General features: G+C 43.9%; 2 protein-coding genes across 8 annotated transcripts; one reads left to right on the top strand and one right to left on the bottom strand.

Moving 5' to 3' along the window:
* The first annotated feature begins 4,130 nt into the window (after nucleotides 1-4,130).
* Nucleotides 4,131-20,757, top strand: LOC110491965 (hyaluronan and proteoglycan link protein 3). Of its 3 annotated transcripts, none has more exons than XM_021565872.2 (5): nucleotides 4,131-4,280; nucleotides 14,908-15,066; nucleotides 17,242-17,622; nucleotides 19,058-19,360; nucleotides 19,552-20,757. In XM_021565872.2, exons 2-5 carry the CDS (start codon nucleotides 14,940-14,942, stop codon nucleotides 19,827-19,829), a joined length of 1,089 nt encoding a protein of 362 aa, XP_021421547.2. In that variant the 5' UTR covers nucleotides 4,131-4,280; nucleotides 14,908-14,939; the 3' UTR covers nucleotides 19,830-20,757. The 3 variants fall into 3 exon arrangements, with proteins under 3 accessions (XP_021421547.2, XP_036806909.1, XP_021421555.2); XM_036951014.1 differs by lacking the exon at nucleotides 4,131-4,280 and adding an exon at nucleotides 12,132-12,634; XM_021565880.2 differs by lacking the exon at nucleotides 4,131-4,280 and adding an exon at nucleotides 12,629-12,816.
* Nucleotides 20,758-31,923: 11,166 nt separating this feature from the next.
* On the bottom strand, nucleotides 31,924-55,814 carry acanb (aggrecan b). Of its 5 annotated transcripts, none has more exons than XM_036951010.1 (18): nucleotides 55,697-55,814; nucleotides 47,110-47,189; nucleotides 46,306-46,689; nucleotides 43,355-43,529; nucleotides 42,591-42,718; nucleotides 41,002-41,295; nucleotides 40,575-40,874; nucleotides 40,214-40,388; nucleotides 39,830-39,957; nucleotides 39,243-39,536; nucleotides 39,011-39,112; nucleotides 37,639-38,790; nucleotides 37,343-37,456; nucleotides 35,020-35,178; nucleotides 34,690-34,772; nucleotides 34,321-34,465; nucleotides 33,772-33,954; nucleotides 31,924-33,467 (listed from the first exon to the last, which is right to left on the bottom strand). In XM_036951010.1, the coding sequence occupies exons 2-18, from the start codon at nucleotides 47,180-47,182 to the stop codon at nucleotides 33,376-33,378; spliced, it is 3,981 nt and encodes a 1,326-aa protein (XP_036806905.1). In that variant the 5' UTR covers nucleotides 47,183-47,189; nucleotides 55,697-55,814; the 3' UTR covers nucleotides 31,924-33,375. The 5 variants fall into 5 exon arrangements, with proteins under 5 accessions (XP_036806905.1, XP_036806906.1, XP_036806907.1 ...); XM_036951011.1 differs by lacking the exon at nucleotides 55,697-55,814 and adding an exon at nucleotides 55,555-55,687; XM_036951012.1 differs by lacking the exon at nucleotides 55,697-55,814 and adding an exon at nucleotides 51,557-51,684.
* Between the last annotated feature and the right edge of the window lie 5,408 nt (nucleotides 55,815-61,222).

The raw sequence follows: 61,222 nt of genomic DNA, 5'->3' as shown, positions 1-61,222 counted from the left end.
ACAAACAGTGCCCACAAACTGTTAGGGCCTACATAAAGCTGTCCCAACAGCAGAGTCCAAACAGCAGTCCCAACACCTTACCACTGCTATACCTGACAATCAGCGGAGCGTTGCCTGGCAGCGAAACAGTTCATTCAGCCTCATTTACGGCCTTTAAAATAAATATGGATGACTTTTTATTTATTTATCCGTTATTTTACCAGGTAAATTGACTGAGAACAATTTCTCATTTACAGCAACGACCAGGGGAATAGTTACAGGGGAGAGGAGGGGGATGAATGAGCCAATTGCTTAAACAAATGTAGTTTCTACTGACAATTAAGATTTACAAACTATGGCATAAGGGGACGACAAGCGGATAAGAGGCAATAGGTAATTTAGATTAGGATTATGGTGCTTTCAAGACAACTGGGAACTCAGGGTCGGGGGGGGGGGAAACAAGGTCGAATCATGATGACATCAGTGATCTTCAAGTTGGAGCTCTGGAAAGAGGCCAGAGTTCCCGATTTGCAATACCGATTTGTATGACCATTCAAAATGTATTTTCCTAGTCAGAGCTCGTTGTTTTCAGAGTTCCCAGGTGTCTTGAAATTACTGAAGTCTGAGATTTCCCAGTTCCAGTTGTTTGAGCGCGGCCAAAGTCATGCTGGATTGACAGCACGGCCAATGTTGAATGTTTATCCTTTTTAAGCTTGCAAAAGAGACCCTTAAACCCAGACCTGGACCACACACCCACTCCACTGAATAGCAAGCTAGTGATTGCTTTGCAATGATTGCAATTAGGCACTGATTCCTTACAAACCACTCATTGTTGAATTTACGATTTAAAGCTTGTTGTGTAATGTTTATGTCCAATAGCTGATGAGCACCAATACATTTTATCTATAATTTCTCTTCACCAGTTACACTGTTAGCACTGAGGCGGTGTGCAATAGTAGGAAGACCACTTTATGCAGCTCACCCTGCACTATCAGCTCCAATGTAAATAACATAAGTCCACCTCTGATAAGTAAAGCATTAAAAACAAACAACCCAGAAAAATGCTAAAAATAGCCCATATTCACATATGTAGCCTAAGAAACAAGGTCCATGAAGTCAATAACTTTTTTTTTTTCTTGGGTGGATCAGCTTACATTTTGCATTTTATTGCATGCAATAAGTAATTGATCACCTACCAACCAGTAAGAATTCCGGCTCTCACAGACCTGTTAGTTTTTCTTTAAGAAGCCCTCCTGTTCTCCACTCATTACCTGTATTAACTGCACCTGTTTGAACTTGTTACCTGTATAAAAGACACCGGTCCACACACTCAATCAAACAGACTCCAACCTCTCCACAATGGCCAAGACCAGAGAGCTGTGTAAGGACATCAGGGATAAAATTGTAGATCTGCACAAGGCTGGGATGGGCTACAGGACAATAGGCAAGAAGCTTGGTGAGAAGGCAACAACTGTTGGTGCAATTATTAGAAAATGGAAGAAGTTCAAGATGACGGTCAATCACCCTCGGTCTGGGGCTCCATGCAAGATCTCACCTCGTGGGGCATCAATGATCATGAGGAAGGTGAGGGATCAGCCCAGAACTACACGGCAGGACCTGGTCAATGACCTGAAGAGAGCTGGGACCACAGTCTCAAAGAAAACCATTAGTGTGCAGGTGTTGTTACAAGTGGTCTGCCACTGCAAGGACAATCAGCTGTCCATCCTGTCTCCCTGTAGCACTGTCTTAGGTGTCTCACACATTGCAATGTATTGCCCTGGCCAAATCTGCAGTCCTCATGCCTCCTTGCAGCATGCCTAAGGCACATTCATGCATGGGAAACAGTGTTTAAGCCCTTTACAATGAAGATCTGTGAAGTTATTTGGATTTTTACGAGTTTGAAAGACAGGGTCCCGAAAAAGGGCAATTTTTTTGTTTGTTGCTGAGTTCATGTAGAGAGTTGCGATACGTGTACTTTCATTTAATAATCATCCATAACCATGTGCATGCATGCAAGTCATCCCAGGAAATTTGAGAAATGCAAGGAAAGTAGGTCTCAGCTTCAGTTTCCTTTTCCCGTCATATCACGATACGTTTTTTGAGGAAGTAATGGTGTAAAGGACTCTGAATTTCTGAGGAATCAAAATGGTGCCTCTGAAACATGTGATTGCTGAAGACGATCCTCTAAGAAATGACTCATTCTATTCTCTATACTTAGGCAAGCTGTAAGAAATCCAGCTAATTATTTTATCTTCATGTCTTTGTGCTTGAGCATTGGCTTTCTCACCGTTATGTCCCGTCTCTGTCCTATAATCATCTAACTTAGTAAATACATCCCAACGCAACACTCCCACACACATCCTTTGTGACGAACCCTGCGGTCTGTGAGTGTCTCCTCTGAGTGTCAACAAAAGTGGCCGCAGAGCTACTTATGTGTTATTTAGTCAAACAAACCACACATTTGGTCTCCTTTCATGTGTTTGTGTCCGTGTCTGACTGTGTGTTTGTGTGGTGGGAAGTGTCTCATCCAACACAAACTGGCTTCCCTGTTGACAGTAGAAATTATACCCCTGGATCCAGTCAGCCCTGCAGTTCATAGAGCCCTGGTATTCGGAGCCCCAGGCAGAGGCTTTCATCTGGGCTTTGGGAAGACCAGCGACTGGGGCTCTTCATACGCACCAGTAATGGCTGTGTGTCAGTGAGATTGGCAAAGTTAAATGGGTGTCCCCCAGGCCAGCACAGAGCCGGAGGGCTGTGGGTATTAAGCAGAGCGAGGAAGATGGGTGGTTGTGGTGAGGGTGTAGGATGGGTTGTGCGTGTCTACATGCCTCTCTGTGTGTGTGCGCGCATGTGTGTGCATGTTTGTGGTGGAGTCTAGGATGAGAATGGGTTGGGGGCTCTGTCCATGGGGAGAGAGGGGGAGTTGATTGTAATCTGACATCCTACTGGCTTTTCCCTCCTTCCCTCGGTAGCTGTGTTTAGTGTTTCTATTATGTGTGTGCATGTGACTATAACGTGTGACTAAATACATTATGTGACATCACTACTGAGGCGGTTGAAGAACAGGCACCAGTGACACTAAAATATTAGCTGGATGTAGACAGGGCTCCTCCCATAGGAAGCAGGGGGGGAAGACCATAGCGTGTGTAGGGGTCTCGCTCTTGAACTTGAGGTGGGGTGACAGAGGGGTGCGTGTGCATAGGTTTTATGTGTGTATGTGCATGTGTAGAGGTAGTATGCACCCTCTAGCTCCCTATGGGCTTAGCATGTGTAGGAAAGTAGGAAAACATCTCACATCTGCGCTATGATAACTTCTATACTTCGCTCAGCTATTTACAGTGGAAAACACATTTCAGAGGTTTCTGAGGAGAACTGGAATTGTTTCTGTTTTCCACCACTGCTGGTATTATTTCAGCCTTCCACAGAAATATGAGCCCACGTGACAATATTGACAGTGCCATTCAAGGTCGAGGCAAAACATGAGTCAAAGAATATGCTTCACATACAGGATTTAGCTAACTACTTCATTTTCAGAGAGAATACCCATAAACCAAAGCCTCATTGAGAATCTTGAACATGTGAATACAGATCGCTCATTCATATTTGTCAGGATTTGCATAGGCCTAAAATCTATTTATTCTACTCTGGAAGTGGAGTTAATTCATTTAGGAAATTATTTGTGGCATAGGCATATTGTTTCAAGCTGATAAAACAAACTTGGTTAATTTCAAGGGATTGCATATTTCATATCAATATGAACATTAAAGTATGTGGCTCAGTCATGAGAAACATATCCTCATTGAGGTTGCCCAGGTGTTTAAAAAGAATATGGGAAAACCATAAACTATTGGATGCGTGTCTGCTCTTTGGGGTTCTAGGCTGGATATCTGTAAAACACTTTGACAACTGCTGATGTAAAAAGGCCATGTCAAATACATTTGATTGATTTATTAATTATTGGATTAAAAATGGCATTACATGCACCTGTAAATGATGGTGGGCTAGTAAAGGGAATATTGAAAATATCAATAAGTACATTGTTGTGATATATCCCCATGTTATGCAATAGTAAACGTAATGCAGCTTTTATGCTCTTATGCCCGTTTTTGTTGTTGTTGTTGCGATCGATGAGGTCACTTTCCTCTCAATGCGTCGCAACTCGTGTTCTCCCTGAAAATCGCAATGGGATGAATTGCCCCGACAGACAGCGTAACTGTCTCACAAAGTAACATCAGGGGAACATTAATTGACACGAGGTTGTCCATTTTCTAGCCGGAGAACAAGGTACATCTTTACAATCTGTAAGTAAGTCTTCTTTTTACGACCTTAATTCGAGTTAAACTAAAATCTTTTGAGTGATGCCAAATAGATACTTGAATAATGTATAGCTTTAAATTAGCCTACTTTGCCACCACAACTTGAAAGTGATAACCAATAAAATTAGATGGACAATTAGATAATAAATACTTGTTAGATAGAATAAGACAACTAAGCTACGGGAAAGTAAGTTTTTGACCGACATATACCTTTTTGGTTTTGGTAAAGAAACCATACGCTGGTAAAACGGATTTAAAAAAAAAAAGTAACACAAGGAAAAATATCGTCTGTTCTGTGAACATACATTTTTGGGGGGTTGCAGGGAGGTTCTGAGAAAGGTTCCTTGAAAGTTTTCCTGGGAGGATTTTATTGACTTTCTGAGAATAGAAATTATATAGAAATTATAGGACATTTGAACGTAATTAAATAACGTTCTGACAACATTCTCTAAATTATGTTAATATTTTGAACAAACACAGATAGGACACATGGAAATACATTTTCTTCGGCTTTAATAATGCAAAAAAATATTTTTTTATTGTGGCAAGGTGTCAATGAGATTCAAACCCACGATCTTCTGTTGTCTAGTCATTGAATTATTCCACTGCGCCACCATGGTGCAGCTAGCATGCCATGTGTTTTTTTACTCATACAAAGCGGCTAATTTTAGTCTATTCAAACAGACCCCATTTCAAAGGAAACAAGCACTCATTAAGATTAGGTGTGGCCAATAATTGGGCACGGCCAACACACTTACCAAGATAGAGGCTCGAGAGAGCTTGGTTGACACCGAGACTGGATTGCGGATGTTTTTAAATAACATTCACAGAATGTTCTTTAAACATTACTCTTTTCATGTGGTTTTATGGAAAGTTTTCTTAATGTTCTGAGAACATGACTTTTAATAGAACCATGAGGAAACCTGCAGAAAACGTAATGCTGAAGTACTGAAATTCCCATAGAGGAATGTTGTTTCTTAATGTTCTCTGAACTATTTCAGAACATTCCCAATATCAAACCAGTTGGAGAACGTTCCTAGACCATTACCAACACTTTTATCAAAAGTTATGAGATACCAAGGAAATAAAACTTTTTTTTGTCAAGTTCCTTAAAATGTTCTGAGAACGTTCCAAAGCCAAGCAACTATCCTGCACCATTCCCAGAAAGTTGTGGGAAGGTTGTATGCAAAATAACCATAGGAAAACCATGCTCTCACCAAGCTCTAAAAAACATATGGTTCTCAGAACGTTATGTGCTGGCTGGGTTGCAATCAGAAAACGTTGTGTATAAATGTAAAATACTGAAAATAAGTGTGAAAATATATTCACATTTGTGTGCCAAAATGAATCCACTTGAAAAATTGTTTGGATCAGAGTGCGAATTATGGGGCCCCAGGGGAGTCAATACAGAAATATTAAATGAACACCCACACCTCTGTGATGGTTAAAAAAAATATATATCCCATGTATATCCCAGGACTGTCAGCCCTGGACAGTCCTGCTTTGTATCTCAGCCCCCTTTCAGGTGTCCCAACTTTTCTTTCTTGTCACGTTCGTTGTATGGAGGAGACCAAGGCACAGCGTGGTATGCGTATATTCTCTTTTATTAGACGAATGAACACTAAACAAACTAACAAAAATGAACCGTGACGCTATATAAACAAGTGCTGACAGGTAACTACACATAGACAAGAACCCACAAATACCTCAGGAAAATGGCTACCTAAATATGGTCCCCATTAGAGACAATGATAAACAGCTGCCTCTGATTGGGAACCATATCAGGCCACCATAGACCGACATATACCTAGACTTACAAAAAACCCAGATCTACAAAAACTAACATACCCACCCTAGTCACACCCTGACTTAACCAAAATAATAAAGAAAACAAAGATAGCTAAGGTCAAGGCGTGATATTTCTACAAAAAAGGTCCTTTTGTCAGCAAGACAAAATCAATTAATTCAGGCAATAAGCCAAATTTCATTACACTTTTTTGGTGTCACTTTCCATTCATCAAATGTGCACTTTTTGGATGCTGGAATTATTTTGGGGTGGATGAACATGTACAGGAAGTGATTTGTTTGACAAGAATAAGATGAAAGCATCATGATTGGTTATGTTCATGCAAAATTATGTCTTTTACATGTCTTTACAACAATAGAAACCCCGGAATGTCACGGTAGGCCCTGGAACTTGGGCAGAAAAAGTTAACATCAATCCACTGAGGCAAAAACGGTGTTGTCACAGTTTAATTCAATAAGAAGAAAGATATGAAATGGAGAGTTGAAAATAAATAGAAGGAGGGCCAGGACAGTAGCCTAATGCTTGGGAGGTAAAATAGGATAATAGCAATGCTGGCTATGTTATGTGTGATGATTGTGAGATGTTATACAGATTCTACAGTCACAATACTGACTTAAAAATGACAAGCCTACTGTTCAGATGGGTTAAGTTGAATAGTAGCCTGAAATCTGAACACTTACTGTAAGTCTATCATCTCTCACATAGCCAGTGGCGATTTTAGCATGTAAATCTCGGTGGGCCAAACTTTAAAAAATAAAATAAGATGCATGCCAGCAAAGCCACTACACAACACTAAACAATACACATATGGCACTATAATGGTGACAAACAGTGCTTTCTTTTCAGAACCATGGAGTGATTCTTTACCACTGCTACCTACACCTGGCTATTAGCAGAGCCCTGTCTGGCAGCGAAACAGTTCATTCAGCTGCATTTACTACATTTAAAAAAATCAGAGCTGATATGGCTGACTTGCTTAAACAAATGTGGTTTCTACTGACAATTGAGATGTACAAACTATGGCATAAGGGGACAACGAGCGGATAAGAGTCCATCTGTAATTTCGAATAAGACATTAATGAGCGAGCTAGGACGGACGTAGTCAATATAACTATTTGTTCAGCACTTTTGAAATGTACAGAGCAGAATTCAGAACATGGGCCGTTCTTACAGCATTCTCCCTGTACACCAAGTCAGGACCGTGGGATAAATAAAGGGGGCATATATGCAGACAATGAAAGGTCTTCCAATATTTGATGATTACATTTATCTAAAACAGGCTATAGGTTACATGTGCACCACCAAGTCAGAACAGTAGGCTAAATTATGAGGGGGAAAGGAACCAGATTATTAGGGTGAAGCACATGGGCTACTATCAGCTTACTACACAACATACACTTAGTATTACTTTCTTAGCTACAATGTACATATCTCCCTTACATCATCTATGTAGAAGCATACAATACATTTTTGGACTCCTTGTTGTGCTATGCTCACTTGGACAGGAAGGTGGGGCGGCGGTCCGTCATGGGCAAATTTTGTCATCAAACTTTGTCATCAAAGTCTGGCAGTCTCCGGATTTATGTTGCTTTCAAGACAACTGGGACTTTGGAAAAAAAACAAGGTTGAATCATGACGTCAGTGATCTTCAGGTCAGAGCTCTAGAAAGAGGCCTAAGTTCCCAACCTGTTATTCTGAGTTTGATGACCGTTCAAAACATATTTTCCCAGTCAGAGCTCGGTTTATTCAGAGTTCCCAGTTGTCTTGAACTCACTGAAGTCTGAGATTTCCCAGTTCCGAGTTTTGTTGTTTTGAATGTGGCAGAAGTCATGCTGGATTGACAGCATGGCCAATGTATTCAACCTTTTATGGTCCATGGTGTTGAATGTTTATCCTTTTAAGCTTGGAAAAGAGACCCGTAAACCCAGACTTGGACCACACACCCACTCCACTGAATAGCAGGCTAGTGATTGCTGTGCAATGCTTGCAGTTAGCCACCGATTCATTTCAAACCACTCATTGTTGAATTTGTGGTTTCCAACTTGTTGTGTAATGTTTATGTCCAAAGGCCGATGAGCACTGATACGTTTTATCTATAATTTCCATTCCTATAACAAGGATTGAAAAGGATTTGCCAGTAGGTTGTCGACTTGATTCATGATGATGACTGCTAGCTTGCTAGCTAAGATTTTGAAATGATGATGTTGACATGATCAGTCCAATCAAAGCTACGGTAGATATAACCTGATTTTACATAATTTTATCTGTGGCCAATGACCTTGAGCCTTCTTGGATGGGCACTTCTACTGTAACTCTATGGCATCACCCTAGGGGCTTGAATTTTTCAATCTCTACATGTCGATTTTGCAGTGAAGTAGTGTCCCCATGAGTGACAGAACACTGAGCCACTCACGGCGCAAAGCAAGACCATGAGACCATCCATGTTTGTATGCGGCTTTATTAACTCAATTAATTAAATGTTTTACATTGTTTTTAAACTGACATTTATTTATTTATTTTACCAGGTAGGCTAGTTGAGAACAAGTTCATTTACAACTGCGACCTGGCCAAGATAAAGCAAAGCAGTGCGACACAAACAACAACACAGAGTTACACATGGAATAAACAAACATACAGTCAATAACCCAATAGAGAGAAAAAAAGGACTTAATGCCAAAATAACATGCAAACAGGCAAAAACATTGTGGGAAATATACATTACCAGTCAAAAGTTTGGACACACCTACTCATTAAAGGGTTTTTCTTTATTTTTACTATTTTATATATTGTAGAATAATAGTGAAGACATCAGAACTATGAAATAACACATATGGAATCTTGTAGTAGTAACAAAAAAAGTGTTAAACAAATCAAAATATATTTTAGATTCTTCAAAGTAGCCACCCTTTGCCATGATGCCATATTTTCACACTCTTGGCATTCTCTCAACCAGTTTCATGAGGTAGTCACCTAGAATGCCATTTTCTTGTGTTCTCTAACCCGTTAAGTCATTATTGGGCCTTATGTACCAATGATTTATGGAGATATGGCCATGTGAACCCTGTCCAATATGGCCCCATGGAGATGGTTGGCAACCAGTTATTTATGGAGATATGGCCATGTGAATCCTGTCCAATATGGCCAAATGGAGATGGTTGGCAACCAGTTATTTATGGAGATATGGCCATGTGAATCCTGTCCAATATGGCCCCATGGAGATGGTTGGCAACCAGTTATTTATGGAGATATGGCCATATGAACCCTGTCCAATATGGCCCCATGGAGATGGTTGGCAACCAGTTATTTATGGAGATATGGCCATATGAACCCTGTCCAATATGGCCCCATGGAGATGGTTGGCAACCAGTTTGGGGTAATATTCCAATCAAATCACATTTTATTTGTCACATGCGCTGAATACAACGTGAAATACTTACTTACAAGTCCTTAACCGACAATGCAGAAGGGCAGTGCAGTTAAAATGTGATTTATATTTTGATGAGGTTTCCACACTATAAAGTTGAAATAACACTGAAATTGTGAAAATGATGATAATACCCTTTTTATATGAGCTGTTTGAAAGAAATGCCTTGAATGACAATAGATCTGTTATTTGCATTTATAAACCGGGTTGTTCAAGCCCTGAATGCTGATTGGCTGGAAGAGACCGTATATAATGGATATGACGGTTTGTATTTATTTATGTCCATTTCTGTTAGTAATTAGTTTATAATAGCAATAAGGAAACTCAGAGGTTTGTGGTATATGGCCAATATACCACGGCTAAGAGCTGTGTCCAGGCACTCTGCGTTGTGTAGTGCATAAGAACAGCCCTTAGCCATGGTATATTGGCCATGTACCATACCTCCTCGGGCCTTATTGCTTAAATATCCTCTTACATTGCTGCTGGCCCCTCATTGTTTGCAGCATGCAGAGTTAAGATACCAAAGACCAAACATTTCTCACTTTAAAGCAATGAGAAAAAGCAAGATCAATTGTGCAGTAGCTGGCTGCAAGGCAGCAAATGTTTCTTTGCACTGTTTTCCATCCAACAATAACGTTGTCTGATTTGGTCAGATAAATTCAATCCATGGATATATGAGCACACTTCGCATTGGACTGCAGTGCAAATCAGGCTATGTATAGATACACGTGTGGATTTACCAGCAGCTTGATCCTCCAGCCACCCATCTTTCACCCGACAGTGGCAGTAACCATTCAAGAAGTAAGTGGTCTTGAGCAGTGTTTTCCCAAACTCGGCCCTAGGGGCCCCAAGTGTTGCACGTTTTGGTTTTTGCCCTAACACTACACAGCTGATTCAAATGATCAAAGCTTGATGATTAGTTGATTACTTGAATCAGTTGTCCAGTGCTAGAGACAGTGGTCTAGAGACAGTTATTCATCTATATATTATTAAAAGTAAATAACATGCAATTCATGGGTCGCGTGTTTCATTTTGAATGTTATTATTGAAGACTGATGCCCGACTAAAGGTTCTACTCAATGCATTTTCCGATTGGCACTGAGGAAGGTTTAGTCAAAACTGTGGCTTGGAAACAAGCCAGGTGAAATGTCACATCATTAGCTGATTCTTATGTATGTATACCAAAAATAAAATGTCAATAGAAAACAGCTTAAACAAACGCAAATGCGGCTACTTTGCTCTTATTCTGGCTGCAGTGTTTGATGTGACTGTGTTAGCCAAAGTTGACTAGCTAGCAAGCTAGAGATGAGAACTTTGCCAGCCATCATGGCAACGGAATATTTAGAACGAACGACTGGGCTGTGTCTCCTATATTTAGGAGAAAAAGACTTGGTCGCGTCTCTGGCAACCTAACCTACAGAATGAACGACCAGCCACCTTGGGTAGCAACCCTAGATTTGTGTTCGGACTATATCTCATGGAAGGATGAAATAGTATGAGTAAATTCATCAAAATAAAGTTTTTACTGAAATGTTCAATCATTATTTGAATCTGTTGGTAACCCGTTGTATAAAATAGATAATGCCCTCGAAGCCGGTGTTTGGGGGATATATTGGCTTCGAGGGCATTATCATTTAAGAAAACAACTATGTCATCATTATGATGTCAAATTTATTTTAGAAAGATGACTATGTTGCTATTAGCTAGCCATAGGCCTATAGTATGCCCTGTAGATAATCATGTTTTACTGCAATGAATAGACAGTAGACAGGGTATAGGCCAGAATGATCCACCCTGCCAACAGGCTGTTCTGGGACCTGTCTGCATCTTCTGGTGACCTATTGAAAACAGTAAAACAATAATATAGCAAATTAGGATGCATGATGTATTTTGATGACAAAACAGAGTAGTCTACACACCTGTGGAAGTTCGCTGCTTTCATAGTTCAACTCCAGCTCCAACTGACAGGTTGAAAACCATGTGACTTTGTTTTTTTCCTAAGGGGTAAGGGGGTGGGTTTTAGACTTCAATCAGCCAATCAGTGCTGTATATGTAAATATAAATCTAATTTGTATCCCCACGCCCACACTGTCGGACTGAGCAAGAAGGCCCAGGGATTTAAATTATTAAAAATATATTTTGGGGTTATATTCAATAAATAAACATACACAATGATTGATTAGACGTTCAAGGATATATTACAAATAAAAAGACTGCATGGGTTTTAAAACTCTGCGATGGCACTGTTGCTAAAAACACTTCTATGGACTTGTTCTAGCTGTGTGTAAAATTTGGTACCTCACAAAGTCCACAATTCCCCTCAAATTTGACATGCTGCGTTCACGTGCTTCTCGGAGCGTCCTACTTCTTATTTTGGATGTTGGAAATACAACTTTGTTTCATTCATGTGCTTTTTGGTTGGAACAATATTCAACCAATAAGATTTGAACTAGTTTGATAAGCTAACTAACGTTGCTTATAGTAAAGTTAGCTAGCTTGCTTAACATTGACAATATGGTAAAACTAGCTACATTACCCATATTGTATTTGTCAAAAACCGACTTGTTGTCATCTGTTGGTTGAAAGGGTTTAAGGTCAGTGGTGAAACTCGGCAACTCGGACAACAACATTTTCTCAGTGACCCCTTGTAATTCCGAGTCATTCAAGTGAAACTTCCCGGTCCGACATAGGAAATTACCGATAACTCTGATAGCACGTGAACACAGCATTAGCTGCTGGACGAAACACTGACTGAACAATTATAGCCTGTATTTCGGTTTATTTGTATTCATTGCACGTTATTTGTCCTTAGTACAACTGTGCAAAAAAAACTGAAATATTTTTTAAGCAAATGTTCTGCTTATTCTACACATTTGGCCATGGTTTATGCCTTTGGGTTTTGGTTGGGGGCCTCCCCACTTGCCGCCAGAAATAATAATAATAATAATAATTGGGTTGTGGGCAATGTTCCCTTTAAGCTGCGCCACAGTAGCCCGAGACTGCCGCGCAGAAATATCATCCCCAGAGAGAAACACAAGATTGAACTTCATTCAACTTTCTAGCGCAGTGGTCACCAACCGGTTGATCATGTTTACAGCATGAGCGGTCGTGAGTAGATGCGCTTGTTTTGAGAACAAAGCGAGAGCTGCATGTAGCCACATGTGCACATTTTGTTCATATCCTTTGCTAGTTGGTGAGTTAGTAGCCAAGTTATAGATCATTTGAAGTCAGCAATAGAAGTGATTGCTTCAAGAGGACATAACATATACGTTTGTATTCATCTTTGAAAAGTGAGTCAGATAAAGAGCTTTTTTTTGTCTTAAAGGGGCAGTGTTGTATTTTGAGATAAACAGGTTAATGTCAAGCCCTGCATGTTTTTTTTCCAGAAGTCTCATGGAATGTAGGCCTACATTGAACTCACACATTGGCTGCTGCTGTAGGCTGAATGATAGAACAGCTAGTTCCATGTAAAAATGTTATGGGGTGCATTTTCTCCATTGTTTTTGCCACTCTGGTAGGCCTACATTATGATCAAATAGCCACAGTAGCCTACATGGCCACTGTTAAAGCTGTAACTTAAAGCGGATACAGCCTCAGTGTTCACAGTAAAACTGTAACTTAAAGCGGATACAGCTTCAGTGTTCACAGTAAAACTGTAACTTAAAGCGGATACAGCCTCAGTGTTCACAGTAAAACTGTAACTTAAAGCGGATACAGCCTCGGTGTTCACAGTAAAACTGTAACTTAAAGCGGATACAGCCTCAGTGTTCACAGTAAAACTGTAACTTAAAGCGGATACAGCCTCACTGTTCACAGTAAAACTGTAACTTAAAGCGGATACAGCCTCGGTGTTCACAGTAAAACTGTAACTTAAAGCGGATACAGCCTCAGTGTTCACAGTAAAACTGTAACTTAAAGCGGATACAGCCTCAGTGTTCACAGTAAAACTGTAACTTAAAGCGGATACAGCCTCAGTGTTCACAGTAAAACTGTAACTTAAAGCGGATACAGCTTCAGTGTTCACAGTAAAACTGTAACTTAAAGCGGATACAGCCTCAGTGTTCACAGTAAAACTGTAACTTAAAGCGGATACAGCTTCAGTGTTCACAGTAAAACTGTAACTTAAAGCGGATACAGCCTCAGTGTTCACAGTAAAACTGTAACTTAAAGCGGATACAGCCTCGGTGTTCACAGTAAAACTGTAACTTAAAGCGGATACAGCCTCAGTGTTCACAGTAAAACTGTAACTTAAAGCGGATACAGCCTCACTGTTCACAGTAAAACTGTAACTTAAAGCGGATACAGCCTCGGTGTTCACAGTAAAACTGTAACTTAAAGCGGATACAGCCTCAGTGTTCACAGTAAAACTGTAACTTAAAGCGGATACAGCCTCAGTGTTCACAGTAAAACTGTAACTTAAAGCGGATACAGCCTCGGTGTTCACAGTAAACACGTGCTGGAAGTTGCACAGAATTTTCACAACGTTCAAGTTTACACTCAGCAGACCTGAAATTTGCTCAGTGCCCAATTTTTTTTGGAGGGAACATTGGTTGTGGGTCCCCTGGAGGTCAATAATAAGCACTGACTAGCACTGGTGTGCAGAGTGAGGCAGGCATGTGCAAAGGCTATTTTCATATTGATGGAGAAAATAGGATTGTCATTTGGGGTGGATAGGAAAGAAAGGAAGATTGATCAAGATTGAACCAAACACGTGTTCTGTAGAATAGCCTAATTCTAGCGGGCTAATTGATTTTGTCAATTTGTAGGCTTAAATAATTCCTTTGGTGTATGCCTTTTATTTCAATGCATGTGTCGGATTTATCTGGCATAGTTTGCATTCACAGTCAGCTGTTTTATGATCCGCTTACTTTCACATTGATGTCGGTATTTCACATTGATGTCGGTATTTCACATTGATGTCGGTATTTGGAGTCGGCCTTGATAGTGTGTTTTATGCGTCTATTTCATGTTGCACTGTTCCCACAAATAGGCTAAATTAGTCAATGTAACCTATGTCTGATGAGGTTGAGTAGTACATTATACACACACCATCCCACAAACCTTTAAACCTAATATTGAGATGATAAAGTCCGGGGGACATGTTTGTTTTTGCTGTTCTCCAAATAGCATTTGAACGTTTTTAAATGGTGTAGACATACAGTAAAATGAGCTTCATCTGGTGGGTGTATCTCCACACACCCCACTTTGCCACACCCTATGTTTAGCTGAACTGACGCCGCAGCAGCCCCCCCCCCCCCCCCCCCCCTCAAACTACTTCCCACGGCTATGGATTTGATAAGATAGGGGACAATTGAGTGGAATGTACCATGTTGGACCTTCTAGTCACCATTAAAACATGTACTGACATGAATCCCTTGCAGAGGAAGTCAGATCCCAGTGTTCCGCTGTAAGGATGTTGAGCCCCCTACACCCCCTATTGGTCGTCTGGATGTACCTCCTGGTCTCCAACCACGCCTTCCCCGTATACAACAATGGCTTCTTCTACCATGACGTTATGGACGGCGATGGCAACGGAGAGAGTATGTAATACAGTATTTTCATAAATACACAAATAACCTGTTCACACTAGTCAGCCCAGTACAGCTTGGCTCGGATCTGACGATACATCCGCCAACATTTTCTGAAACTGCTGGAAAAGAGAATGTGAAAAGAAAATACCAGTTTTTAGCACAGTTTGGTTTGGATTGGCACGATAATGTTAAAAGGGTATAATGATCTTAAGTGGAGCCTCTTCATATGTAGGATCAAAGACCATTCCATTGCGTGTGACAAGCCTGACCATGCCTAAGTTGTAGCAGACAACACACCATCTAGAGTGGTGTTCATTTATACAATATGTGCTACACAGTACACATGCAAAACTGAGAGCAGGTTAGATTTTATAGACGCACCATTCCCAAGAGTTCCAAAAAGGGTCTGATTACATGGGAAGACCCAAATACAGTAGCTTGCGAAAGTATTCACCCCCCCTTTGCATTTTTCCTATTTTATTGCCTTACACCTTGGAATTAAAATAGATTTTTGGGGGGGTTTGTATGATTTGATTTACACGACATGTCTACCACTTTGAAGATGCAAAAACATTTTGTGTGGTGAAACAAACAAGAAGTAAGACAACAAAAAAACTGAAAACTTGAGCGTGCATAACTATTCACTCCCCCAAGTCAATACTTTGTAGAGCCACCTTTTGCAGCAATTACAGCTGTAAGTCTCTTGGGGTATGTCTTTATAAGTTTGGCACATTGAGACACTGGGATTTTTGCCCATTCTTCAAGGCAAAACTGCTCCAGCTCCTTCAAGTTGGATGGGTTCTGCTGGTGTACAGCAATCTTTAAGTCATACCACAGTTGGATTGAGGTCTGGGCTTTGACTAGGCCATTCCAAGACATTTAAATGTTTCCCCTTAAACCATTTGAGTGTTGCTTTAGCAGTACGCTTAGGGTCATTGTCCTGCTGGAAGGTGAACCTCCATCCCAGTCTCAAATCTCTGGAAGACTGAAACAGGTTTCCCTCAAGAATTTCCCTGTATTTAGAGTCATCCATCATTCATTAAATTCTGACCAGTTTCCCTGTCCCTGCCGATGAAAAACATTATTATGTTCTCGGGGTGATGAGAGGTGTTGGGTTTGCACCAGACATAGCGTTTTCCTTGATGGCCAAAAAGCTACATTTTACTCTCATCTATCCAGAGTACCTTCTTCCATATGTTTGGGGAGTCTCCCACATGCCTTTTGTCGAACACCAAACGTGTTTGCATATTATTTTCTTAAGCAATGCCTTTTTTCTTGCCACTCTTCAGAAAAGCCCAGCTCTGTGGAGTGTACAGCCTAAAGTGTTCCTATGGACAGATTCACCAATCTCCGCTGAGGAGCTTTGCAGCTCCTTAAGGGTTATCTTTGGTCTCTTTGTTGCCTCACTGATTAAGGCCCTCCTTGCCTGGTCCGTGAGTCTTGGTGGGCGGCCCTCTCTTGGCAGGTTTGTTGTGGTGCCATATTCTTTCAATTTTTTAAATAATGGATTTAATGGTGCTCCGTGGGATGTTCAAAGTTTGGGATATTTTTTTATAACCCAACCCTGATCCTGTACTTCTCCACAACTTTGTCCCAGAACTGTTTGAATAGCTCCTTGGTCTTCATGGTGCCGCTTGCTTGGTGGGGCCCTTTTCTTAGTGGTGTTGCTGACTCTGGGGCTTTTCAGAACAGGTGTATATATATATACTGAGATCATGTGACAGATCATGTGACACTTAGATTGCACACAGACTTTATTTAACTAATTATGTGACTTCTGAAGATAATTGGTTGCGCCAGATCCTATTTAGGGGCTTCATAGCAAAGGGGGTGAATACATATGCACTCACCACATTTTTATTATATATTTTTTTTCAAACCTTTTTCTTCACTTCACCAATTTTAACTATTTTTGAACTATTTTGAGTATGTCCATTACATGAAGTCCAAATAAAAATCAATTTAAATTACAGGTTGTAATGCAACAAAATAGGAAAAATGCTAAGGGGAGGTGAATACTTTTGCAAGGCACTGTACACTGAAGGCAGACCCAGGTTCTTACTTACTACAGGGGCTCTGGTTTGATCACATGGTCAGGAAAAGTTCCTGGCTCCTATCCAGTATCTACTCTACTGCATAACTCTTATCTATCCTGTGTCCTGTCCTTGTCTGTTTCTTCTCCAGTCTACATTAAGAGGGTGCGTCTCCACGTGGAGTCCCCCCAGCCCTCGGTGTCAGCAGCCAGGGGCAGTAACATCACCCTGCCCTGTCACTACCGCTACGAGCCCGAGATCAACGGCCCCCGCCGGACCCGGGTCAAATGGTCTTGGCTACCCGCCAACGGCGCGGGTAAGACCGCCCACGAAACAGACGTGATGGTCGCCATGGGCAACCGTCACCGTAGCTACGGCAGCTTCCAGGGGCGTGTGCGCCTGCATCGGGCGGCACCGGGGGACATGTCTTTGGTGATCAACGAGCTGCACCAGAACGACACGGGCCGCTACCGCTGTGAGATCATCGACGGGCTAGAAGACGAGAGCGTGACGGTGGAGCTGGAGCTGCGAGGTGTGTGTTTCTGTCTGTCTGTCAGCTCCCTCAGCTCTAAATGTGACAAATGTAAAAATGTTCTTAACATTTAAACAGCCATTTTTTTTTATAGTTTAAACATTAAAATTATAATATACAGTACAATAATCTTAAATATAAAATGTATTTTTATTTTTTAACACTTTTTTGGTTACTACATGATTCCATATGTGTTATTTCATAGTTTTATTTCACTATTATTCTACAATGTAGAAAATGGTAAAATAAAGAAAAACCCTTGAATGAGTAGGTTTTTACTGGTACTGTATATATTTTTTTAAACATGTGAATTCACAATAATGGTCCTGCATATGACCACTAGGGGGCAATGCAGTTCAATCTACCTCAGTCATGGCTACCAGGCGGCACTTACTGCTGTCCCTCACCCACTCAGCAATGATGGTAGTTAATTACGTTTTTAGGCTCTCTGCTGTGTATCAGTCAGTCAGTACATGGGACTTCATATCCCACTTCTCGTCAACGTGATGGCTCATTGCAGTGATGTACGACAGCGTGTTCATAGGCGTCCAACAATTTGTTGTTAATACCATGTATAGGGGGTTTGACATTGAGAGCTTGAGCTGTGTACTTGCAGAGCAATCATTGTACAATTTCTCCCTCCGGGCCGTCAATGTTTTTCAACATGGCATCTATATGCCATCGGGGCATTGAAGTGGACATCCTCTACCATTGACAATGGCTGCATATCAACTGCAATCATTTCTGTAATCAGCGCTGTGACTTTTTCACTCCATCCTTTATTGCACTTATTTTGTGCGAAGAGCATTTCTAATGTCTGTTGTTGGGGGCAGCAATGACTTGGGGCTCACGGTGCCTCCCTTTTCAGATGGTTCAGCATTGCACCTGAACTTCCACTGTAGCTCAAATCCACCTCACAAAGTTTGCATTTCGCCAGCTCCTCATTGGACTTCTCAAAGTATTGCCACGCAGGACTTCGCTGCTGTCGCGTCCCTGTCTCACTCTCTGCCATTTTCCCAACTGTTAACAATGATGGGAGTGCGGAGCGCTTTATATCCGTGGCAAATCATTTGAAATATGCATATCTCGTACGAACCTTACGGCATTGCTGCATTAGGTATTCGTTGAATCGAAATGTTTCCCTTTAAGATGATGATCGGGAACCTTTTAGTGGTAGTTTTGTGATAACTGCACTGTGTTTAAAAAAATAAAATAATAGGTTAGTTAGTTTCTCTAAACGGTAACGATCCCAATTTTGTTGAAACGTTGAAACGTTCACATCCCTAGTTCCAGCTATGGTCTATTTATTAAATGACCTTCAACCTATTGTCCTTACGAGTGTCATGAATGGCATTTTTTCACTGAAAAGGACAGTTGCTGGATCCTATAGCACTTTAACCCCTCCAGCAAATTTCTCACTTTATCCCTGTTATAGGAGTGGTATTTCCCTACCATTCCAAGATGGGACGCTACCATTTCAACTTCCTGGGGGCCCAGCGTGCATGTGAGGAGCAGGACTCAACCCTGGCCACCTTTGAGCAGCTCTTCGCCGCCTGGGAGGAGGGGCTGGACTGGTGCAACGCCGGCTGGTTAGCTGACGGGACGGCTCAGTACCCAATCACCACGCCGCGGGAGGCCTGTGGGGGCGTGGACTTAGCCTCCGGTCTCCGTAGTTATGGACAACGTCACCGCCACCTCCACCGCTTTGACGCCTTCTGTTTCTCAGCCGCCCCCAAGGGTCAGTGTGCGTGTCGCTCTCCATAAAACATCTCGCCTCGGGAAACAAAACACATGCAAAACACTTCCGCAAACAATAAGTGTAACAGAAGAAATGTGAATGATTGGAATTGTCCAACTTGTTTTAATCTGTCCTCTCCTTCGACTTGCTCAGAACTTACTAGAATCTCCTGTCTCTCTTTTCCGTCATAGGGACAGTTTACTTCCTGAAAGGTCCCCGTAAGCTCAACTTCACCGAAGCGGTGGCGGCGTGCACCACAGACGGCGGTCACATCGCAAAGGTGGGCCAGCTCTATGCCGCCTGGCGGTTCATGGGATTGGACCGCTGCGACGCAGGCTGGTTGGCTGATGGGAGCATCCGTTACCCCATTGCAAAGGCCCGCCCTAACTGCGGCCCTTCAGAACCGGGGGTGCGGAATTTGGGATTCCCCCCTCTGCATCAGAAATACAGTGTCTACTGCAATCGGTAAACCTCCCCTCAACTTCCACTCAACAAAAACCAGAGGACAATAATAGCAAAGAGCACAACTACAGTACAACAGAAAGCACATACAACTTCCCCATTCATCACAAACGGTGCACTGTTACACAACCCATGCCTGGATGCTAGTTAGCATTAGCCAGTTCTGCCCTCACAGTGTCCACTTTATAGTTCTAGTGAACTGTCGACATCTCCTCATACTGTACATAATATCAGTCATACCGCCACTCCCCACTGAGACGCCAACCAGAACGGATACACAAACGGACTATTTAGTGTTGTATTGCCAGGTTTGTGTCACAGTAAAGGGTCTTTACATTTCAGACTCGGGGAAGGTGTTCAACCACTGCAAGGCCCGCCGCCCTCATAATGCTTTGCCAGTGATTTTGTTGTCCAACCAAGCTCTTTCCCTTGGTGTTTTGTTGAACTGTATGCAGCTATCTCATTGTTCCTGCAGCACTTTCAGTTCAATGTATGTCATTCATAGTTCTAGGCACATTTCTGGATTTCTGGATTATCCTTATATGTTAAAATGTTTTTCCAGGTCTTGTTTTGTATAAGGATTGAAATGGAATGATGCATTTGATGACGATGGGGGATGGTTTATAGACTATGTCATGATGGAAGGTGTTTTGACAGTATCTTATGACCAGCCCTTGTAGAGAGCACGGTGTTGAAGTGTTCCATCCATATTATGCGACTTTAATCAAGTTATGTGACATGAATAACTTTTCTAACGAATGAATGATGTCCTCCCTCCTTTGACGTTATATCACTTGCGTTGGCAGGATTGTGGGTTCAGTACCTGGGGCCACCCATACGCAAAATGTATTCATGCATGACTGTAAGGCTCTTGAGATAAAAGCGCCGACTAAATGGCATATATATTAAATGGAATAAAATCATGTTTGAGTTTACACCCCAATATTGCACTTTATATACATAACAGAAGACTGAAATATAACAAACACCAGATTTTCTGCAAGGTTTCAAAAACAAAAAATGCTTATATCGGGTATGAAGGTAAGACCCAGAGGCAGATAACGTTGAATTAACAACGGTTTAATAACATTGGCAGGCAATAGACAGGTCAAGGCAGGCAGGGGTCAGTAAACCAGAGGTGGGGCAACAGTACCGGACGGCAGGCTCAGGGTCAGGGTAGACAGAGGTCAATAATCCAGAGGTGGGGCAAAGATACAGGTCGGCAGGCTCAGGGTCAGGGGCAGGCAGAGTGGTCAGGCAGGCGGCCTCAGAGTCAGGACATGCAACGGTCAAAACCAGGAGGGCGAGAAAAAGAGCGACTGGGAAAAGCAGGGGCTGAGAAAAAACGCTGGTTGACTTGGCAAGCAAGACGAACTGGCAACAGGCAAACAGAGAACACAGGTATAAGCACCATGGGGATAATGGGGAAGATGGGCGACACCTGGAAGGGGGTGGAGACAATCACAAAGAGAGGTGAAACCGATCAGTGTGTGACAGTTTATTAATTATGAATAACATTTCACCCATGAGGCCACTGGAGGGTGATTTGGTCATTTGACTACAGGAATTAAAATATAATAGTATTTCTATCATGTGTGCCTGCCAATGGTGCCTTGGTCTTGTTCAATGGAAATTGAAAAGGTGGTCTTTCCCTGTTTCAGTTGGTTTTCTTTCGTTTTGTGCCTAATGAACATGACCCTGCTGATTGCGAAATAAATTCTCCTGCAGTGTAATTCATTAAATCACCACCAGGGAGCGCTGCTGTCACAGGTGCGTTGTTGGGCGCACGGTAGGGTACTACAACCTGATGGGGCAAAGACGTAAAAGGGGTCACACTGACCCATACAAACGGGGCACTGTGTGTGGGTATGTGTGTGTTTGCATGCGTGTGCTTGTATGTGTGTGTGTACTTGCACTCCACACTCTACAGAACCTCCTCAGCACGTTCCACTCAGTATAGCACTTCAGATGGAGGGGGCCCAAGTTGGAGAGGGAGTCAAAGGCAGTAGGTAGTACTACACCAGCACACTCCCTCCCTCTCTTGAGGAGCAAACAGAGGTCCCTGTAATTTTATGATTCAAAAAAAGCACGTCCTGCTGCCTTAACACGGGTGGAGGGCAAACACACACCCAGACCTCCCCCTCCCCACACACACGTGAATGCAAACACATACGCATGCTTGCCCTCATGTACACACACAGGGCAGGCTTGTTTGGGTCAGCCTGCCGGCAATGAAGGTATTCACTTTAGAGACCTAAGAGAGATAATTACTTGCTTCTTTTTTTCACTTTGCGATTCCAGGAGGGGGTCAAAATATAGTAAAAAAGGGAGTCTGTGCTCAGAGCGACGGTAAGGGATGTGCCACTGGTTTATATAAAGGTGTGGATTTATATGAATGGCACCCTTATTCGGAATCAGAGAATATCTTGATGGATACAGTCTTGGCAAGACGAGCTTGATAGGCTTTTTGATCTCTTTGATAGACAGGTTTACTTCTGAATGCTCTAGTACGGGGGTTCTCAAAGTGGGGTACGAGGGACTACAGGGGGTCCGTGACTAGATATATACAGTTGAAGTCGGAAGTTTACACACACTTGGAGTGTGGAGTCATTAAGGATGGAGTCATTAAAACTCGTTTTTCAACCACTCCACAAATTTCTGGTTAACAAACTATAGTTTTGGCAAGTCGGTTAGGACATCTACTTTGTCCATGACAATTGTTTACAGACAGATTATTTCACTTATAATTCACTGTATCACAATTCCAGTGGGCCCGAAGTTTACATACACTAATTGACAGTGCCTTTAAACAGCTTGGAAAATTCCAGAAAATTATGTAATGGTTTTAGAAGCTTCTGATAGGCTAATTGACATAATTTGAGTCAATTGGAGGTGTAAATGTGGATGTATTTCAAGGCCTACCTTCAAACTCAGTGCCTCTTTGCTTGACATCATGGGAAAATCAAAGACCTCAGAATTTGTTTTTAGCCCTGCACAAGTCTGGTTCATCCTTGGGAGCAACTTCCAAATGTCTGAAGGTACCACGTTCATCTGTACAAACAATAGTACGCAATTATAAACACCATGGGACCACGCAGCCGTCATACCGCTCAGAAAGGAGACGTGTTCTGTCTCCTAGAGATTAAGTACTTTGGTGCAAAAAGTGCAAATCAATCCCAGAACAACAGCAAAAGACCTTGTGAAGATGCTGGAGGAAACAGGTCCAAAAGTATCTATATCCACAGTATAAACGAGTCCTATATCGACATAACCTGAAAGGCCGCTCAGCAAGGAAGAAGCCACTGCTCCAAAACCTCCATAAAAATCCAGACTACGGTTTGCAACTTTACATGGGGACAAAGATCATACTTTTTGGAGAAATGTCCTTTGGTCTGATGAAACAAAAATATAACTGTTTGGCCATAATGACCATCGTTATGTTTGGAGGAAAAAGGGGGAGGCTTGCAAGCCGATGAACACCATCCCAACCTTGAAGCACGGGAGTGGCAGCATCATGTTGTGGGGGTGCTTTGCTGCAGGAGGGTCTGGTGCACTTCACAAAATAGATGGCATCATGAGGAGGGCAAATTATGTGGATATATTGAAGCAACATCTGTGAATTTCTCTCTTTCTTTCTCTCTCTCTCAGAGGACCTGAGCTCTAGGACCATGCCTCAGTACTACCTGGCATGATGACTCCTTGCTGTCCCCAGTCCACTGGGCTGTACTGCTGCTCCAGTTTCAACTGTTCTGCCTGCGGCTATGGAACCCTGACCAGTTCACCGGACGTGCTACCTGTCCCAGAACTGCTGTTTTCAACTCTCTAGAGACAGCAGGAGCGGTAGAGATACTCTTAATGATCGGCTATGAAAAGCCAACTGACATTCACAGTTGAAGTGTACATATGATAAAAATTACAGGCCTCTACATGCTTTCTAAGTAGGAAAACCTGCAAAATCGGCAGTGTATCAAATACTTGTTCTCCCCACTGTATTTATATATATATATACAGTGGGGCAAAAAAGTATTTAGTCAGCCACCAATTGTGCAAGTTCTCCCACTTAAAAAGATGAGAGAGGCCTGTAATGTTCATCATAGGTACACTTCAACGATGACAGACAAAATGAGGGAAAAAAATCCAGAAAATCACATTGTAGGATTTTTAATGAATTTATTAGCAAATTATGGTGGAAAATAAGTATTTGGTCACCTACAAACGAGCAAGATTTCTGGCTCTCACAGACCTGTAACTTCTTCTTTAAGAGGCTTCTCTGTCCTCCACTCGTTACCTGGAATAATGGCACCTGTTTGAACTTGTTATCAGTATAAAAGACACCTGTCCACAACCTCAAACAGTCACACTCCAAACTCCACTATGGCCAAGACCAAAGAGCTGTCAAAGGACACCAGAAACAAAATTGTAAACCTGCACCAGGCTGGGAAGACTGAATCTGCAATAGGTAAGCAGCTTGGTTTGAAGAAATCAACTGTGGGAGCAATTATTAGGAAATGTAAGACATACAAGACCATTGATAATCTCCCTCGATCTGGGGCTCCACGCAAGATCTCACCTCGTGGGGTGAGAAAAAAATCCCAGAACCACACGGGGGGACCTACAGTAGTGAATGACCTGCAGAGAGCTGGGACCAAAGTAACAAAGCCTACCATCAGCAAGGGCATTGAAGATGAAAAGTGGCTGGGTCTTTCAGCATGACAATGATCCCAAACACACCTCCCGGGCAACGAAGGAGTGGCTTCGTAAGAAGCATTTCAAGGTCCTGGAGTGGCCTAGCCAGTCTCCAGATCGCAACCCCATAAAAAAATCTTTGGAGGGAGTTGAAAGTCCGTGTTGCCCAGCAACAGCCCCAAAACATCACTGCTCTAGAGGAGATCTGTATGGAGGAATGGGCCAAAATACCAGCAACAGTGTGTGAAAACCTTGTGAAGACTTACAGAAAAAGTTTGACCTCTGTCATTGCCAACAAAGGGTATATAACAAAGTATTGCGATAAACTTTTGTTATTGACCAAATACTTATTTTCCACCATAATTTGCAAATAAATTCATAAAAAATCCTACAATGTGATTTTCTGGATTTTTTCCCCTCATTTTGTCTGTCATAGTTGAAGTGTACCTATGATTAAAATTACAGGCCTCTCTCATCTTTTTAAGTGGGAGAACTTGCACAATTGGTGGCTGACTAAATACTTTTTTGCCCCACTGTATATTTAGACATTCCTGTCTTGCAGGAAATCACACACAGAACGAACAGTATGGCTGGTGGCATTGCCATGCTGGAAGGTCATGTCAGGATGAGCCTGCAGGAAGGGTACCACATGAGGGAGGAGGATGTCTGCCCTGTAACGCACAACGTTGAGACTGCCTGCAATAACAACAAGCTCAGTCCGATGATGCTGTGACACCCCGCCCCAGACCATGACGGATCCTCCACCTTCAAATCGATCCCACTCCAGAGTACAGGTCTTGGTGTAACGCTCATTCCTTCGACCAATAAACGCGAATCCGACCATCACCTCTGGTGAGACAAAACTGTGACTCGTCAGTGAAGAGCACTTTTGCCAGTCCTGTCTAGTCCATTGATGGTGGGTTTGTGCCCATAGGTGAAGTTGTTGCCTGTGATGTCTGGTGAGGACCTGCCTTACAACAGGCCTAAAAGCCCTCAGTCCAGCCTCTCTCAGCCTATTGCAGACGGTCTGAGCACTGATGGAGGGATTGTGCGTTCCTGGTGTAACTTGGGAAGTTGTTGTTGCCATCCTGTACCTGTCCCGCAGGTGTGATGTTCGGATGTATCGATCCTGTGCAGGTGTTTTTACACGTGGTCTGCCACTGCAAGGACAAACAGCTGTCTGTCCTGTCTCCCAGTAGCGCTGTCTTAGGCGTCTCACAGTACGGACATTGCAATTTATTGCCCTGGCCACATCTGCAGTCCTCATATATCCTTGCAGCATGCCTAAGGCACGTTCACGCAGATGAGCAGGGACCCTGGGCATCTATCTTTTGGTGTTTTTCAGTCAGTAGAAAGGCCTCTTTAATGTCCTAAGTTTTCATAACTGTGACCATAGTTGCCTACCATCTGTAAGCTGTTAGTGTCTTAACGACCATTCCACAGGTGCATGTTCATTAATTGTTTATGGTTCATTGAACAAGCATGGGAAACAGTGTTTAAACAATGAAGATCTGTGAAGTTATTTGGATTTTTACGAATTATCTTTGAAAGACAGGGTCCCGAAAAAGGACCGTTAATTTTTTGCTGAGTTTATAAAAAAAAATATATATATATATATATATATGTATATATATTAAAAAAAAAAAAATCTTTTTTTCATGGATTTTACTAACAACAACAGGTTAAACTAATTTTGGCTAAGGGATCTGTGTAATAAGTTTAGAGTGTGTAATACAATAACATGTTATATTGTTAATCTACACCTTATGTTCTTAACTCTGGGCAACATGGATATCACAGGAATATTGGCATCCACAGTACTCCACCAATTATACATTTTTCACCTCAGATTTCTTGTATTACCCCAATTAGTTTTTACATAAATGCACTGTTTTAGTTTTAAAGCTGCAAATGTTTTTCTCTGCCCGTTGACACTATCTGTAGATACGGTTTTCTCTCCGATGCAAAGACGCAGGCCTTTGAAATGTTCCTTCCCAGGTTCTGAGACTTGGTTCGTCCGGCCATGCACTGCCGAAGTCATAGTTAAACTCTTTGTATGCTATTTCTTATTTCACTGGAGTTGTCTTCTGACTATGAATTATGAATTTGCTGTCACAAAAGGGGTACTGGCCCCCAAAAAGTTTGAGAACACCTGCTCTAGTATACTGCATGCACAGGCCCTCACAGTACTTCACTTTTTATAATTTCTTAATACTGTAGCTACATATTTCAACGAATTTGGGAGGATAGCCCTGATCTGGACTGGAAGCTGGGTCCAGCGACTGGGTCCACCAATTCAATACCTTACTTGTTATGCCAAAATCTCTTGTCCAGGTTGCTAGGTGTTGGATTAAGGTTTTTACAATATTGCCATATGATATTCATAGTATACAATGTATAATATGATACGTATATACATATATACACAAAACCTAAATCAAAGATAACTTGGACACATTACTGAACAGAAACAGACGATTTCAGATTTTATTTGATACTCACACCCAAATCCGTTATTAGAATGTCACACACTGTATAAACATAATCACATGTATCTATGTTCTTTGTGCTGAAACACACACACACACACACACACACACACACACACACACACACACACACACACACACACACACACACGGACACACACCCATACGTTCTCTCTTGTGTGTTTGTTTGTGTCTGTGTGTGTGTGAGGGGGGGGGGGGGGTCTGTGTGTCTGTGTGTGTGACCTCCCTCTGCACTGAGACACCCATCAACCATTCATCAAATGTTGACATCACTTCCGACGTGTGAGAGTATTGTGTTGGGTTGAGTGTGTTTGTTGAACGTGCGTGAGTCGGGTGGGAGGGAAGCTTGAGTATGAACCCCTGCTTCCCAAACGTTAAACATGATTCGACCCAAAAGGATCCTCGTCAACTTAACATATCCTCTAACTCCTCCTCCTCTATCCTTGTGCCATCACAGCTTGTTATGCTACTGGTGTCAATTAATTTTTAAGTGCTTCAGTACCAATTCAACCCCTCATAATTCCCTTCCTGCACACAGGGGGACTTGGGGTCGTGAATAAGATGAATGGAAAACAAAGGCCCTGTTTATTCATTAATCAGAATGCTTGATATCTGATATCAAAAGCGTTGTTTGAGAGAATTCACAGTGAGAAATAAACAGACAAACATACGCTCATCTGTGTATGAGCGTATGGATTGTAAGGTCACATGGATTGTTGGACGCTAGCCTGTTCCCATAGTGCTACAGTTGCATCGATGGCATTTTCACCAGATGGTTCTGAAGCGTAGAGGTAAAAAAAGAGAGCACACGTCCTATCTTTGCCATTGATCACTTCTGTGACAGCGTGGGCATCGCCATTGAGGACTATCCCCATTTCTGAAGTTGTCCATTTTCTCTTCTTCATGCTAAAACAGGCTTTGTGGCAAGTGCGCCCTCTACTCGTCTCTGTGTTCTGAATTATTTGGTGCCCGAAAATAGCCCAAATGTCCAGGATGAGAGCACAATACTATGCCAGAGTTGGAGGTACTCTGTTCGACATTTCGAAACAGACAAACATTGCTCTGTCTCTCTTTCTTCACATATAGGAGTTGTTCCCTATTTGGTCCTAAGGTCCAACACTAGAAAAAAAGCTAATTATCAAACATAAGCTAAGGGGGGAAAAAATGTGCTTGACTTCAGAGTATCCAGCTGCAATCCTAAACACTTTAAAAAAAACTTTGTTCTTGACTTTCAGTGTCACTCTAGTGCCTTGGGGAGGGATGTTTCGTTCCCACTCCATTCAGATGGGACTCCCCAAATAAAGAATACTATCCATTTTTATTGACCCGTCCAACATCTCTTTGAGTCACACCTCCCACCCTAGTCAGAGTATAATACGAGGGACCAAATATTCTCTCTCTACCACCCAATCAAAAGACTCCAATGGCTGAACACCATAAACTAATGAACCTTTCAAACGATTCTGACACAAGATGAACCTCCCCCATATTCCCCTGTATCAGTCGTTCTCAACCTTTTTTTGTTGTCAACTGTACCCCTTAGACTCCGATTCCCTTTTTTGATCCTTTTTTTGATGCACTTTTCGTATTCTGACCTTGAACTTAAGCATGAGACCCCTTCTGGGTAGAGATCTACAGATAAGCCCTATTCTGACGTTGACTTAATTCCCTCAGCTTTAAGCGCCAGGAAAGCATGAATAAGGTTGTCACGTTCTGACCTCTATTTCCTTTGTTTTGTATGTAGTTAGTATGGTCAGGGCGTGAGTTGGGTGGGCAGTCTATGTTTGTTTTTCTATGATTTGGGTATTTCTATGTTTCGGCCTAGTATGGTTCTCAATCAGAGGCAGGTGTCATTAGTTGTCTCTGATTGAGAATCATACTTAGGTAGCCTGGGTTTCACTGTGTGTTTGTGGGTGATTGTTCCTGTCACTGTGTTTGTTGTCACAGGATAGGACTGTTTTGCGTTTGCACATTTCTTGTTTTTGTTAGTTTGTTCATGTGTAGGGATTTATTAAAACATGAATAACCACCACGCTGCGCTTTGGTCCGCTTCTCTTCCTCCTACAGACGAACGCCCTTACAGAATCACCCACCACCAACGGACCAAGCAGCGTGTTAACAGACAGGAGCCACAGGAGAGGCAACAGAGGCAGCAGCAGCAGGAGCAGCAGCAGCTGCAGTGGGAGAGGCTGCACCACCTGGAGAAATGGACATGGGAGGAAGAACTGGACGGTAAAGGACCCTGGGCTCAGCCCGGAGAATATCGCCGCCCCAAGGAAGAACTGGAGGCGGCGAAAGCTGAGAGGCGCAGATATGAGGAGGCAGCACGGCGTAGCGGATGGAAGCCCGGGAGTCAGCCCCAAAAATTTCTTGGGGGGGGGCTAACAGGGAGTATGGCTACGCCAGGTAGGAGACCTGAGCCAACTTCCTGTGGTTACCGGGGGGCTAGAGAGACCGGGCAGGCACCGTGTTATGCTGTGGAGCGCACGGTGTCCCCAGTGCGGGTGCACAGCCCGGTGCGGTACATTCCAGCTCCGCGTATCGGCCGGGCTAGAGTGGGCATCGAGCCAAGTGCCATGAAGCCGGCTCTACGCATCTGGTCTCCAGTGCGTCTCCTTGGGCCGGCTTACATGGCACCAGCCTTGCGCACGGTGTCCCCGGTTCGCCTGCATAGCCCAGTGCGGGCTATTCCACCTCGCCGCACTGGCAGGGCGACCGGGACCATTCAACCGGGTAAGGTTGGGCAGGCTCGGTGCTCAAGAGCTCCAGTGCGCCTGCACGGCCCGGTCTATCCGTCACCACCTCCACACCCCAGCCCTCCGGTGGCAGCTCCCCGTACCAGGCTGTCTCTCCGGCCCATCCGTCCAGAGCCTTCCTCCTCTCCAGCGCTGCCGGAGTCTCCCGCCTCTCCGGCGCTACCAGAGCCTTCATCCTCTCCAGCGCTGCCGGAGCCTCCCGCCTGTCCGGCGCCTCTGCCGGAGCCTCCCGCCTGTCCGGCGCCTCTGCCGGAGTCTCCCGCCTGCCCGGCGCCGCTGCCGGAGCCTCCCGCCTGTCCGGCGCCGCTGCCGGAGCCTCCCGCCTGTCCGGCGCCTCTGCCGGAGCCTCCCGCCTGTCCGGCGCCTCTGCCGGAGCCTCCCGCCTGTCCGGCGCCTCTGCCGGAGCCTCCCGCCTGTCCGGCGCCTCTGCCGGAGCCTCCCGCCTGTCCGGCGCCTCTGCCGGAGCCTCCCGCCTGTCCGGCGCCGCTGCCGGAGTCTCCCGCCTCTCCGGCGCTACCAGGGCCTTCCTTTTCTCCAGCGTTGCCGGAGCTTCCCGTCTGCCCAGCGCCAGCTGAGCTTCCCGTCTGCCCAGCGCCGCCAACGCCGCCCGTCTGCCCGGCGCCGCCAACGCCGCCCGTCTGCCCGGCGCCGCCAACGCCGCCCGTCTGCCCGGCGCCGCCAACGCCGCCCGTCTGCCCGGCGCCGCCAACGCCGCCCGTCTGCCCGGCGCCGCCAACGCCGCCCGTCTGCCCGGCGCCGCCAACGCCGCCCGTCTGCCCGGCGCCGCCAACGCCGCCCGTCTGCCCGGCGCCGCCAACGCCGCCCGTCTGCCCGGCGCCGCCCGTCTGCCAGGGGCCGCCAGTGCCGCCCGTCTGCCAGGGGCCGCCAGTGCCGCCAGTCAGCCAGGGGCCGCCAGTGCCGCCAGTCAGCCAGGGGCCGCCAGTGCCGCCAGTCAGCCAGGGGCCGCCAGTCAGCCAGGGGCCGCCAGTCAGCCAGGGGCCGCCAGTGCCGCCAGTCAGCCAGGGGCCGCCAGTGCCGCCAGTAAGCCAGGGGCCGCCAGTCAGCCAGGGGCCGCCAGTAAGCCAGGGGCCGCCAGTGCCGCCAGTAAGCCAGGGGCCGCCAGTGCCGTCAGTCAGCCAGGGGCCGCCCGAGCAGCTGCCCCTCTGTCCAGAGCAGCTGTCGCCCCTCTGTCCCAAGCTGCTGCCGCCCCTCTGTCCCGAGCTGCTGTCCCTCTGTCCCGAGCAGCTGCCCCTCTGTCCCGAGCAGCTGCCGCCCCTCTGTCCCGAGCTGCTATCGCCCCTCTGTCCCGAACTGCTATCGCCCCTCTGTCCCGAGCAGCTATCGCCCCTCTGTCCCGAGCTGCTATCGCCCCTCTGTCCCGAGCTGCTATCGCCCCTCTGTCCCGAGCTGCTATCGCCCCTCTGTCCCGAGCTGCTATCGCCCCTCTGTCCCGAGCTGCTGCCGCCCCTCTGTCCCGAGCAGCTGCTCCTCTGTCCCGAGCAGTTGTCCCTCTGTCCCGAGCAGCTGTTTCACCTCTGTCCCGAGCTGCCCCTCTGTCCCAAGCAGCCCCTCTGTCCAGTGGGGTCATTGAGAGGGGTGGCCATGGTGAGAAGGCCACGGAGGCGGACAATAAGGCGGACTAAGACAATGGTGAAGTGGGGTCCGCGTCCCGCGCCAGAGCCGCCACCGCGGACAGACGCCCACCCAGACCCTCCCCTATAGGTCAAGGTTTTGCGGCCGGAGTCCGCACCTTTGGGGGGGGGTACTGTCACGTTCTGACCTCTATTTCCTTTGTTTTGTATGTAGTTAGTATGGTCAGGGCGTGAGTTGGGTGGGCAGTCTATGTTTGTTTTTCTATGATTTGGGTATTTCTATGTTTCGGCCTAGTATGGTTCTCAATCAGAGGCAGGTGTCATTAGTTGTCTCTGATTGAGAATCATACTTAGGTAGCCTGGGTTTCACTGTGTGTTTGTGGGTGATTGTTCCTGTCACTGTGTTTGTTGTCACAGGATAGGACTGTTTTGCGTTTGCACATTTCTTGTTTTTGTTAGTTTGTTCATGTGTAGGGATTTATTAAAACATGAATAACCACCACGCTGCGCTTTGGTCCGCTTCTCTTCCTCCTACAGACGAACGCCCTTACAAAGGTAGAGTGCTGGTTCCAAGCATGTACCTCATTTTTTTCCCTCGATATAAATAACAGCATTCTCCATGCATGGTCGTTTATAAATGGATAAGAGCTATTGGTAAGAGCTCTATAAATGAGCAATCAATTTGGAGAAGGGAATTGTAAATACACTGCAATTGTTTTAGATAGTTTTTCCTTATGATCTCTGAAAATCCCCCCAAAAAGTGCTATCTAGAACCTAAAAGGGTTCTTCGGCTGTCCCCATACGAGAACATTTTATAGGCTTCTGTATGGCTGAACCTGCAGATGTTGATGTATGCACTTTAGAATTGTTTAATTATATGCCCAGGCTTTTCTGTTTCATACAAAAATATGTATCATGTTAAATATTAGCCGCTCTCGGGGTCAGTAATACCCACATACAATACCCACGTTTACAACTGTCACCTTAGTGTTTAGTTCTCTTTCACGTCCGTGTAAGCTGTTCCTGAGGGTAGTGGCGGATTTAGGTATAGGCGACATGGGCAGCCCGGGGCGGCATCTTGCCGGGGGCAGCACAGGGCGCCCGCATAAAAAATTCTGAATGGTGATAAGTGTCGCTAGCATTAGTCTAACATTGTGCAATCATTTCGGACATGTAGCCTATTTGAATCATTATGGAACTCAGACCACACTTAGCAAGTTAAACCTGGAGCTCAGCGAACGGTTCATAACGACTGGAGCGTTGTCATACAGTTCGATGATTAGTAATGCTTATGGTAGATTTATAGTACTATTGTTCAACCCCTATTGTACACTTTTTTTTCCCACCTTCCAATTTTTCATGGATTGAAATTGAATATGACAACTTTCCAGATGAAACAAACCAATATATTTCTTTGCGCGTAAGGAAACCACGTCTGCAAACCCCATTACGCACCTTCATAAGGTAAGTCTGAGTACCAACTACTGAGAAGTGCATAGGAAAGGCGTGCACTAGAAAGGCATCGTTTATTACGGCGAAATCAGGTCCATAACGCTCTGCACAAAGTATCCTCTCAATTATACATATTCGAGTCTTCCCAAATACCCCCTGTGGAAAGGCCAGGTACCCCCAGGGTTGCTGGTACCCCAGGTTGAGAACCACTGCCCAAATATCCCCCACAAAGGCACAGAGTGACACTCAGAGATCAACATTGTCAGTCTGACTATCAAAATCATGTCTAATGTGCTTTGGTGTTTATATGTGTATATATACACATGATGGGAATCAGGGGTGGAAATGAGGGAATGCAATCATTTTAACATGTAAAAATTAGCTACAGGTGAATTCAAGGATTATTTCATTGGTGGGTTCCCAAAGTAACTTTTCCCCATTTCCACCCCTGTTGGGAACTTTATCTCTTTAGGTCAGGCAAAATGGCATTGAATATCAATGTTTCTTTACAAGAGCGGTCCATTTGGTTCTCTTTTAGTGTGTCCCTTCAGTCCTGCTTAGAGAAGCTCCCGCCATGACCGACTGTTGGTTGCTTTAGACCGTCTCCTGATGGACCTCTTATGTAGTCGGTTGCTGGGGGTGGCACCAGCTGAGGGAGAGAGAGGCGCATGTTGATGACATCCTTAAAACATTGCTGAATAACCATCAAAGATGCAGGGGTATTCAAAACTGAGTCTGGCGGTACGGAGAACTGCTGGGTTTCTCTTCTACCTGATAATTAATTGCACCCACCTCTAAATCAGCCCTTGATTAGAAGGGAAAGAATGAAAATCAGCAGTGGAACTTGCTGCGAGACACTCATATCTCGCCTAACTTACTTTAATGAGGTTTTGAATCTGAGTTGATGGGAGTGGACGAGACACGATGGATTAAACAAGGAAGGTTAGACTCACGTCCTATACACTCCACTTGTGGCTCCTCCCACCGCCCGTCGGGAAGGCAGCGTGCAACAGGCGGGTGGCGCCGTGTGAAGCCTGCATCACACTGGTAGAGGACGATAGAGTTGACGGGGTAGCGGTCTCTTCTGCTGCCCATCGGCCTGGCGTTGTCCACCTCAGGAGGGGAGTGGCACACGACTGGGAAGGAAGGGGAAACCAGAGGAATTGGCGAAGGAAATGATCTCATGAGATCTGTCTGTTTGTTTCCAGCGATGTCGATAAAGTCAGGGTTTGAATGACACATTGACTCTTCGTTGTGCCCTACAAATAGCGAGCTGGACCAACAACAATAATGTTTTTGGGTGGTACCAATTTGTTTTAAGACTCACAGTTTCATCTCACTTCAATTAACACCTTATTAATCCTTATTTGTGCATAGTCACCCCCGGACATCCCTATTTTTCAAAAAGCAGGCCGAATGTCTTGTTGGCTCAGTCACTGACAGCTGACCCAATTAATGTTCTGTGCCCCCTGACCCTCAACCACTTAACCCCTGCTCCCTACCAGGTTCACTCTTGCAGGTGAAGGGCAGGTGGTAGTTGCAGGGAACATCGTTCCACTGGCCGTTCTCATGCCAGATCATCACGACACAGTCCTCTCCAGAGTTAAAGTAGTTATCCGGCTGGTTGGGCCTCCAGTTCTCAAATTCCTGCATGCGAAGACGTCAACACAGGACCATTTGATTAGAAAGGAGGATAAAATGGAGTGAAGAAGTCAAATGATAATTTAATATTAATATCAATAATAATAGTGTTATTCACGCAACTAAAAGTAAAGTCAAATCACATTTTTTAAAAAGCAAAGTACAGTAAAATAAAGTAGGGGACCAGAGTAGGGGATACCTGAACTGGCCGAGAGGGGAAAAAAACTCACCAATGGACTCCCATCTGTCCAGCGGAACTTATTCTGCACGTCCTTGTCATTGAGTCCAATCCACTGATAGTCCTGAGCGTTAGCTATATGGAAAATAGAACATTGAGCTGTCATGTACAGTGTGTATCAGATATGATCTATGTTTGTGATTTTTTTTCATTACACACACGTGTGCATGCACACACACGCGCGCGCACACACACACACACACACACACACACACACACACACACACACTTCACAACTAAGACAATAAAGAGTACTTACAAACACAAGCTTGCAAACACACACACACACACACATTTGCACACATCCTATATCTATACTCACAGTTGACAAACTCCTGCTCCTGTTGGGAGGTGATGCTGACCAGGTGGGAGTTGAGCTCTTGGCAGCGCTGCTCGGCGTCGGGCCAGGTGTCTCTCTCTAGAAAGTGCATGTAGCAGCTCCCCATGAACTCCACCCAGCCTTCGGCACAGCCCTGCAGTGCTGCACACAAACCGATAGATAGACACATTAACACATACTGTAGAATGTTGGCTATTTATTTCATTTATACAATCCCCCTCCCCTGTAACCATAGGCGGCGCTACCATAAGGCTAGCTGTAACCACAGGCAGCGCTACCATAAGGCTAGCTGTAACCACAGGCGACGCTACCATAAGGCTAGCTGTAACCATAGGCGGCGCTACCATAAGGCCAGCTGTAACCATAGGCGGCGCTACCATAAGGCTAGCTGTAACCATAGGCGGCGCTACCATAAGGCTAGCTGTAACCATATAGACGGCGCTACCATAAGGCTAGCTGTAACCACAGGCGACGCTATCATAAGGCTAGCTGTAACCATATTTGGCGCTACCATAAGGCTAGCTGTAACCACAGGCGATGCTACCATAAGGCTAGCTGTAACCACAGGCGATGCTACCATAAGGCTAGCTGTAACCATAGGCGGCGCTACCATAAGGCTAGCTATAACCATAGGCGGCGCTACCATAAGGCTAGCTGTAACCATAGGCGGCGGTACCATAAGGCTAGCTGTAACCATAGGCGGCGCTACCATAAGGCTAGCTGTAACCAGAGGCGGCTCTACCATAAGGCTAGCTGTAACCATAGGCGGTGCTACCATTGTTTTGTTTTGTTTTGTTTTGTCACACAACACAATGCCACAGATGTCTGAAGTTTTGAGGGAGCGTGCAATTTGCATGCTGACTGCACGAATGTCCACCAGAGCTGTTTCCAGAGAACTGAATGTTAATTTCTCTCTCGTTTTAGAGAATTTGTCAGTACATCCAACCTGCGTCACAACCGCAGACCACGTGTAACCACGCAGGCTCAGGACCTCCACATCCGGCTTCTTCACCTGCGTGATCACCTGAGACCAGTCACCTTGACAGCTGATGCAACTGAGGAGTATTTCTGTTTGTAATAAAGTCCCTTTGTGTGGAAAAACTAAGTTTGATTGGCTGTGCCTGGCTCCCAAGTGGGTGGGCCTATACCCGTTGGCCTACCCATGGCTCTGCCTGCCCCTGCCAAGTAATTTGAAATCCATAGATTAGGGCCTAATTAATTTATTGCAATTGACCGATTGCCTTATATGAACTGTAACTCAAAATCTAAAATCTAAAATCGTTGAAATGTTTGCATGTTGCTTTGACTGATTCGTTAATGTTATGCTACTAAAATATACAGAAATAACATACATTTTTCTAAACTATTCCAATCTGTTACTTGCACTTGGTTGTTACTGAAATGGTTGTTCTAGTTTAGATGTTTAGGGTAATCTTAGTTTTCCCAACCCTGGCAGTCATTCTGAATGCAGGTTGCAGGCGATTTTTTTTACTCTAAATGTCAGATTTCGTCCCTCTGGCTGGATGCCAATACGAATTATGCATCACTTTGCAAGCCAGCATAACATGACTTGCAGGACTCATGTGGACTGTAAAACTATGAGTTTCAGGCCACTGTATTTAGTTAAAACTTGGCCCTCAAAATAAGGCCTTATGAAATATGTATTGTCTTGAATAATAACATTTGAATGGCAACAAATTCACTTAGTTTCTCAGTTGGGGAAGACTGTAACAAAATGAATGCAACAATCATTTCTCTCATCACTAGCAAACACAGTCATGGGTGGTACTGGTAACTCAAATTTAATCGAAGGGTACCCTGGGAAATGTGCAAATAAGGCTTAAAACCCTACAGCAGGGCTATTCAATTCCATTCCTGGAGGGGCCAAAACATTTCTGGTTTTGGATTTTTTTATGGTTTTTCAAAACTCACTGTTCCTAGGCCGTCATTGAAAATAAGAATTAGTTCTTAACTGACTTGCCTAGTTAAATAAAATAATAAAATAACATTGCCTTTGTTTTTAAAAGTGTAGATGATCGTTGAGTTGCGAATGTCAGTGAAAGGTCCAGACAGCCATATCACAATTTTTCAAAATATAATCAGGACATAGTTTGAGACTCACGCACCGCCTATGCCTGTAACGGTATACATTGCAGGACAGGGCAACTTTCATTTGCATGTAAACACAAAAATAACAACAGATTGATAACAGAGACACCGGGAATGTTGAGTGAAATGTCTATGATAGATATGCCGGCTTGTAATCACGTGAATACATCTTGTAACACATAGTGTTGTCACTGACATGTGCTGCAGTCCTCTCCAGTGAATCCATGTGGGCATTGGCACAAAGCAATGCCATTCTGCACAGAACAGGTGCCTGTGCCACACTGATTAGGCTCACAAAGGTCACGAGTAGCTAGAAAGAGGCAGGGTCAGAATATAATGGGTTGATTAGACAATATGCTTACTAGGGGGCATTGTTCATTAGCTGTTAGCATGTGGTGGATGAAGCAAAGAAAACAATGGCTGATCGTAGCTACTATAACCAATGGCCTGTCGAGCACTTCAACGACCAAATGATCAAATAAGCTTTTTTACCGTCAACTACAGCAGGCTCCTCCACCACAACAGGGGTCACCATTGAGACTGCGGTTGCTGTTGTTGGGCTAGAGAAGAATGCAGATGGTGCCGTGACATTGATTGTCTCCATGGGCCCTTCCAGTCCTTCTTGCTCCTGCCCTTTCTGCTCATGGCCCTCCAGCTCCTGGCCTTCCTCCACCAGGTCCAGGTCATCCCCTCTTCCCGTGTTTCCCAGATAGGTGATATGCTCTGGGTAAGTCATGGTAGACCCAGGGGGCAGCACCACACCTTCTGCGACCGTTGACTCCCCCAGGGAGAGCCCACTGGCTGAGGTGCTCCCTTCATGCTGGCTACTGCCGTCTCCACTGACCTCTACGTAGCCCCGACCCTGCTCCGGACGCCGCCGTGTTGTCACCTCCATCATCCCGTCTTCTGTCAGGAAGATGACCTCATGGCCTGAGTTGGATCCGTCACCACTGGATGGGAATCCAGAGCCGCTGTGAAAACCGGAAGGATAACCGGAGGGGAAACCGCTTGGAAAACCGGAGGCGAAGGGCTGGTAGCCAGAGACCTCCTGCTCTCCCGAGGGATTCTCGGTCAGGTCAATGAGACCTGAATGCTCGAAAGATATGTCGGGAAGTCCGGAGCCAGAAGTGCTGGTCACATCCCCGCTGAAGAAGCCACCCGATCCGGACACTCCACTGGAGCCACTGACATCCACACCTCCTTGTCCAAACTCCTGTCCGGTGGGCTGCTGCTTGGAGATGTCCACCATCTCTCCACCCACCATGATGATGACAGAGTCCCCGCTACCGCTCAGGTCCCCAGATACCCCACTGCCACTACCGGAGTGGGGAAGGACACCAGACGGTAGCCCACCGCTGAACTCTCCCACCCCCACCCCGGAGCCACTATTCCCAGACCCGGTGTAAGTGACAGTGGTGCTCCCCTCTACTGCCTCCTGTAGACCTCCAGAGCTAGAGCCCTGTCCTGACAAGATGTGCCCACTGCCCTCGAATGTGACTTGGAAGCCAGACCCGGAGCCCTCGCCACTGGCCCCACCAGATGTATCTCCGCTACCAGGGGTTCCACTGCCACTACCACTGGTAGAATGCTCAGCTAAGCCTGAACCGGACACATCCACAGATACAGGTGGTACGATGGGGCTCACTGAAAAACCACAGAGAGAGAACAAAGGTAAAAGAACATGTAGTATTAATTCACTTTGACTAGAAAACAGCTTGTGCATTTAGATTTTAACAGAGGTAAACATGCTAGTATGTAATTCTCTTTCACTCTACTGTTACGTTTGGCATGGTCGGCAGGATAAATGTACAGGAAATACTAGAGGTGATACAGAAATACTTGTTGACCACTTAATATATGTTACCAGGAGTCAATTGGTCCGTTCTGGTTGTCATGTTGATCATTTCTTCCTCGACAACTACAGTAACGTTGAGTCTGGTTTCAGTGTGAATAATCGTAGGTTCAGCTACAAAATAAAGAAAACGAACACAATATCATTTTCATGCTTTTAACAGTGGCTGTATTTGGGCTTAAACAGTTTGAGATTTAACAGCCACCATATTGATGACTCTGAACATATCCAAACTCATACATACCTCTGAAGCAGTATGCGTCGTATCTGGAGTGCTGGTCAGGGTGTCCCGTCTGGTTGGGGAAGGCGTAGATGGTGTGTACCCCAGCCTTGCCTCCTCCACAGTGGGGCCTGGGGTTGTGGATGGGGTAGCGGATGCTCCGGTCCTGCAGCCAGCCTGGACGGCACTTGTCAAAGCCCTGTCTCCAGGCGGCATAGAGCTGCCCTGTGGTGGCTAGCGTGGTGTTGAGCTTCTGACAGTGGGCCACGGCCTCCTCGTAGGAGAAGCTGTCATAGTCGCTGGTGTAGAACAGCTCCCCTGAGAGATGAGGGAGAAGAGAGAGCAGGTGGTTTTACTAGGGCGACCACATGTCGGGACAGTCCCGTGTGGGACAGTCCCGCATTTTGTGCCGCATGCTGTCCCCAAAATATCAATGCAGCCTATGCTGTCCTGTGAATGTCATGCAAAATCATCAAGTTTGGGTCACCGCATTTGGGTATTTTAAATGTAGAAGAAGAAGAAGAAATCTCTCAACATCTGAAGCTAAGCTCTGAAGAAGAAGAAGATGAAGGAGAAGAAGAAGAATAGGGTCCATGCACCATGTCACTGACCCTTGAGGCGGTCCACATAGCAGTAGACATCGTATCGCTCGGTAGCGGGTCTCAGACCGTAGGACCTCACCCCTGGGAGATGCTCCAGGTTCCCTGAGCACTTATCTCTGGGAGACAGGATGGGGTACCTGACCACAGGAGAGAGCAAACTGTCACTATGCAGGTAAGGGTTAAGGTCATGGTTGACGGTTAACGAAGCAGTTCTACTAGGGTCCTCTTTAGGAAAAGAGACTAGAAAGTCAAATTTAGTTTTTCCGTTATTTCAATCAGAGAATTTCTGCAATCATGAGGAAATATGCAGGGAAGTGATTTCTGTAAAACCAGAATTGTGCAAACCTACTGAGAAGGCTACTGGACTACTGAAATGTAACCTATCTATCTCACCTGACGCTCTGGTCCCTGAGCCAGCCTGCATCACAGTGGTGGAGCCCTGCCTCATAGGCTGCCTGGAGCTGCTGAGAGCTGGCGATGACCGCACCCACACTCTGACAGGCCAACTGGGCCTCCACGAAGGACAGGGCATAGCGACTGGAGCCAGCACGGTAGTGGAACACTACACCTATATTGAGGGATGGAAGGAGGGAGGGAGGAGTAGGAAGAGAGGGAGGTAGAGAGAAAGAAGGGAGATAGGGGAGGGAAGAGACAAACAGATCCAAACACAGAATTTGTGTTATTACGCTTGAAAATGAAAATGGCAAAATCTAAACAATTTCCACCCTGACGTTGACCAGCACAATCTGCTAACCTGTAGGAGACATGGCAGTGTCATTGTCACGAGGGAACTCGGCGGCCACATTAGGTTTAGCTGTCACCCTGCTGATGATCTCTTCCCCCACGACCGGGGTGACCTTGGCATACGTGTCATTCACACTGGGGAGGATGGGTAAGGGCAGTTCCATGCTGGTGGTGTCCAGGGGGGCTTGGGTCAGAACCTCCCCTTGTGCCTCAGCCTCAGGGGCGGTGGTACGCCCCAGGTAAACCATGGGGCCAGCTGTGATGGTGGCCACCTCTGGGAACGGGGTCGTCTTGACTTCGCCGTCTTCTTCTGTGAAATAGACCATTGGCAGCACGAAAAGTTAAAGTCACACTCTGTGTTACTAGAAATCACTCTGGCTATAAGACACCCAAATGAAATTCACAATTACATCTTCAACACTTTTTTTTACACTTACCTTGGTAGCAGATAGCGTCGTAGCGGGAGTCTGGGTAGGGGTAGCCTGTCTGGTTAGGGAACAGGTACACGGTCCTCACTCCAAGTAGTCCTCCACCGCACTGCGGCCTGGCAATGTTGATAGGGTAGCGGACGCTTCTATCTGCCAGCCAGCCCGCGTTGCACACGTCCATGCCAGCCTTCCAGGCCAGGTGCAGCTGCCCTGTGGTGGCCAGCTTGGCCCCTAGTTTGGCACACTGGTCCATTGCCTGGTAAAAGGCGAACTTCTCCACGGACATGGAGTAGAACACTCTGCCTGGGGAGGATGTAGAGGGGAAAGCAAAGAGTGAGAAACAGAGGCAGGCAGTCATGATTTCTGCTTCTTACTTCTCAAGCTAATATAATATATTAGGCTAGCTAGTTGGGTAGCTTTGTATGACAAGTATATCAGCAATCAACATCAAGTTGATGCCCAGCTAACAATTCCAGGGAGAGAGAACATTTTTGCAATGTTACCTGTAATGTTCCCCTAATGTTTGAGTGTCCAGTTTTCCGTTAGTCATGGAAACATTATATCTATTCTAGCAAAAACCTTTTGAGAACCTTTTTAGCGTGTTTTGTTGTCTGGGTATATAATGTCAAACAGAATATACCCAGAGTGTGGTTACCATGTTCTCAGAACATACAATATTCATCTTCTAGACAAGTTTTATGGGACGTTGCAAGAACATTCAGTTTCCAGTTTTCTGAGGGTTAATGGAATATTACATTAACGCCCCTCCAAACGTGCACAGAACATGGTTGCCAGGTCTCAGAATATACGATATTAATGTTCTAGACACGTTCTAGACACCCCAACCCCCCCCCAAAAAAATGCCTTGTTACTGTTGCCAAGACAATCAGGGCTCTGATTGAATATTCAAGTTAAAACACTGTATGTCAAATGCACTGTGTGTGAGTATGCCTAAGCTTGTCAACATATAAAGAGCTATGAATTGATCAGTGGCTCAACAATCAGGGCTCATCAATCAAGGCCTTGATTGGATCGGCAACAGTAATAAGTTGTGATGGGTAATGAACTATTTTGGGGGAGGGAATGTTTCTTTGGGACCATCAGGTGACGGCTTGACAACTGATACACAGAAATGTTCCCATGAAACGTGTCTAGAACATTAATATCTTGTGTTCTGAGAACTCGGTAACCATTTTCTTTGTATTGTTTGGGGGGGACATTCGTTGAAAATACTTCTAACCCTCAGAAAACTGGATACATTAATGTTCTTGCAATGTTCCCATGAAACATGTCTAGAACATTATTATCTTAAGTTCTGAGAACATTGTAAGCATGTTCTGGGTAAGTTCTATTTCACCTGAAAGGAAGGGTCTTTTGGAAACATTCTTCACACATCACGGGTACATTCTCTAAAGTTGTGGGAACGTTTGTTGCTGGCTGGGTGTAGCTCATTTTATGCTTTGCATAATACTTTGACTTCAAATGATCATGCCCCTATTTATATGCTATAACTTAGATGCCTATCTACATGCAATACAAAACAGCTTGCATAATGACCATGATAACTATGACAAACTATACAATTTGTTGTTGAGTACCTGACATCTTCTGTGCGAAGCAGTACACGTCGTAGGTCTCGTTGACCTCTCTCACGCCATAGGTTCGCACGCCCGGGAACTCATCCTTGTCTCCAAAGCAACCCTCACGAGGCTCATGGATGGGGTACCTTGAGTAGATCACGTGACATGGCAAAGAAAAAAAATGTGTATACACATGACACATCAATTAGTCTGAAATTATATATATTTTAAAAATCCCAAACGGTTATAACGTTGCTTCATTCCAAACCATGGTTTAGAACCCCCATACTCAACTGGCAGACTGCGGTCCGGAACCGGACTAACCGCAACCGGATAAACACGGGGATAGTAGAATTGCAGTAAATGAGCTTCAAAACAGAAAAAAATGCCCCATGCAAAATGTGTAGAATTGCAGGAAATTAGCTTTAAAACTGTCAAATGTTGTCTCCGCCAACAAAAGGGGTGTGAACTGTTTGGGGTCGCATGAGTTGCGAGGTGGGGGTTTGTTACTACGCCAAAAAATAACAATATCCATCCGGACTTTTGCCACCTAGGAAATTTGTGTGACCGGACCTTCTCAAATAGTACTTGAGTATCCCTCGTCTAGAACAACATTTCACATCCTCACAAAACCCTTCAGGTTAGTTAATTTCTACAGTATATCCACATGAAAACATCAAAGATGGCTAACCTAAAAGAAGTATGACTGACAATAGTGCACACTGGCTTACCTAAAACAGTCATGACAGATAACGGTTCACAGTTTAGTATGTCAGAATTACCTGACTGTTTGGTCAGATAGCCAACCGGCGTCACATTGGTGGAAGCCATCGTCAAAGGCAGCCTGTAGCTGGGCTGGAGTGGCGATGGTGGCACTGTTCTGGATACAGGCAGCCTTGGCCCTCTCAAAGTTCAGAGTGTAGCGTGTAGAGATGGCTCGGTAGTGGAACACAACACCTGGAGAGGAGAGAACAAATGACCCCCACTGTATTATTATTGATTACTATACAATTTCAGAGGGTAGGCTAGTGTATATATGAGGAAGAGGTGCTATTGAAGGGAAATTTCACTCCAAAAATATAATATAATGTTCAAAACTCAAAAGTTCTTCACCTTTTTGGGATAGGGGGCAGTATTTTCACTTTTGGATGAATAGCGTGCCCAGAGTGAACTGCCTCCTACTCTGTCCCAGATGCTAATATATGCACTCTGAAGTTTCTAAAACTGTTTGAATAATGTCTGTGAGTATAACAGAACTCATATGGCAGGCGAAAACCTGAGAAAAATCCAACCAGGAAGTGGGACATCTGAGGTTTGTAGTTTTTCAAAGCTTGGCCTACCGAATACACAATGAGATATGGATGAAGCTGCACTTCCTAGGGCTTCCACTAGATGTCAACCGTCTTTAGAAACTGGTTTGAGGATTCTACTATAAAGGAGGGGCTCATGAGACCTCTTTGAGTCAGTGGTCTGGCAGAGAGCCTTGGTCTCATGACGCACGCGCCCGACAGTTACCTCTCATTCCAGTGCTTTTCTGAAGACAAAGGAATTCTCCGGTTGGAACATTATTGATGTTTTATGTTAAAAACACCCTAAAGATTGATTCCATGCATCGTTTGACATGTTTCTAAAGGACTGTAATGGAACTTTTTGAGTTTTTGTCTGGATGAAGTGCCTGTGCCTCATGAAGATTAATTACTGGGCTGAACACGCTAACAACAAGTGGCTATTTGGACATAAATTATGGAACTTTATGGAACAAATCAGTCATTTATTGTCGAACTGGGATTCCTGGGAGTGCCTTCTGAAGAAGATCATCAAAGGTAAGTGAATATTTATGGTGTTGTTTCTAACTTTGTTGATTCCAAAATGGCGGATATTTCTCTGGCTGTAATGGGTTCTGAGCTCCGTTCTCAAATTCTGCTTTTTCCGTAAAGTTTTTAAAAAATCTGACACAGCAGTTGCATTAAGGAGAAGTCTATCTTTAATTCTGTGAATAATACTTGTATCTTTTAGCAATGTTTATTATGAGTATTTCTGCAAAATCATCGGATGTTTTGGAATCAAAACATTACTCCACGTAAGGCGCCAATGTAAACTGAGATTTTGGGATATAAATATGCACATTATCGAACAAAACATACATGTATTGTGTAACATGATGTCCTATGAGTGTCATCTGATGAAGATCATCAAAGGTTAGTGATTAATTTTATCTATATTTCTGCTTTTTGTGACTCCTATCTTTGGCTGGAAAAATGGCTATGTTTTTTCAACTTGGCTGTGACCTAACATCATCATATGTTGTGCTTTAGCTGTAAAGCATTTTTAAAATCGGACACGATGGGTAGATTAACAAGATGTTTATCTTTCATTTGTAGTATTGGACTTGTTAATGTGTGAAAGTTACATGTTTCTAAAACATATTTTTGAATTTCGCGCGCTGCCTTTTCAGCGGAATGTTGTCGAGTGGTTCCGCTGCGCATGTCCCATGCCACTGGATTCAGCTATATTCCTCAATCTCGAATAATAACCAAATAATTGACTGATTTTATTTGGCACTTTCCTTTGTCAAACTTTGATTTTGGAGTGAGATGTCCATGTTAATCTTAATGTGTGTGAGAACCCCCCAACACAATGCAGAGTACATCTGAACCAGAATAAAAGACAATCTAATGATATTTTATTTAAAATAAATCTTGTTCTGGATAGGGTCTAGTTTCCTGAATTTCCGCCTGACTGACGTGCCCAAAGTAAACTGCCTGTTACTTAGGCCCAGAAGCCAGGATATGCATATAATTGGTAGCATTAGATAGAAAAACTTTGAAGTTTCTAAAATGGTTAAAATGATGTCTGAGACTATAACAGAATTGATATGGCAGGCAACAATCCGAAGAAAAACCAACCGGAAATCTTTTAGGTCCCAGGCTATTATTGTTCCTATGTAATTCCGTCTCCCAGATTGCAATTCCTATAGCTTCCACTAGATGTCAACTGTCTTTAGTCAAGGTTTCAGGCTTGTTTTTTGAAAAACAAGCAAGAATTTTGAGTTTTGGTGAGGAGAGCACCGGAACAATATCACTCTTTCGGCGCGCGAGGGAGAGGGCGTGCGCTTACTAATTTTGCTTTCCTATTGAACATACTACTTTCCGTGTGAAATATTATAGTTTATTTACATTTTAGAATACCTGAGGATTGATTAGAAACATTGTTTAACTTGTTTGGAAGAAGTTTAGTGGTAGCTTTTTGGACTCCTTTGTCTGCATGTTGATCGAGTGGATTACTGAAATCGATGGCACCAACTAAACAGACTTTTTGGGATATAAAGAAGGATTTTATCTAAGAAAACAACCATTAATGTTGTAGCTGGGACCCTTGGGATTGCAAACAGAGGAAGATCTTCAAAAGTAAGTGACTTATTTAATTGCTATTTGTGATTTTATGAAGCCTGTGCTGGTTGAAAAATATGTTGATGTGGGTCGCCATCCTCAGACAATCGCATGGTATGCTTTCGCCGTAAAGCCTATTGTAAATCAGATAACGCAGTTAGATTAACAAGAATTTAAGCTTTTAAATTATTTAAGATACTTGTTTGTTCATGAATTGTTAATATTACAATTATTTATTTGAATTGCGTGCCCTCAAATTTCACCGGATGTTGTCGTATCCCTAATAGCTTGAGTTCATAACAACAAAATGCATTCAGAGCCTGTAGTTACACTCCAAGTCATACCTTGAACCTGGATGTCCACCGAGTCATGGTTTTCCTCGATGCCGTGCATGACCTCACAGCGATAGGTGCCTGAGTCCTTGGAGCGCAGCTCCGTGATCTCCAAGGTGATGTCGGTGGGCACCAGCGGGTAGTTGGCCATGGTGACCCGGTCTAGGTACTCCGTCTCCACGTGAACTTTGCCCTCCGACGCCACCAGGATGAGGGTGGCCTTGCCCTTGGTGATGTATGTCCACTTGATGCGGTGGGACAGGGGGTCGACAGTGGGCGTGCCCGGGTGGTTGATTGGGTTGTCGTGGAAGTAGCAGGGCACCACCACCTTCGTGCCCATCAGAGGGCGCAGTGGCACGTCCATGGGGATGCTGACACTCAAGGTACTGTCGAGATCTTGGGAGGATAGTATGAGATTGATTTTTACGTTATATTAGTAGATCATGTAGGGAAGATGTTGCCCTACAGTAAAGTGGATTAAATTCATGTCACCTGCCTGCATTATTCCAAACCCTATCCTAAGAGACTATAAAACACTTTTGCTTTTGTATTTGGTTTCAGCAGTGGGATACACATACAGTATATAACAGAGGCCCTGTTTGAATAGCTTCCCTATTTGAACGCAATGCATCCTTCCCTATGTCCTTCCTTAATGTTGATTGGATTTGATTGGATGAAAGCAGAGGAGTGGAAAGCTTGCATACACCTATTCATGTTGGATCAGGGATTACTTCAAGGAAAGGAGGAAGGAACAATGCTTTTTCCATAGTATTTGAATAGGGCCGGTGAACAATAGTGATGCAATATAACACATACCGCTAGGGTCTTCAAATGATATTGTTGAGGTGACGAAGGGCAGAGACACACACAGTAGGAGCAAGGAGATCATGGTTTACCTGTAATGGAAGAAAAAACTGTCAGTGAAAAAAATGGCTGTCTTGTCAGATTTGGTGAGGTACTGTCATTTAGCCTGGTCAACTAGACTGAGCTCTCGTTTTGGTTGACCAGGCTGACTGTAAAACGACACAACGGCCTCACATTTTTTTTATGGGTTCCAATGGTGTGTAAAAAGCCTCATTACGGTTGCTTACACAAACGGTTGCTGTTCTCTGTTTAGCCAGGTGGTAGAAGCACAGGGCTGTACTCGTTTATATCCACTAGATGATTGTGATTGGGACCGAACTTTACTTTACGGTGACCTTGCAGTGATTTCCCTCTTACCTGATTCTATTTTACATTTAAGCTTCAACAGAATATACATTCCCACATGTATTTTGTGTCCTGTGCTGGGTTGACTTTCGCCAGGCAACATCTGTTTCAATGATTCAAACTTGTCTGGTGTGAAAGGTTTTACCAGATAGTTTATTTACATGTATTCTTCAGTACAACACAGCTACTTTTCTCCTTAGTGGCATCGTATTCACACAGGCTAACTGCTACTATATATCAGCACGGGCTGGTTGTACTGTGCATTACCAGTGGAAACATCATGTCAAAAATCACTTCCCCCATTCTCAAATACCACTCACATGTTCATCAATGAATAAAACCCCTCTGTCCCTGGCACGGGATATGTTCTCAGTGTAAAAAATAGATTTTCAAATGTATACAGCATGGGAAGTCTTTATACAGTACTTTTTAGGAAAAGGGAAAAACATGATTCAATGTGTGTTTTTTTTTACAGGAAGAAATGAAATACTCAGTCAGGGCAGTTTTCCAGCGGTTCTCAGATACTGGCCCTTTCAGTGTATAGTAGTCTATCTGCCTCCAGTCACTTCCTTTCTGGCTAGTGTGTGTGTGTGTGTGTGTGTGTGTGTGTGTGTGTGTGTGTGTGTGTGTGTGTGTGGGTGTGGGTGTGGGTGTGTGTGTGTGTGTGTGTGTGTGTGTGTGTGTGCGTGTGAATAAAAGCTGCCTTGATGGTGGATAAAAAGCATGGGTATTCCACATGGGCAGGGATGTTACTGGTCACTTCAGCTGGGATGCCTGGTGGCCTAATGGGTCACTGGGTGTGATCCTGCTCTTCTATGTTCAGGGGGGTAAATAAGGTAGAGGACAACCTTCCCCAAAACGTGAGGGATGAGAGTGGAAACTATAGACATATTAACTCCTGAGCTCCTGAGTCTGTTATGCCATTTAGCTTAGAATTGTACCCATACTTTCTCATCTCCTTCAGCACACGACACAAAACAATCATTTTGATCAGTTTGGGTGACAGAAAGGGCAAGTCAAAGGCTGTAGATATCAGATAGGCATTTAGAGGTTATGGAACGACTTTGTGCTGTAGCTCACAGTAGGCAGAGATGGCGTCAAGACCAGAACTCTCAAGGCCCAGATCCATACCTGCATTCGAGTACGGTAAAAACCTAAAGTGTTACCAATGGTTGCGAAGTGTTACCAATAGTTGCCAAGTGTTACCAATGGTTTCCTAGTCTTGAATAGCTCTTGGAGAGAGTGAGCCACTGTGACCCAGGTTTATTTCTTCTCTGCTTTCTACCACAGCCTTACAGTACCTTCATCGGGTTACATTTTGAGGGGGCCCGTGCAGTCCAGCAACCCTTTGATAGATTACAAACTAGACTCATTCCAACATCCAGACACAGATGGACTCTATCCTACAAGGAGATTACATCATATCTGTCCTTCTTCATCTCAGTCCTGGGTTGAGTTCATTAGGCATCAAACGAAAGAACACGGACTGAAATATGGAGGGACTACCGGGACTTGTCCAATCATCAATAATTTTTATATTTCTTTGCAATGTTTAAAAAATATATTACCTGCCCTAATGAACACTACCCTGAGGTAAATTAAAGACTACAGAGGGAGGCCAGAGGAATTCAGAGGCTAGTAAAGTCAGTCTCCCAAGTTCAAAGTTCAAAAGTCATTCCACCCAAGTGTATCACAAGAAGGATTGACTGCTCACACACAGTCATGTACACACAAACATAAATCCACACTGGGGTCACATCCTAGAAAAGTTCACTCACTCACGCACTCTCTCACACACACACACACACAAACAGAGGCTTGGGTAACACGCCTAGACAAGTTCACACACGTGTGTGAGAGCAGGCCTGCATTCTCTAAGTTTCACAATCTCAGGAAATACAGCTCCAACATTCTCTAAGTTCCACACACTCAGGAAATAGAGCTCCAACATTCTCTAAGTTCCACACACTCAGGAAATACAGCTCCACAATTTGCTGTCAGAGATCTAACTGGGTGGATCAGCTCAATTATATTTGGGAGGAAACACTAAATGGCACATGCACATGAAATTGCAGATCACCTCACAACTGTAGAACCTCCAGCTAAATCATAACATTAGCTATATTCTTCATAACTCCTCTTAGGGCTGGATTCAATCTGTATTGCATAAGTATGACAGGTAAATCCATTTGAATTCAATCACTTTTTGATAGCATCACTTTTCATTTAAACAAAACATTCCATACAGTACATGTTTGCCCATTGAAGAAGTATTCAGAAAGGGACTTGGAACTGAATGCCAAAACATTTAGGAGATAGAGGTGCTCAAAGTTGACCAAATTTTAGCACACCCCACCATACCATGAGACATCCGTGCCTTCATTACTGGAAAAGATAAACGGTTGAGTTTGATATCATTAAAAAGCATACAGAGCTGTCAAACTATTTCATAATTTATTTTAAAAAATTTTAAAAACTTTCATGTAAATGATCTAAAAACCTGTAAACTCAGATTTTTTGTCATATTTGCATACTGTATGTTGTAGCTTAGACCCTACTTTACATCAGCTGAGGTTGTGTTGTTCCCGCCATCGGTTGAGACGCAACATTCTCTTGAATGCAGGGTTGGTGTCCTTTCAATGATAGAAATATAATTCATAGAATGGACCTATCCCTTCAGACCACTGCAATTTAGCTGGTACTCCATTAAAATTCAAATTGAACTTACATTTGAACTTCTAATTACTACCACGAAGATGGCGGCCGGTCCACCCACTGTCGAATGTCAACTCAAATTGTTGCGTGTATTCTATGATCTATGTTTCTATGATTTCAAAAGCTTTCCGGTGGAAGATTGACAGTATAATTTAAAACAACTGATATTACCATTCATGTTAACATTCTCTGATGTGTGGACCTCCAACCATCTTTGTGGTACCATTCGGAAGTTGACGTTTTAATTCTATTCACATTTTAGTACATTTATCAGCCAAAACATGACACCCCACTCTGTATTCAAGAGCATATTGTGTCTCAACTGATGGTGGGAAAAACACAAAAACCTTAGATGATGTAAAATAGGGTCTAAGCTACAAAATATGTGTTTTAGATCATTGACATTAAAGAAGAAAAAAAAAAGGAAATTTCAACAGCAACAAAACAAATCTGGAATTTCTAAAACAGTTTGGCAACCCGGTTGGTAAGTTTATAAATTAGATCAATCTCAACCATTTGTCTTTTCCAGTGTTGAAGACATCGATGTTTCATCGTGTGGTGCGGCATGCAAAACAGTTCAAATTTGAGCACCTTCATCTCTTGAATGTTTTGGCATTCAGGTCTAAAAAGTCACTCTCTGAGCACTTCTACAATGGAAAAATAGGCATGAAACGTTTCATTCAAGTCAAAAGGGGTGCTGTTAAAAAAAAATAGAATTCAAATGAATTTACCCTTGTGGAAGACACGCGTTATAGCTCGATGGACGGTTAAAGGCAATGTTCCCACGTTCGCGGAGACTGCATTCGTCGGCTCAATCGGAAATCACCTTTACACGTGGATCTAACGTGGATCTTCCGTGATATTACTTTGAATCCAGCCCTTAGTTAGGACAGCGACTTTTTCTGGAACTCTCAAAATCTTCAATCTATTTAGAACCTTCTTTGAAAATCTAGAAGGAGAAGGGCTTTGTCGGCCTGATAAAGACGGACTTTATGAAGTGTTCGAATAATCCAATGATTTGATCCCAGCATTCCAACTGAGCTAGATGTAGTTCTAAACGTTGCTTTGAATGCATGTACCACACAACTAGTAGCTAAGGCAACGTTGACCATAACGCTAAGTTCACAAAAGGGAGGCTTTTCCAGAATGGTTTTGATGAAAATCCCTCCCTGAAGAACTAGCTGCTCCCTAACACAGTTGCCATATATAAACACACAGAATGGCCAACCAAAACCGTATCCCTGGGTTTACTGTAGCATACTACTATATAACTCTACAGGTAGCCAATAAATCCACATGCTCTTTCAAGGCATGAATTAAAACCTTGCCATCCTCCAACCTTCACGATCTACACTCCCATTGTAAGCCAGCCAAGTCTGGAGCGGCAGCCGTATAGGTCTTCTACCCCTTCTACAGTATGTCCATTCAGCCAGTGTGGTATGTTCCGTTCCCCATTGAGGTGGAGGCCAATAAGGCCCTGGTCTGTTCCTGCCGTGGTGGAGCCCTGTGAGTTTGGATGAATGCAGGGCCCTGGGAGGGTGTTGGAAGCCAAGATAAACACAGGTCTGTGGGGGCTGTATTCCTGAGGAGGCCCTTAAACCCGCCTGGGTCTCTGGAGACCACAGGCGCCATAACAGAGTGGACATTGACAACAGAGGCCCTCAGAGGGTTAAGGGAGCAGGGGGCTGGGGAACATGCCCATTGCCCATCATAGACCTGTATAAAAAATATTGTTGAAACAATTGATTTTCAGGACAAACTCTTAAAATGAATGATCAAGGAAAACAAAACATGTATGTGAATATTCTAAGTTATTATATTTCATCACTTTTTACAAATTCAAAATGGGGAAAATACAACATTTCCCAGAATGCCTTAGTTTAACCCTGACGTTTACCCCGAGGCCTTCAAAAAGAAGCCAAACAAATGAATATATAGATCTATGAATATATTTGGCTATTCTAAGCACTACGGTTAAAAGAGTATATGAACATTGTTTCCAGAGAAAGTGATATATTCTTTGGTATCTGGAAGTGTGACCTATCAGAATCAATGAAACCTCATGTTCTATGACTTGAGTGGAATTTTCTTTAAATTGCACTGAATTAAATTCTACTTCCTCCCGCTCAAACTCAAATTCAATTGGAATTTCAACTCATGAGTTGGACACACACACCCAATGCAGATACTGTATGTAAGTGGATGTGTACAGTACATAGGTGTGCATGTACCGTATACACACAGATGGGCACATAGGTATATACATGCATTTGCAAATACACACATGCACTCATGCATGAGCAAACACACACATGCACATGCGTGTCACACACACGCCCACACTAAACATTAGATAGTAGCATATATTTTCTGACTTCATGGTTAGGAACAATTGATCATTCATGCCGTGTCTTAAAAAAAGCACTACTTTTACGAATGTGTATTTATGGCGGGGATAAAGAGACTGTCCATAGTTGTCCTGATCTTTTCCCTTTCTGTAGAAATTCTCATAACCAAACTACTGTATTTATTGATTAAAACTGTTCAAACTACGGCACAGTGCGTTCCTAAACTGTTATCAAATCAATCAAATGTTATATGTCACCAGAGCCGAATACCTTCCAGTGAAACGCTTACTTACAAGCCCTTAACCAGCAATACAGTCAATGTGTCAATGTACAGTCAATGTGTCAATGTGTGGGAGCACCGGTTAGTCGAGGTAATTGAGGTAATATGTACATGTAGGTAGAGTTAAAGTGACTATGCATAGGTAATAAACAGAGAGTAGCAGCAGCGTAAAAGAGGGGGGGCAATGCAAATAGTCTAGATAGCCATTTGATTAGCTGTTCAGGAGTCTTATGGCTTGGGGGTAGAAGCTGTTAAGAAGCCTTTTGAACCTAGACTTGTTGCGCCGGTACCGCTTGCCATGCAGTAGCAGAGAGAACAGTTTATGACTAGGGTGGCGGGAACTTTTGTTTTACGGCCTTCCTCTGACTGGTATAGAGGTCCTGGATGACAGGAGGTTTGGCCCCAGTGATGTACTGGCCCGTACGCACTACCCTCTGTAGAGCCTTGCGGTCGGAGGCCGGGCAATTGCCATACCAGGCAGTGATGCAACCAGTCAGGATGCTCTTGATGGTGCAGCTGTAGAACTTTTTGAGGATCTGAGGACCCATGCCAAATCTTTTCAGTCTCCTGAGGGGGAAAAGGCTTTATTGTGCCTTCTTTATGACTATCTTGGTATGTTTGGACCATGATAGTTTGTTGGGGATGTGGACACCAAGGAACTTGAAGCTCTTAACCTACTCCACTACAGACCCGCCAATGAGAATAGGGGCGTGCTCGGTCCTTCTTTTCCTGTAGTCCACAATCATCTCCTTTGTCTTGATCACGTTGAGGGAGAGGTTGTTATCCTAGCACCACACGGCCTGGTCTCTGACCTCCTCCCTATAGGCTGTCTCGTCGATGATCAGGCCTACCACTGTTGTGTCATCGGAAAATTGATGATGGTGTTGGAGTCGTGCCTGGCCATGCAGTAATGAGTGAACAGGGAGTACAGGAGGGGACTGAGCACGCACCCCTGAGGGGCCCCCGTGTTGAGCATCAGTGTGGCGGATGTGTTGTTACCTACCCTTACCACCTGGGGGAGTTTCCCCATCAGGAAGTCCAGGATCCAATTGCAGAGGGAGGTGTTTAGTCCCAGGGTCCTTAGCTTAGTGATGAGCTTTGAGGGCACTATGGTGTTGAACTGTAGTCAAGCTCAAGCTGTAGTCAATGAATAGCATTCTCACATAGGTGTTCCTTTTGTCCAGGTGGGAAAGGGCAGTGTGGAGTGCAATAGAGATTGCATCATCTGTGGATCTGTTGGGGCGGTATGCAAATTGGAGTGGGTCTAGGGTTTCTGGGATGATGGTGTTGAGGTGAGCCATGACCAGCCTTTCAAAGCACTTCATGGCTACAGACGTGAGTGCTACTATGGCACAGTGCATTCTAAATCTGTTAAAACTAGGGCACAGTACATTCTAAATCTGTTCAAACTACGGCACAGTGCATTCTAAATCTGTTCAAACTACGGCACAGTGCATTCTAAATCTGTTCAAACTACGACACAGTGCATTCTAAATCTGTTCAAACTACGACACAGTGCATTCTAAATCTGTTCAAACTACGGCACAGTGCATTCTAAATCTGCTCAAACTACGGCACAGTGCATTCTAAATCTGCTCAAACTACGGCACAGTGTATTCTAAGACTTCCAACAGCTGAATACTGTAACAGCCTTAGCTGATACATGCAATACATGCTGAAAACTGCAACTAACAATTCAGTTCATCCTATACATTTTCAATAAAAGCAAAAAATATTCTAATCAGACAGACATCTTTGGGACACATCCTCTCAAAGAAAGATCCAAATCCTTCGTTGAATGTATAGTATTACTCGAACAAATCAAAATCTGGCTGCCTTCTGCCTCTGTCAGAAATGGTTAGGAAATGGAGTTCAGCCGTACAGTTACCCTCTAACCCAGGGGTGGGCAATTCCAGTCCTCGTGGGCCTGATTGGTGTCACAGTTTTGCCCCAGCCCCAGCTAACACACCTGACTCCAATAATCACCTAATCACGATCTTCAGTTTAGAATGCAATTTGATTAATCAGCTGTGTTTGCTAGGATGGAGAAAGAGTGTGACACCAATCAGGCCCCCGAGGACTGGAATAGCCCACCCCTCTTCTATCCCCAAATGGTATAGTATCCAGTTCTTAACTGACTTACCTAGTTAAACGAAGGTAAAATAAATCAAATAAAAAATTGTCATGCCATGCCCACAACATGTGCCCCCTCAGTTTTATCCATGTATACACTGAAAAAATACAGAATATATTGTTTCGTTTGCACATAATTAATCCAAAGAAGTCAAATTTCACCAGTGGCTCTGACACTGACTGTCAGGGACAATCAAGTCAGCACAACAAAGCACATTAAGCAAAAGTAAAAAACAACATAGCATGTAAAAGTTTGAGTGTGACAAGAATCTCAGAATTTCACTGCAGTTCCACGTTAAGAGATAGATGGAGCTGCAGGAAAACGTCTGAATTCTGATAAGCCATGTACACATTTTTATTAAACAGCTTATCAGCTTAAAAAAAACGATTTGCATGTTGTTTTTGTTTTTTTTACTCTCTAAAAGATTTAAAACATGAAAGCAAAATGCCTTTATCTATATTTTCTAGGTGTTACTGAGGTCAAGGTACATTTTATTCGGTCCAGCACGCTCATCCCCTCTTACTAGCAGCACTGGATGCTGCCCAGTACCGATGATACTGAAAACAAAACTTTACCTTGCCACTCTCCTCCAAGCCAAGGATAAACGTCAAGTTATCAAGAGGCCAAATTGTGCCTCTTGAAAAGGATATGTTTTAGCGCAGTATTCTTGTCCCTGACTGGATTGGTACTGTATAACGCACCCCTGTAGTAACGTACCGTTGATGTGTCGTGACTCTAACCTGTGAGCCAAATCCTTATGTGTTCTGACTGTGTGCTGCTCCCAGATGTGCTGTGAGTTGAAGGAAGCTTTATTCAAACGGAGTACCAAGTTTTCGCAGTGAGAGAGAGAGAGAGAGAGAGAGAGAGAGAGAGATAGAGAGAGAGAGAGAGAGAGAGAGAGACAAAGAGGGAGCTGTAGTAGAGAGGTAGTGTGGAATCGTCTTGCCAATAGTGTGAGGTCATGCAAATAGTCGGAGGATTTGAAAACCAAAGCAGTACCACGGAACCACACTACTCTACAGTACTAGTGAATGGTTGCTATATGATAGGCTGTGTTCACAATAAAGGTGAAATTGGCATGAGGCTGATAAAACTAAATCCATAATATTTTTCTACCTCCTGTTCAGAGGATTAGAAGTATTGCTAAAATGCAATTTTTTGGGGGGGAAAGCATAACTCAGAATGAACATATATTGTTTTGATGTGTTGGACTGTCCTTGCAATAATATTACAATAATATGATAGAACCTTTTATTATACAGTATCAGTAAACCTGGGACATTTCCAGTTAACCCTTTACAATATGAGTGCATCCCTTTGGAGAGTATAACAATTCAAACATTCACATTCAGGTTTGTGGACTTTCACTACATGAGAGAAAAGACAAAAGGCTAAGTAGATGCAAAAGGATCCACAATCTTTCGTAATATGAGCTGACTGTTTGTACTGAGGCCAAGCAACTATCTAAGCTAGTTTTGACGCAGCATTTTGGAAGTGTTTGGGGCGAGTGAGAGTTTGGGGTCTTCTCAACACTGTCTGTTACACACACACGCACGCACGCACACACACACACACACACACACACACACACACACACACACACACACACACGCACACGCACACGCACACACACACAGGGGCTTGGGAAATTGGATGTTGTATATGTGCCTTTCTCTGACATAGGCCAGTGCATTATCCTAGCCTTACAGCATACTTGACGTGGCTAACGCTAGCTTCTGGCTCTACCTGGGCCTGCCTACTATTTAGCCATCCATGTTCATTGATGTGATTCAGGCACTACAATAATGTTTAGCTTCATGCATGTTAATCTTTGTAGTGTGCAATTGAGTACATGATTTACTGTATTTAGCTAAACTCATTATGCAGTAGTGCGCAATAAAGTATAGGCCTAATTGCCTTGTGTGTAATTTTGCATGGTTAACCCCATTTCCATTTCGCTTTCCTCCAAGAAACCACACATGAATGGATAAGTACCCAAAAGTGAACCGGAGTGTGTTGTGTGGTGACAACAAACATCCTTTGCCCTGTCGTCCTTTGGCTCTGTTCTTGCTGGACATCCCTGTGGTGCATCACACATCCCTGAATCAGTACATAGTGTTCAGTAGAGGTCATCCAGGCACTTTCAGTTTTCTTGTGTGAACGTTCTACAGCCTAGTATTGTTTACACCCCTCAAACTCAGCTCTGGACCTTGAAGCCAGTTCCACTACTTTTTTTTCCGTCGTTCTCTTCTAATCGGGGACTGATTTAGACCTGGGACACCAGGTGTGTGCAATTCATTGTCAGGCAGAACAGAACCAGCAGGCTCCGGACCTCGTAGGGTAAGAGCTGAGTACCCCTGGTCTGTACCACGAGACTGATTTACTGTGAGCGAACATATGTGCCGAAGATTCAAGGTGAGGAAGGCTTACATTTTGTCGAGATATTTCCATCATACGGTACAAAGCCACTCGCTGGAAACAAAATGGTACAGTAAATACAAAAAGGGCCCCCAAAACATCAGGTGGCATGGTGGCAGCCCTTTCCTAACAAACACTGGATGATGTATCAGCAAAGTCTACTACTATCGGATGTATCCGCATGCCATTGGAGGAGACGGTTAGCGTTTTTCGTCATGAATCTTGCCCTGGAGGAATTTCTGTGGGACGGTCACTAGCTGGCACGGCCACAAAGCCATACAATCGTGTTTTTACCCTAACCGTTATCATTACTGCCAACCCTAATGCCGAAACCTTAAATCAGGAATTTTTACAATACAGACCATTTTTAACTAGGCAGCTGACCCATCTAGTGGAAATGGTTCCGCCTCGGAATAAGACTCATCCCAATGAACCTGCTTGGAGCATGGAATTCCCCACCATTTGCCCTCAGTCATTTGACAAACCAATTAGGTTGGATTCTTTCCAGTGTTAAAGAGCGAGTTATGGCTGTCAGTCCCTACACTGCATTCAGACGGCTGAGTATGTGCAAAGTAACAACTTGCTGAACTGTGATTCATTGCCAAGAACAGGAAACTGAAATAGTTTTTGTCCGGGTCATATGGGTTAACTGTAACTGTAACTGTAAATGACCAGAAAGAATGTGGCACAATGTTATTCTAAATGAATTACCCAATAAATGCCTCAGTTTGGGCACACTGAATGCCTGTTTCCAGTCAAAGAATTCAACATTACTGTGTGCATGCCTCATTAAGGGGACATTCTCCATAATCGTGGGCCTCCATTTTGTTCTCTATTAATAATCATTAATACCACTCAAACCATAGACATGTTATGCTCTGCTAATAATGTTATTACACACAATCATGTCAGACCTATACACTTACAAGTGACTATGTTTTGTGGAGTAAGAGAACTGAAACACACTCTCTGGACAATTAAGTATTCTTGTTTGGGACACAGGCTGATGCCAATAATATAGTGCAGTGGCATAGTTCTACTAGGTCGTTAAAAGTGCTGAGTGCACAGGTTGTCTTTGGAGGGGTCACTCCATTTTTAGGGCCCCTAAGGAGTTTAGAACTGCTTTTATGGACGGGACCATGAATGGATTGTATATGAGGAAACTGTGAAGGAATGCCTCACAAAAACAACTATTAGACATGGTAAATGACTCAAATACCCTTTTGATAACAATGTGTTGTCTGTCTGCTGTTTCCCATGTCAAAATATACTGGGACCATACCTGCAAACATAAGCAAGCTTTTAAAGTTAAACAGGCTCTCACACACAAAATGTGTATCAGCATATTCAAATTGTCGATTTACTTGCATGTGACAGAAAGCTAAATTGTAGCTGGTCCCATCTGATAACATGGCACGCGTTAGCCCTTTGCTAACCTCACCAGGTGGCAGTGAATACACCCTGGCACATCTTCTGCAGCCAATTAAAATCATAGATTTAGTTGGACGTGTTCCAACACTTATTCATGGTAGCGTCCTTAGCAGTCTAACATCAAAGCAACTAGCCTATCACTCGTATTTGAATGACTGGTCAAATTGCCCTCTGTGTAAAGTGCCTAATCCATGTAATTGTCGCAGAGGGTTCGTCTCTCACATGAGCACCATGTAGAAATTGCTTAGTGTGCTGGAAAGGGACGTAGCCAACAGCTTGAAAATGAAAAAAATGAATTTCAGCCTTGCACACAAACATACTGCTATTGCCTAAGAATCATATGTGTACAGCTAAATTTAGACTTGACTTTTTATATGCTTTTCTATAATCATCTGCTTTGTCACATTATTTAACTTAAGGGCTCCCGAGTGGCGCAGCGGTCTAAGGCACTGCATCTCAGTGTTCAAAGGTGTCACTACAGACTCTGGTTCAATTCCAGGCTGTACCACAACCGGCAGTGATTGGGAGTCCCATAGGGCAGCACACTTTTGGCACAGCATCGTTAGGGTTTGGCCGGGGTAGGCCGTCACTGTAAATAAGAATTTGTTCTTAGCTGACTTGCCTAGTTAAATAAAGGTTAAAGGATGATCCAAAGTTTACAGTAGAAATAGTTTGCACTCTCGTTATCATCCTACAGATGGCAGTATTGCAGCTTGCATCGACGGTCAACGTAGAAAGACACTTGTCATTAGTATATTTATTTATTAGACAATTTTCAGGATGAAATCCCTTGATGCACCATTTTGTTTTAAAGTGTCCAAATACAACAAGTACACAATACTTATTAAGTAGAATGATATAGCAAATACTGTCTAATTATTGTACAACTACTAATAGGCCTACAACTAATGCAAACTACTGCTACAACTACTCGTACAACTAATACAAATAAGTACCTGTAATGTTTACATACATGCAGTATTTACGAATATCTTCACATTGTGATGTAGTTAACACAAACAGCTTGTTCTTAAACATCGTGAGATTTGAATGCCCTGATTTCTATAGGTCAATTATTCCAGTCAGTTGGGCCTTTGTATCTGAAAGATCTTTCTCCAACCTAATTTGATGTATCCTTGGAATTTGTAATTGCTGCTGTTGTCGAAGGAAGTAGTGTGAGTCTTGTAAAGTTTGGTGTTCCTTAATAAATACATCACCAGTCAAACGTTGGACACGCCTACTCATTCAAGGGTTTTTCTTTATTTGGACTATTTTCTACATATGGAATCATGTAGTAACCACCCCCCAAAAAATTCAACAAATCAAAATCTATTTTATATTTGAGATTCTTCAAAGTAGTCACCCTTTGCATTGATGACAGCTTTGCACACTGTGGTAGCAGGATAACAAGATTGTGATATTCATGCACTAAATGGCCGTCCTATGAAATAGAGTAAGGTTCTTAGGACTCTCTCTCCCTTTCTGAGTTAACTGAGAGGAGTCTTTTGAAGCTTGGGCTGGCAACTGTTACTGTATAGAGATGGTTTCCACTCTAGCTTCCTGTGGTTAGTCTGGGCGTAGGGTCAAGGAAATGGGTTTTGTTAGAGAGCTTGGGCTGACAATGACTTGGTTATAATTACCAAAATCTGGCATTCTATAGGCAAGATGTGGTGTGTGTGACCCAAGATAGAGAGAGCCTGGAAGAATGTAGAACAATTGTCTCATCATCCTGGCATCTGGGAAACTAAGCCGGGTTGGAAGTAAACAACATCCTTTTGTAGATAGCCAAGGTGGCTTATGGGAGTTGGAACCAGTCTGACTTAGCATTTTTTAGTCCTATATAAGGTCTCTGTTTTATCATTATCAGTTAGGCTCTCGGCCCAACAGTCAACACTTTCATCATTGCAATAATTCAACAATATTGAATAAAGATGATTATTTGAAGAAATGACACAGTCTCTCTCCCTTGAATATAATATTCCACCACAGCACTCTTGGCATTCTCTCAACCAGCTTCACGAGGAATACTTTTCCAACAGCCTTGAAGGAGATCTCACATATGCTGAGCACTTGTTGGCTGTTTTTCCTTCACTCTGCGGTCCAACTCATCCAAAAACATCTCAATTGGGTTGAGGTCGGGGGATTGTGGACGCCAGGTCATCTGATGCAGCACTCCATCACTCTCCTTCTTGGTCAAATAGCCCTTACGCAGCCTTGGTGTTTTGGGTCATTGTCCTGTTGAAAAACAAATGATGCAAACCAGATGGGATGGCGCATCGCTGCAGAATGCTGTGGTAGCCATGCTGGTTAAGTGTGACTTGAATTCTACATAAATCACTGACAGTGTCACCAGCAAAGCACCATCACACCTCCTCCATGTTTCACGGTCGGAAC

The sequence above is a fragment of the Oncorhynchus mykiss genome, chromosome 2 (genome assembly GCF_013265735.2).
Source record: "Oncorhynchus mykiss isolate Arlee chromosome 2, USDA_OmykA_1.1, whole genome shotgun sequence".
NCBI classification, from domain to species: domain Eukaryota; kingdom Metazoa; phylum Chordata; class Actinopteri; order Salmoniformes; family Salmonidae; genus Oncorhynchus; species Oncorhynchus mykiss.
This window is presented reverse-complemented; position numbering and strand designations above follow the sequence as displayed.

Bases quoted from the DNA above. Each gene is read 5' to 3' on its own strand.
- LOC110491965 (XM_036951014.1), top strand. The intron at 17,623-19,057 runs GTGTGTGTTTCT...TCCCTGTTATAG, and splicing joins GGTGGAGCTGGAGCTGCGAG to GAGTGGTATTTCCCTACCAT. The intron at 19,361-19,551 runs GTCAGTGTGCGT...TTTCCGTCATAG, and splicing joins TTTCTCAGCCGCCCCCAAGG to GGACAGTTTACTTCCTGAAA.
- acanb (XM_036951010.1), bottom strand. From the start codon at position 47,182: ATGATCTCCTTGCTCCTACTGTGTGTGTCTCTGCCCTTCGTCACCTCA. The intron at 42,719-43,354 runs GTAATTCTGACA...GATCTACTCAAG, and splicing joins CTATCTGACCAAACAGTCAG to GTACCCCATCCATGAGCCTC. The intron at 34,466-34,689 runs GTGAGTTTTTTT...CTTCGCATGCAG, and splicing joins GGACAGATGGGAGTCCATTG to GAATTTGAGAACTGGAGGCC.